The sequence below is a fragment of the Budorcas taxicolor genome, chromosome 4 (genome assembly GCF_023091745.1).
Source record: "Budorcas taxicolor isolate Tak-1 chromosome 4, Takin1.1, whole genome shotgun sequence".
Taxonomy (NCBI): domain Eukaryota; kingdom Metazoa; phylum Chordata; class Mammalia; order Artiodactyla; family Bovidae; genus Budorcas; species Budorcas taxicolor.
The window spans coordinates 40,833,284-40,905,372 of NC_068913.1; the positions used below are offsets into that span (position 1 = coordinate 40,833,284).

At 37.7% G+C, this 72,089-nt stretch overlaps 1 non-coding gene across 1 annotated transcript; it reads left to right on the top strand.

Annotated features, from left to right (window-relative positions):
* The first annotated feature begins 27,891 nt into the window (after window positions 1-27,891).
* Window positions 27,892-27,963, top strand: TRNAF-AAA (transfer RNA phenylalanine (anticodon AAA)). The gene has a single exon. It is a non-coding gene; the product is annotated as a tRNA-Phe (tRNA).
* The last annotated feature ends 44,126 nt before the right edge of the window (window positions 27,964-72,089 follow it).

The following is a 72,089-nucleotide window of genomic DNA, read 5'->3' on the forward strand; positions in this document are numbered from 1 at the left end:
CTATGAGTCTTAGTTTTCTCATCTACAAAATATTTAGTTTGCTTTTGCAAACTATGTTTAATTTTCACATCTGTATAGAATACCAGTATTTGCTACAGGGTTGAAGGAATCATGGTAGCTAAACCATGTCAAATGACTGATCCATATTTGCCTACAGTTTACAATACACATTTACAACTAACCCAGATTCATGTGCAAATACTATATTTCCCAATGGGTAATGCAAGAACCTGTGCTGAGTGCTGAGCTTAGTTGCTCAGTCATGTCCGACTCTTTGTGACCCCATGGACTGTAGCTCACCAGGCTCCTCTGTCCATGGGGATTCTCCAGGCAGGATTACTGGAGTGGGGATTACTGGAGCCTTCCTCCAGGGGATCTTCCCAACACAGAAATAGAACCTGGGTTTCTTTCCAATCCAGGAATAGAATCAGGGTCTCCTCCATTGCAGGCACATTCTGGTTCTGATATGTGCCTGATATCAGGCACATTCTGATATCCAGCTGAGTTATCAGGGAAGCCCCAGTGCAAGTACCTATAACAGAATATTCCCTTCCCTTAAGCCATGGTTATCATTCATTTCACCTATCCACAAGCTATAATCACCAAGTATGTTGTCGTCATTATTTTGAACAAACTGTTATCTATGAGATCAATTAGGAATAGAAAAATAAGGTATTTTACCTTTGGTTATCCTTCTCTCATACTCTTCCTTTCTTCCTGTAGACTTGAGTTTCTGATCTGTATAATTTGCCTTGTTTTCGAAGAACTTCTTTTAATATTTCTTGCAAGGCAAATCCAGGGGCAACAGTCTCTCAATTTTTGTTTGTTTGAGAAAGTATTTCTGCTTCACTTTTTTCTAAATATAAAAATGCAATGTTTTCAAAGACTGTATTTTTTAGCAGTTATAGGTTTAAAGCAAAACTGAGGTGAAGGTACAGACATTTCCCAAATACTTTCTGTTCACATGTGCACCATCTCCCCCACTATCAATATGTCCTGCTAGAGTGGTATGCTTGTTGTAATGGTGAACCAACACAGACTCATCATAACCACCGAAGTACTCTCCTTTCCTTTGAAGGGTAATTTTGTTGGATTCAGAATTTTAGGTTGGTATTTTTCCCCTCTCTTGACACCTTAAATATTCCATTCCATTTCTCATCTTGCTTGCATAGTTTCTGAAGAGAAGTCCAATGCAGTTCTTATCTCTCTTTCTCTGTAGATAATGCAGTTTTCTCCTCTTTGGGCTTCTATCAAGTTTTACTGTTTTTGATTTTTTTAATTTGAATATGATGAGCTCAGGTATAGAATTTCTGGTATTTTTCCTGTGTGGTGTTTCTTGAGCTTCCCCTGTATCTGTGATTTGGTGACTATCATTAATTTTGGAAAATTCTCAGCCATTTTTTTTTTTTCAAAATTTTCTTCTACTTTTTCTTTCTTCTTCTTTTGGTATTCCCATTATACATATGTTACAATTTTTATAATCATTCATCAGTTGTTGGATAGTCTGTTCCATCATTTTCTGTTTTTTTTCTTTTTGGTTTTCAAATTCTGATTCTTTTTTTTTAATAATGACCTTGTTTGCAAGTGATTTTCCAGAAGATGGATGTTAACTTAATTTGGGAATTGTATATCCAAAAGGCAAATTCAAATCATAAGTAAAATGCACAAGCACCTAAATAAATAGCTCAAACAAAACCAGTGGAAATTATCTTGGGAAAGACTTACTGGGAGTTGAAGAAGCAATGTTGATCTATGAGAGCTGTTTAGCTGAGAGGTTCTGATGAGGATCTCTCATGAAGTTGCAGGAAAGATGACTGCTGGGGCCACAATCTTTGAAGCCTTGCCTGGGGCTAGCTTTTTTTTTTTTTTAATCTTTTTTTATTAGTCAGTTTAGGAGGTTTCTGTTGACATATCTTTAAACACTGATTCTTTCCACAGCTATGTACAATCTTCTGATGAGATTGCCACCAAAGACATTCTTTTTCCTGTTCGTCTTGTGATCACAATTTCCTTTTGTTTTTTTCTTAGAAGTTTTATCTCTTGGCTTACAGTACCTATTTGGTCCTGCATGTTGTCCACTTTTTCAGCCCTTAGAATATTAATCATCGTTATTTAAAATTCCTAGTGTGACAATTTAAAAATCTCCATTATATCTGGCTTTGGTTCTGACACTTACTTTGCCTCTCAGAGTGTATTTTTATCTTTACCAGGCCTTATGATTTTCTTGTTGAAAGCTAGACATGACTGTCAGGCAAAAGAAATGCGGTAGCTTGACTTTTAGTATGAGATTTTATATCTTTCTGTCCAGGGCTTAGGTTGTGTGTATGCTTGCTGTATCCATAGTTTCAGAGACTAACATCTCATTTACTGTCTATGTTTTTGCCTCTCCTGTGATTCTGGGTTTTCCTGCTACTGCTGCTGCTGCTAAGTCGCTTCAGTCATGTCCAACTCTGTGCGATCCCATAGACGGCGGCCCACCAGGCTCCCCCGTCCCTGGGATTCTCCAGGCAAGAACACTGGAGTGGGCTGCCATTTCCTTCACCAATGCATGAAAATGAAAAGTGAAAGTGAAGTCGCTCAGTCGTGTCCGACTAGTAGCGACCCCATGGACTGCAGCCTACCAGGCTCCTAGAGACTTCTTAATAGTGTCTGAGGTTTCAACTTCTTTTAGTTGTATTCTTGCTACTATACAGGAGCCCTGTTGATATGGTGGTAAGGTGTAGGGGAAGAAAAGTTACCTATAGTACCATAATTAAGTCTCTCTCTCTTTTTTTTTAAGTGAGTCTCAGTTGGATATTTCCCTTCTCTAATGTCAAAGGCTATATGAAACTTGAGTTGGGTATTTTCCTCTAGGTGGGTAGCCTCTGATAGGACCTCAATCAATTAGGCTTTGGTAAATAGTTTCCTTGGGGCCAGGAACAGAGAACTCTGAAAATATATTAGAAAGATTACTTTTTCCTGCCACCTGCTGCAAACATGAAGTAATTTTTCTCAAATCTTCACAGAATTTGATAGGGTAACTGGGAGTAAAAATCATGAAAGCATGCCCCTCTCCCACCAAGAATGTGCCACCTCTGATTTTTTTAAAATGAAGATTAGTTTCTATTTATTTATTTTAGTTAGTATATATATATATATATATTTTGCTGTGCTGGGTCTTTGTTGCTACCTGCGGGCTTTCTCTAGTTGAGGCGAGTGGGGCTTGCTCTGCCATGGTGCACGGGCTTCTCATTTTGGTGGCTTCTTTAGTTGAAGAGCTCAAGACTCTCGGCATGCAGGCTTCAGTAACCGCGGACATGGGCTCTAGAATGCAGGTTGTCTTTGATGGTGCACAGACTTAGTTGTTCCAAGACCTGTGTGTTCTTCCCAGATCAGGAATGGAACCAGTGTCCTCTGCATTGCAAGGTGGACTCTTAACCACTGGACCACCAGGGAAGCCCCCAACTCTGAGTTTTTAAATCTCACTGTGCCTCCAGCAATTCTTTAATCATAGCTTAGAGTCTTCCTATTGATACTAGCTCCATTACAGATTCTGCTCCAGTGAGTCTGCTTCAGGTTAAGTAGTGATTCTCTGTATCTGCCTGTCTGTCTTTCTAGTGGTCAGAGTAACAGAGCTACGGCCTTAGTTCTCTGATGTATCTAAGATTTCTTGATTTTCAGTTTGTGTAGCTTTTCTCATGCCTGGATGTGAATGGTGACTGCCAAGCGGTTGCCATGTTGCATCAGAAATCAAAATTCAACTGGCCCATATTAAATACTCAACAAGTATTGTATCTCTTATCTATTTTATATTTTTCTTTTTACCTTTACCATATATATAATTATTTTGTTGTTGAGGGTTTACCATTTTGTTTCTTTAAATAAAATTATTCTATTTTGCATAACTTTCTAAAATATAAAATTAGAAAAGTCATAATTAGGTGCATTTTTGCCTCACATGTATTAAAATGTGCACTTTGTCACTGTTACATTTAAAATGGATAATCAAAAAGGACCTACTATATAGCACATAGACCTCTGATCAGTGTTATGTGGCAGTCTGGATGGGAGGGGAATTTTGGGGGGAATGGATACATGTATATATATGGCTGAACCCCTTTGCCCTTTACCTGAAACTACTGCAACATTATTAATCAGCTATATTCCAATATAAAATAAAAAGGTTTCTTTAAAAATGTGTACTTTGTTATTAAAATAATAAAGTGAAAATAGATGTGCAGGTTGTTTGTGTGGGAATTATTGGTCTTCACTGTGTAGTAAAGTGTCTCATTATTTGAATAACACTATTAGCATAATCAGTGTCTGTATAATGTAAGTCAGAAGCTAGAATGCAGTATACAAAAGCTACTATTTCATGATGGAAAATTCCTTGGTGGAAAAGGAACAGCATTGCAGCCCAAAACACAGGTATATACTCAGACTCATTCCCCCCCACCAAACACACATAACTGGAGGAGTGCAAGAGGATTATTTTTGTTTTGCTTGTACTTCCTATTTATTTTTCATGAGTCAGCTGTCTATAATTTGTGACGTAACTTTACCTTTCATCTTGGGGTTGTGTTTCCTAATTTTCTTATATTATCAAAGTCTACTTTCTCAGTTCAGTGTTAAGAGGAAAAAAAAAATCCTTAAATCTCACGGTGAGAAGCAGCAGGCGCTGCATTCTTTGCTAACCCTATTCTTCCCTTGAGGGGTAGCAGATTCTGTCTCAGATCTCATGATGTCTCATTTCTGCCTAATCAATAAACATGGCTTCTATTGATATGTGTGTTCCAATAAAACCAGATCATAGTGTGCACACTCAGGAATGCCATCATATGTCAAGTATCCTTAGCACAGAATTATGCCTGGAGTGATAGCTCTACTAAGCTGACACACTAACTTTCTTCACCATCAAACCTTTCTTCTCATTTGCAAGCATCCATTTCACTAATAGAAGCCTGCCATGTTTAAGTATCTTATCTGACCTCTTACTGTTCATTGAAATGGTGTGAACTTGTTTCCTAAAAAACCTATGCTGGTCTTATTCATACCGGTATGGTGAAAATATGCTCTCTCTTTAAATTCCATACACGTCCTAAAAATAAATTGTCCTTCTTATTTTGGGGCTGTCAGTTATGTTTAAAGAATGTAGTAGGAAAGCAGGCTGTGCTAATCCAAAGTACCCTTCCTGGGGGAAAGTCTTCTGAGGCATCTGTTCTAAAACCAAGAAAACGTTTGAAGGCTTTACATCTGAGTTTTTAGACAGCTGTGCTAATTTAACTAAAAGAGTTACAGGAGGGGATGGAGGGAAAGTCTGTAAAGTGTTTGGTTGACATTTGAAAAAGAAATTGGATATTTTAGCTTCATACACTGTTAGCTTCATAACAGTGTATGACATAAATTGTGATACTGTTCCCAGATTCAATAGGGATAGATATAAGAATTGTAAAGCATATTTCTAGATTTTTCAGGAGCAAATGCATTCAAATACACATATTAATTGGCATATTTAGGTGTACATATGTATATACTGGTGTGAACAACATAAGTTATTCAATAATAGATATTCATGCCTGTGCTACACACACATGCTAAATGTAGCCACTTGATATATTTTGATTGAGAATTCATCTTGAAAAATAAAGGTTATGGGTAAGTTAACATTTAACTAAGTAAATAAAACCAAAAGGTGAGTTTTCAAAAATAAAATATTTTAATAAAAAGTGAATAATTCAGATAGTTATTATATAGATGGCTATAAAAAATTTTTTATGATCACAAAATTGGTATATAAATAAACTGCTTGTTTTATGTCTTCAAAAAAATGGAATGTGAGGATAGACCATATGGAATGTAATTAATCTTCTTAATGTTTAGAACAGAGGAATGAATAAATTTTAGAAAGAGAGAAGAGAGGAAGCAGGAGTAGTGAGAGCAGGAAACGGAAAAGCCTACGATTCATAAAAAGAGGAAGAATTTCTGAGACTGTTTTGCGATTGAATCAATTGACCCCCACTTCTTGGTTGGACTAGATGAGCCATTGTTTTCCCACTGCTTTCTTCAGTTGAACAATTATTATTTTTACCTGGAGTTTTGCCACTTTGCTCCTGTGACAAGTAGAAAAAGGGATTCAAAGTCCTGGGGGAGGCAAGCTATGATTTTACCAAGGCCAGCCCTAGGGTTAAAGAGCAATGGAATGGAACAAAAATAATCTGTACTCAAGGGGGGTATCACTATTGCCATCTTGTCTTTATTAAAAATACATGCTAATAAACTGAATCAACTAGCCAGAGGTATATATTTTTCTTTGTTTTCTTTTAAGTCTTTTTAATATAAAGCTGGAATTTAAGCAACACATTCACAGTACAGAATGAGGATTGATTTGACAGGAAGAAAAACTTACCCTAATATGGAACCAACAAGATACCTAATCTGATAATATAGTATAAGAACTTTTATAAAAGGGCTAGATATAAAATAATAGATATTGTAAGAAGTACATAATGCTAAAATGCCAGCAAAATATCAGCAAAAGTATCCAATCTGGGTACTTTGACCTTGTGGACAATACTCTCATCTACTTTTCCTGGTAGATATTTGACTTGCAAGTATATATGTCAGAATATTGCATGACATCTATGCAAATAAGAAAGGCAGAATTGACATTCATTGACAGCTTCCTTACGTAAAATTAAAACCAAACAACAACTCTACCTGATTAGTATCGTTATTCCCAATTTTCTGCAGGGGAACCTGCTGACTTCCAGGGCAGCTAGAATCCAAGATCTGCACCATATGGTTGCACATTTTTACTTCTACTGCAGCAGGTGAGAAATACTATTCAATACATTAACAATAAAAACAAATAATATATTTGGTATTCATTCTATACAAATACAAAAAAGAAAAGTAAACATACAAAGAAGGTTTGGAAAGGATCTCTATTGTTTGTGGGAGTCCAGATTAGCCAAATACGTCCAATAAATTCTTCTAAAAAGGCTGCTCATAGCCACAGACATAGGTCACTTTATCAATTACTTGACTGTCCAACAAAACCACCTTCTTAAACATTCCAATATGTTGTTAAGAAAAAGATATGAAGTGTGATGTTAAGTATTAAAGTACTTAAAAGCATGCCTGCACTTCTTTGGTGAATGGATGTGTCATTAATGAACATATATAAACTTCAGTAAATAAGAGCAGAGTGTGCGAGGAGAGATTTACTTCAAGTGAAATCCTCTGCCCTCAAAGGGTTAAATGTTAACAACGTTAAAAAGCAGAAATCAGGCTCCTATTAGTCTTGAACACTAATCTTGTTGACGGCTGAAGTGTTTCCTTATTTTATCCATATTTATTATATTGAAGGTGGGTTATATGGTGGTGACTAATGACCAAACATCTGGACCTAGTGACCCTTAAAATCCTCCAGCCATTGCTGTTCACAATTAAATACCACATGAACTAAAATGATATTTTGGCTTGACCAGGACAAATTAGTGTGGCAAGGCTAAAGAAATAGCCTTGTCTTTAGTTGTAGAAATCACAGGGAATAGAAATATTAAAATTTTTAAAAATAAAAATTTTAAAAAATAAAAATAAAAATTTGCATAAAATTTGCATATCTCATCATCAATATGGAGCTACAAAAGATAAAAATGAATATATTCAGAAGAAAATGAGTATTCTGGTGGACTGATCATAGTTGATATGAAGAACATTTGTTTCAGAAGTTTTACCTACCTCCCAGAATTTTGATTGAGCTGTGGAAAATGGGATTACTTCAAGCTAAATAATTGACAAACCTCATTTCCAGAATAATTAATTTTATCTGCAGACAGATGGCTAAAGAGAAGAAAAGGCAAATGTCATCATCATCATAAGAATTATTCACTGAAGATGAATGAGTTTGTCTTCTTACAGGTAGAAGGGCAGGGAGGAAACAACAATAAAGATGAAATTTTCCAGACAGAAACACAAGAGAGAAAGTAACTTACACGAGAATCTCTGAGGTTGTGTAAGAACCCAATGGAAGGGCCTCACAGTAGGCTCTATTTGAGCTCTACAAAATTTGTCTAGTTTTCTCTCCTCTGGCTAAGAAAGGATGTGGAGAGCTACTGAGGCAAGTTTGGCAGAAGTGCAGAACTCAGCTCCTCTGATTGAGTCCTTGAGAGATGGAGTCTTCATAATTTGACTTCAACATTCAAATGTATCTCCTGTTGCATTAGGAGAAACTTGTAAGAGAACAAATGTACCAATCGTATCAACACATAGCCTCTCCTAATGAATCCATGCCTCCTATCTAAAATAAGAGCACAAAAATACAGACAGAACACAAAGCAAAAATAAATCAGCCCTCAAATTTCATGATAGTCTGGGGTGAACACCAAAAGAATTCAGATAAGAAAGTAAAAGAATCACGGGGAATTATATCAACTATATCTGAAGAAAAAAATTCAAATATAACCACCCACGCTGAATATGAGAAAGATGGAAAGAAAAACACTGACCACTATGGAAAAAAAATACCACCACGATTTTAAGAAGATAAAATGCAATACAAGCTTAAAAACACTTCTTATTGAATTTACACAAATACTGAAAAAGATTTTCTTAAAAAATGCTTTCAAATTTAGATGAAATGCTAAGAAAGATGAAATCAATAAAACAAAAATTAAATCAAGATTAAGATAATGAAACCTCAGGCAGACATATGTTGAAATGGTGGAATTAGGAAAACAAATTGAGAATCAAAACATATCATTACAGAATGAACAAATAAGTGACTATTAGCAAAAAATAAATATGCACACCTAAAACCTAAAATAATGACATAAAAAAAGACATAGAAAGTAGTCAGCAAAAGTATTAGTCACTCAGCTGTGTCCAGCTCTTTGCAACCCCATGGACTATAGTCTGCCAGGCTCCTCTGTCCAAGGGATTTCCCAGGCAACAATACTTGAGTGGGTAGCCATTCCCTTCTCCAGGGGATCTTCTTGACCCAGGGATTGAATCTGGGTCTTCAGCTTTGCAGGCAGATTCTTTGCTGTCTGAGCCACCAGGGAAGCCTGGAAAAAAAAAACACACACACACACACACAGATAAAGATAGTTTATATTGGGCGCAGAATTAAAACTAAACTTCTAGGAGATGTCCCTAATGTTACTGAACTAGAGAATGAATCGTTTAATATAGTTGACCCTTGATAATACAGATTTGAATTGAAAAGTCTACTTACACTTATTCACAGACTTTTTTTCAATGGTAAATACTATAGTACTGTAGTTGGTTGAATCGTCAAATGGATACAGAGGGCTGCCTAAGTTATACACAGATTTTTTAATATGCAGAAGGTCAGTGCTCTTAATCTACGTATTGTTCAAGGGTCAACTATTTATCAAACAAGAATGGCAGATTTTCAAAGACAAATCTATAGAAACAGGACAAATAAGAGCGTAACTCAAAAAGTCCTATAATCCCAGATAAAACAGGTAGATAAACAAAATATTATAAATGTACATAGTTGTAAATAAGATTGATCCAAATATATGCATGAAAAAATATTGTGGCACTAAAGTAAGACTTCTTGTTATTTTATAACATTTCCAAAAAATAATATATTTTGGGTAACATTCTCATATATATATGAATATATTTGTGTTTATGAATATACTTAATATTCAGAATAGATAGAAAATATCCAAAATGAAATCACCACATACACAAAATATATGATAAGAGCTAAACTTAGGTCTTAGATGAAAAATTTAGAGCTTTACAGATTAATGCTACTTAATTTGATATATAATAATGCAGATTAAATTAAACATTTAATACAACAAAATAGATCACAAAATAAACCTAACAGAAGATTAATGAAGGGAACAAATAGAGTTAAAAGCAGTAATACATTAGTTAACAAATAGAAAAAATATAGTGAAGAACCAAATTTTTTAGATAAAATAATTTATATAAAGAAACAAAACATAGTTACACAATCATAAAACCTGGAAAGTAAAAAGGTACAAACACAGAGGTAAACAATTTTTAGTGCCCTATTTTGCAAAAGTAAAGGTAAATGAATGTAGAAACAGAAGAAATGGAAGATTTTCTGCAAAAAAAGGCCAAAGTACATAATTAACTTGAAGAAGGAAATGGCAACCCACTCCAATACTCTTGCCTGGAGAATTCCACGGACAGAGGAGCCTTGTGGGCTACAGTCCATGGCATTGCAGAGTCAGACACGACTGAGCGACTAACGCTACTACATGGTTAACTAAAAAACAAAAGCAAAATAACAACACCAAAGTGATCCTAGAAAAGAGAACACTGAGCAAACAATTAACCATGGAAACAAACTGCCATGGGTATACTCCTTGCAGTGTCATCTTAGATAATTTCCCAGGTAACTTTTCTTTTTCAATCCTTGAAGGAATAGACAATGCTGATAGTTAGTGTGTTCCATAACATGGAGACAAGTAAGTATAGTAACATAACTGAACATAAATCCACATACAGATTTTTTAAAATTTACAGAAAATTAATGCATGAGAATGCCTTATATAATCTCTCCTGTTGTCTAGTATCAGTTTTCAAGTAACAAAATTACTCCCTTTAAGTCATCTGTCCTACCCTCATGAGTGTAAGGTACAGCAGTAGTTTAGAAGCTCTGATTATTTTTCACAGCCCATACCATTTCTCCCATCACAAGCTCACAATATGGCTCAAATTTGTATAGCATCAAAAGAAAACTGAATCCCAAGTGAATAGTCCTTCCCTCCAGTGGTTTGCCTTTGGAGATTACACACACACATCACTGCATATGAATATGTGAAACTGATGATTATTGCATCAAGTTCAAGTCAGTAAGTCAAATCAACAATACTCATTCCTAAGTAGTTTACAATCTGTAGAGAACCAATTGGAGAACATTTAAAAAGAATGCATCCTCAAAGGGTATTTTTTTTACAGTAGAGATTATAAATGACATGTAAATTGAGATAAGAGAAATATCAAATTATCTACAAAGGTCAATATCTTTATTAAATGGAAATAATGAATTCCTAAAATGTTAAATCCTTATCCCAAAATAACTCTATTTTGATCAGGTAGTAAATCACACATGGAGAATAACAATGCGGTAAAAAAACTGAAATTATTCATGGGAAATAATCTCCAGTTTTTGAAATGCAGTTATATTTTCTCAATAAATGAGTTGAGCAGACACCATTTGTTGATAAGCATCATATGGGAGAACGGAGTGGTTTGCCATGGTCAGAAAGTAAATCAATCATAGGTTTGAAAATAGAATCCACATGTGCAGACTTGCAGAGCTGGTTGAGCCACTGGCCAACACTCTCTCATCACACTATATTAGCTCCATTTCTGTCCAGGAGAAGATCGTTAATGGTGAGTCTGATTAAACCATGAAACTCAATCCCAAGGGGACTGACAGAGACGCCATCTCATGTGTCATTTAAAGTAACTTTAGGACCTGGATGATGTCATTTGGTGTTAAGAAGTAAATAAAGGGCTTGATTATCCTGAGATATTTACTAAATCCATCAAACTTGAGTAAGCCACTTTAAGGATGTTTTTCTCTGGAATCAGACATCACTGTCACCCAGCACCATGCAGTACAATAGTTTGAAAATAATTTTTACTCAGGAATGGTTTTTAGAGAAGGGCACCAAATTGTTGGTGTGCTGGAACTACAACAAAAATATGTGTTCTCCTGTATTCCTAGGATACACTTCACTTATGTCTTTCTTTCATTCATCCATTCATTTCTTCATTTCTTAAATGTAGATAAACATTTGTTCCAAGTCCTGTCATAGGATAGAAGAGGCAATTTCTACATCACAGTGTAGTGAGAGACACAGACATGATGTAATAGTGCAGACTCTTCTGGTTTCAGATGATGAAAACTCAGCCTAAACTAGCTGAGAGTAATGTCCATTAGCAAGCATACCTGGAATATCCAGGGGGTACAAATGGCTTCAGCCAAAGCTAAATCCTGGCACTAAAATAGCATTTTACTGTTCATTCTCTTCCTCTTGACTTCTTGATTGTTCTTTACTTTTTAATAACTTCACTCTCAGGCATGCTTCCAATAAATGGGGGAAAATCCGACCTTCAAATTTACATGATGCCTAGCAATTGCAATCTCAGAAAAGAGGCCTTTCTTTTCAAGTGTCAATATCAGTTTTAAACTGCCATCTGGCTCTTACCACTTAGGTCATTTGTTCTTCCTCAGTTAAGCATTGTGGCCAGAGGAATTTTGTATTGTAATTAGCTTGTGTGTCTATCCTGTGAGCAGGAAGGTGGAATCAGTTCAGCCCAAACTGTAGTGACCAAAATGAGGAGAAATAATTTTCCAAAAAGTATTTAAGAAGGTAAAATATGTTTGTGATGAATATTATAAGGATATGCTATATAACTTAGGTATTATTATAGAAATAGAGAAGAGCTTAATCAGAGCACAAAGGAATTGGTGTCAGGAATTCTAGAGGGATGGGAGGGGTCAAGAAAGGCTTAAGAGATTAGGTAAATTTAGGCCTGAGTTTTAAAATATAAAGATGTTTAATTTTTATACCATTGTAGTAAGACATGCAAGAAGAGATAGCAAGAAGACAGACCTTGAGTGGAAAGTAAAGAAGCCTTAAACAGCCTGGGAAGGTATTTGTTATGAACTGAAGACAACAAAAACTGGTAAAGTTTTAATTCACAGGCAGACTGATCAGTTCAACTCAGCTCAGTTGCTCAGTCATGTCCAATTCTTTGAGACCCCATGGACTGCAGTATGCCAGGCCTCCCTGTCCATCACCAACTCCCGGAGTCTACTCAAACTCATCTCCATTGAGTCAGTCATGCCATCCAACTATCTCATCTCATCATCTGTAATCCCCTTTTCTCCTCCTGCCTTAAATCTTTCCCAGCAACAGGGTCTTTTCCAATGAGTCAGTTCCTTACATCAGGTGGCCAAAGTACTGGAGTTTCAGCTTCAGCATCACTCCTTTCAATGAATATTCAGGACTGAATTCCTTGGTAGTAGTTATTCAATAAAAGTTTGTTGAGTGAATAAAAGTTAAACAATTTTCAAATCAAGTATGAAATTATGGAGGAGATAGAATGAACATTTGCCAATTATGATGCTATTTTTTGCAAAATTAAAGATGAGGACTTTGGAAGAATTTGAGGTTTAATGACATTTTAATTTCTGGACAAGCTGCTGGAAGAAAATGTGAATAAGCCAATCTCTTTGTTATATATTTAGCATCCGGCAGGACATGTAGACATAGTCTTCTGCTTGAAAGAAAAAAATCGTTTCAGATGACACAGAATGCTAGTGAAATCTAGAGGCCACCCAATGTCTAAACGTTTATTTCCTTTTCCTATTGAGTTAATTTTTAGCCCAATTAGGACTTTTCCAATGTTCTAAAATCTTTTGACCTTATTCTCTTACTGTCTTCTCTCTTCTCATTATCTTCCAACATTTTTCACTTCTCTGTCAAGTCACCTAGCTCATGACTTAGGAGAGATATTCTTCCAATAATGAAGACTCTATGTTATGCTCCCTGAAGGCAGCTAGGGGTGCCTTACCTGTCATTGCTGGAAGAGGTTTAAAATATTTCATATATTTACAATTGGAGCATTGCAAAAGCTAAGTAAACTTTGCCTTTGTTGGTATAGTCCTCCTATTACCAAAGATATCCTCTGCCCTAATCTTAACACCCGGAGAAGGCAATGGCAACCCACTCTAGCACTCTTGCCTGGAAAATCCCATGGGCGGAGGAGCCTGGTGGGCTGCAGTCCATGGGGTAGCGAAGGGTCAGACTCGACTGAATGACTTCACTTTCACTTTTCTCTTTCATGCATTGGAGAAGGAAATGGCAACCCACTCCAGTGTTCTTGCCTGGAGAATCCCAGGGACAGGGGAGCCTGGTGGGCTGCCATCTATGGGGTCGCACAGAGTTGGACATGACTGAAGTGACTTAGCAGCAATCTTAACACCATGAGTGAAGAAGGGAAGGGACAAAAATGAGGAGGGAAGTATCCTGACCTCCTGAATTTCAAAGTTAAGAATGTTTTAAAAGAATCATCAAAAAAGCAAGAGAGTTCCAGAAAAACATCTATTTCTGCTTTATTGACTATGCCAAAGCCTTTGACTGTGTGGATCACAATAAACTGTGGAAGATTCTGAAAGGGATGAGAATACCAGACCACCTGACCTGCCTCTTGAGAAACCTATATGCAGATTGGGAAGAAACAGTTAGAACTGGACATGGAACAACAGACTGGTTCTAAATAGGAAAAGGAGTACATCAAGGCTGCATATTGTCACCCTGCTTATTTAACTTATATGTGGAGTATGCCATGAGACATGCTGGGCTGGAAGAAGCACAAGTTGGAATCAAGATTGCTGGGAGAAATATCAATAACCTCAGATATGCAGATGACACCACCCTTATGGCATAAAGTGAAGAGGAACTAAAAAGCCTCTTGATGAAAGTGAAAGAGGAGAGTGAAAAAGTTGGCTTAAAGCTCAATACTCAGAAAACTAAGATCACGGCATCTGGTCCCATCACTTCATGGGAAATAGATGGGGAAACAGTGGAAACAGTGTCAGACTTTATTTTTTTGGGCTCCAAAATCACTGCAGATGGTAACTGCAGCCATGAAATTAAAAGATGCTTACTCCTTGGAAGGAATGTTATGACCAACCTAGATAGCATATTCAAAAGCAGAGACATTACTTTGCCAACAAAGGTCTGTCTAGTCAAGGCTATGGTTTCCCCAGTGGTCATGGATGGATGTGAGAGTTGGACTGTGAAGAAGGCTGAGCACCGAAGAATTGATGCTTTTGAACTATGGTGTTGGATAAGACTCTTGAGAGTCCCTTGGACTGCAAGGAGATCCAACCAGTCCATCCTAAATGAGATCAGTCCTGGGTGTTCATTGGAAGGACTGATGCTGAAGCTGAAACTCCAATACTTTGGCCACCTGATGTGAAGAGTTGGCTCATTAGAAAAGACCCTGATGCTGGGAGGGATTGGGGGCAGAAGGAGAAGGGGATGACAGAGGATGAGATGGCTGGATGGCATCACCTACTCGATGGACATGAGTCTGAGTGAATTCCAGGAGTTGGTGATGGACAGGGAGGCCTGGCATGCTGCAGTTCATGAGGTTGCAAAGAGTCGGACGCAACTGAGCAACTGAACTGACTGACTGATGGTGAATTAGAAGTGTATCCAACATTTATTAGCCCTTTCTTATTCCATCATATGTGTGCATATTCTCCTACTAAAAATTACTAGTTAATTAGTTCAGTCTCTCAGTCGCGTCCGACTCTTTGCGACCCCATGAATCGCAGCACACCAGGCATCCCTGTCTATCACCAACTCCCAGATTTCACCCAAACTAATGTCCATCGAATCAGTGATGCCATCCAGCCATCTCATCCTCTGTCGTCCCCTTCTTGTCCTGCCCCCAATCCCTCCCAGCATCACAGTCTTTTCCAGTGAGTCAACTCTTCACATGAAGTGGCGAAAGTATTGGAGTTTCAGCTTTAGCATCAGTCTTTCCAGTTAACACCCAGGACTGATCGCCTTTAGAATGGACTGGTTGGATCTCCTTGCTGTCAATGGGACTACATATTATTAAGTCCCATAATAAAAATTTACTTAAGAAATTTTCGTTGATATTAGACTATCTTCCAATATTCTATTAAAGTCAAGCTTTGCTCATTAGTAGAACTGAAATATTTTCTCACTGAACCTATGAGTAGAATGAAGAAAGAGACAACATAAATAAATATATAAAATTTCAGAACCTTTTGTCTGAATCTGGCAAATGCATTGTTAGACATTTCTCAAATATCAAGTCTGAGAAAAAGAAAACAGTTAGAGGACAGCAATTGTTTGGATTTGCAATAGTCTTTGTGACTTGAAGTTTAAGTACAAGGAAATATGCCTAGTGGTTATGGCACTGAGATTTAAATTAACCCAAAATATATTTGATTTCTAGTCTCACCACATTTTTCTACTAGTTTTACTTTGGGCAAATCAGTTAAATTTTCTGAAATTCATTTTCATTATTAGTAAAATAGGAGTAAGTTATGAGGACAATTGTGAACCTTAAATAAGAAAATGTGTGTGAACTAATTAGGTCTTATACATAATTAATTGGTGCTCCATAAATTTAACTATTATCTGAGAAGTCTGCCTTTGAGCAAACAGAATAGATCCCAGGTGATACCAAAATCAAAGGGAGGTAACAATGTATATAAACAAAGAGGGTGTTGGTTTTAAAAACAGTTACTCAGCCATAGACATTTTGAGAAGGAATTCCGCTGGCAGTGCTCATTTACTTACAGCCAGGGGACAGGAGAAAAGGGTATGAGCTGTTTAGCCAGAAGGCTGGTATATGCTTGATGTGGAGGTCAGCACATTTGATTGACATAGAGCGAGTCCAGGGCACGCTGGATGATCTCTACATCACACGCAAAGTGGTGCCAAAACTGAGCTACTTTCAAAGCACAATTCCCATCCCCCTCCCCATGGTCTCCAGGGAATGGTTAGATAATCTAGATTTTTTAGCAAGCTCTTTAGTTTATGATCCAGATGCTGCCAATGTAATTCTCTCTGTTCTGATTTTGTGCTTCACCCTGAATTTTGGTTTGGATCCCAATGCTAGTCTCTCAAATACAGAAAATGAGCTGGTCACATGGGCAAAGTTTTCAATTTCCCATACAACTGTATTTCTTGCTGTAGCTTGATAATTGTCATTCTGGTTTACCCAGAGTTTACTGTGAACAAGATTAATATATTTGCTTTCAACCACTTCTGATGTGGTGATTAAAATTTCTACACTTTTTAATTATGAAGATTGTATAACTCCCTTAGGGAACTGTCAAACTGTGAGGCCTTTTAGAAAGTCACATAGCTGGCTGAACCCAATCTCACCATCGTTGCCTTATCCCCAAAGATCAGAAGTGTGGGCCATAGTGACTCCATGTCCTGTGTTTACAGACACGTACTTTCCGTTGGTGTTGTTAAGAGTCACTCAATATTAGGGTCTGCTGGCCTGACCTATTCATTCAGTGTCTGGTTTTCTTCACAAAGTATTGTACAGGAATTTCAGAAATGAAGACTCTTGGATGGATACTACAGAATTTGCTGCCTTTTCTTTGTCTCTAAAGTAGGCTTTGTGTGGTGCCAAGCAGTCTGCTGAGAAGTGGAACTTCATTTCACATGGTTAACTTTGCTGTATCAGGTCTTGGTGATTTGGTCAGTCTCCATGTATGTATTGCCTTACTTATGGAAAAAAAGAGGATTTTTTCTCTCATTTGCTTTAAAAAAAAAAAAAATGAACTCAAGACCATTAAATAATACTTAAAAATAATCCTGCTGCCTCAGCAAGCAATCCCCATGTTGTCAGCACAAGACTCTGGTGGACCACATGACGATGTAGGCTGGTGGGGAGTTCAGAGTCTTTCACTGACCACTGTAAGCAAGGCTTGTAGTCTTTCTTCATTCCAGATCCCTAAGAGACTAAGGTTCCTTCTGAAGACAGTGTCACGTGCTTCTCTTTTCATCTATAAAGGGCCATTGCTCTAACATTTAGTTACAACCAAACTCTTCTAAGCATGGTGATGCCAACTCTGGAAAGTATCAAAATGTTAAGATAATACCACTGTAAATATATTTGTGTCACAAACTCTTGCTAAGTTCCCTAAATTAACTTTGGTGTTTCTGGTATGACCACATGTGTAACTTCACTTCCCCCACTTGGTGCCTATGACTGATGGGATCGTTATAGATGAAACTTAAAAAAAAAAAATTTAAGAAAGTTTTTCTCATGAGCATGTAAGGTGTCTCATAGCAGGCTGCCAATAACCCCAAAGCAGCATAGCAAAGAGGCATTCAAGCTGGGCTTCTAAGATTTCGTTTCCTTTTAAAACTTGTTTTAATGCTCAGTTTAATGTTTTGGGAAGTGTCTCAAACAGAATGACTTTCGCTTGGATCTGAGCTCCTCTAAGTGAGACCTGAGTGGAGATTGTTATAAACCACCTGATAGGAGGCTGAGACGATGCCTCTGCAGCTGTGCAGTCCAGGGTAGAGAGTAGACCGTGTCCCCACTGCATTCTCTTGAGTGGTGAGTGGGAGAGTAACATATTCGAGGTCCAAGGAGAATATGGCCTCATCTCTATTGCAATTCATGTTAGTATGCACCGAGCTTGTATTTATAAACTGTGGTTTTGTTAGAAGACAATGAACAGAGGCTTTTCAGAACAGCGCCATTGTATCTTTCAGCCCCAAGAAGGAGGGTGGTGTGTGTGTGTGTATGTATGTGTGCTGTGTGTACACAAGCTCATGCCCTTAACCTCTGTTCCCAGAACAGTGCCAATCGTGGTGGGGTGCTTAACAGTTTTATTAGGTTTTATGTTGTCTCTGTAAGGGTTGCCTCATTGATTGTTCCTAACAGCCTAGAAAGAAAAGCCTGATTAGCCCTATTTCATAGAAAAGGCAAAGGGGAATGAAATGACTTGTCCTGGAAGCTGAGCTGATATTTGACTAACTCTGTCTTATTTCAATGTTTAGATACATTTGATGTTATCTCTGGGTATGGAAAAGACCAAGCCTCTGAAACTAAAAAATATTTTATGAAAAGAATTCTACACGCCAAACTCTGGAATAAAGGAAACCGAATCTTTTCCATTGAAGGTTGCTGGTGCCAGGGAATATAGCAGAATTCTTGTGAACGATTTGTACAGTATCTTTATAATAGGAATCACAACACAAAACACGAGAGTTTCCCTCAGAATGTGAGTTAATAGAGAAAAATATCACTGATTTTCAGATGAATAAACATACTGTTTTACATGTCATTGATTAAACATGGAAATGCCTGTAGAAAGTTCATAAGTTTATCAAATTGAGAAATTTTTCTTATAATGGAAAATATACATATATTATATTGCTCTATTTAAAATATTTACTTAAATTTTAATTGAATACAGATGCAATTTATAATTTCACTTGCATAAAATAAGCTTAGTGCCCAAATGGATTAATATATAAGGAAAGAAAAGAGATGTGTTTGTAATATGCAAGTTATAAATCTTTAAAGCTATTTCTAGTATGAGCTTATTTTTTGTTAAAATTTTTATTTAATCTTCATGATTCTAATAATCAATAAAGACTAAAGCTAAATTAAAATATATGTTCACAAATTTATTTGCAATAGCATTATGAGCATCATCAGTGTTTGTTTTCTGTTTTATCTGTGAAAGTAGGCACCTGGATGATTCCCTCTGTACCTGTTTTCCTGACACTGCCTTGATGATGAGCCTTAAATGTTATTTAGATACAGTGTAGGGGGCAACTGGGAGAGGAAAATTCTGCCAGTGGCAAACTGTCAGTGGGTCAGGACTGCTTCATCTTTCAATAGCACATGTGTCTGTCTACTTGTTTGAAGTTCTAAACATCTATTAATACTATTTTTATCCAACTTTCCTTTGTCTTAAAATGCAACCTTTTTCTCTATTTGAAAAGGATATTTAAATCTTCATAAAATCAAGAGTATTGAATTAAACATAATTCAAAGATGTTTAATTCATTATACAACTTGTTTTTTAAATTTCATTATGCAATCTATTACTGATGTCATCCCATATTGCAAAACATTTGTGATTCTCTCATTAAAAAGCAATAAAAAATAGAACTTCAAAGCTATCTCCAAATACTAATGGTTAACAAATGTTCTAAGTATATTACTTACTTTAAAGGTCACAAGAGCCCAGTGAGATGAATATTATCATCTCAAATTTACATTGAGGGGACTAAATTTCAGAGATGACATACATTTAAAAAGACTGAAATCAGTGTGATTTGCCTAAGGCCCCTGAGGTAGAATTGGGATAAGATTAAAAAAAAAAAAAAAATTGGTTCAGGGAATTCCCTGGTGGTCCAATGGTTAGGACTCAGTGCTATCATTTACATAAGAGTGGGTTTGATCCTTTGTCAGGAAAATAATATTCTGCAAGCGGCTTGGCATGACCAAAAATTTAAATAAATAAAGATTTTAGTTCAGGGCTTTTTTCATACAAAAATGTAGAGACGTTTCCAAATATTTCATTAAAAAATCAAGAAATCAGAAATTATCATTGACTGAATCTCACTTAGAGATTAAAAAATTATAACAAACACATTATGAACAGAACAATGGAAAATAGAATTCCCAAGGCTTAAATGTTAAGAAATCTTTGAAAATGCATTGTGTACAGTGACAGGAAAGGAAGAGGAATATAAAATCTTTACCTTCAGTGACATAAAAAGTGACTTCTTTATATAATAGTGAATTTTGAGGTCAAGAGGGTCACCATTGTGATGGCACAACAGTGTAAAGGCAGAAAACTGTCTCATTTCTTACTGTTCTATCCCTTTTATGTCCTGCTAGATGCTGAGAGATGGTGATAAACAACACTTACCCCAACAGTTCTGGAAAGGGCTCCAGGTAGAGGCCGGAGGAGACACAGCAGAATTCAAGTATCAGAAGTTCAGTCAGTTCAATCGCTCAGTCATGTCCAACTCTTTGCAGCCCCATGGACTGCAGCACACCAGGCCTCCCTGTCAATCACCAACTCCCGGAGTTTAATCAAATTCATGTCCATTGAGTCAGTGATGCTATCCAACCATCTCATCCTCTGTGGTCCCCTTCTCCTACCACCTTCAATCTTCCCCAGCATCAGGATCTTTTCAAGTGAGTCAGTTCTTCACATCAGGTGGCCAAAGTATTGGAGATTCAGCTTCAGCATCAGTCCTTCCAATGAATATTCAGGACTGATCTCCTTTAGGATGGACTGGTTGGATCTCCTTGCTGTCCAAGACACTCTCAAGAGTCTTCTCCAACACCACAGTTCAAAAGCATCAATTCTTCAGTGCTCAGCTTTCTTTATAGTCCAGCTCTCACAGCCATACATGACTACTGGAAAAACCATAGCTTTGACTAGATGGACCTTTGTTGACAAAGTAATGTCTCTGCTTTTTAAAATGCTGTCTAGGTTGGTCAAAGCTTTTCTTCCAAGGAGCAAGTGTCTTTTAATTTCATGGCTGCAGCCACCATCTGCAGTGATTCTGGAGCCCAATAAAGTCTCTCACTGTTTCCACTGTTTCCCCATCTATTTGCCATGAAGTGATGGGACCAGATGTCACGATCTTAGTTTCGTGAATGTTGAGTTTTAAGCCAACTTTTTCACTCTTTTCTTTCACTTTCATCAAGAGGCTCTTTAGTTCTTTGCTTTCTGCCATAAGTGTGGTGTCATCTGCATATCTGAGGTTATTGATATTTCTGCTGGCAATCTTGACTCCAGCTTGTGCTTCCTCCAGCCCAGTGTTTGGCATGATGTACTCTGCATGTAAGTTAAATAAGCAGGGTGACAATATACAACCTTGACTATCAGAAGTTAGGGACCAAGAAATAGGAGTGAAGCATTCTAGAACATTTTGGAGAAGGAAATGGCAACCCACTCCAGTATTCTTGCCTGGAAAACTCCATGGAAAGAGAAACCTTGTGGGCTACAGTCCAAGGGGTCCAAAGAGTTGGGCACAACTTAGTGACTTTCACTTCACTTCACTAGAACATTTGCTGGTGATTAAAAATAACTCTGTTTTCTTCTTTTCCTATGTTATGCTCTCCTTCTCAACTTCACTCTTGGCTTCTTTTTTGTCCTCTTTCCTTTTCACGTCCTCTCTGCTGCAGCAGGAGAGCTGTAGAATACTCTGGTTACTAACGACCTAATGACATCTGGGGCACAGGACACTCTTCTCAGTCTTCCCTTCTCCTCAACTGTCAGGGCAGCCATGTCCCACTGCTCCCATCAGCTTCTAGAATGAGATAAGCAGAAAGAAATGGTGTTAGACAGTTGTGGTGGGTTGCAGTACACTTATTAGACATCAGTTGGGTCATGTTCCCCATCATATGGGTAAGGTAAGTGTTAAACTTTACAATAACACATAGGGTAAGCCCGTTGCCTGGCTAGTTGAGGTAGCTATCAGTAAGTAGCCAACACAGATGTGTGTAGTAGTCAGAAATTAATTGCCATATGTATTTTATATCTTATGCAAATATCTTTATATCACTAAGAGATAAAAACAAAATCAAATACACACACACAGGCACCAAAGAAAAAAAAATCATAATAATTTTTTTACTTATTGGCTAACTCTTAACCAGATGCAAGAGACATGGGATTGATCCATGGGTTGGAAATATCCCTTGGAGTAGGAAAGGACAATCTACTCCAATATTGTTGCTTGGAATATTCCATGGATCGAGGAGCCTGGTGGGCAACAGTCAATGGGGTTGCAAAGAGGCATGACTGAACACAACACAGCACAGCAATTGATTAACTAGGGATTTTTAAAAAAGTTAATATAAAGCATTTTTAGATAAAATATATATATATATATGTCCTTTTGATATATGTTCTTGGAAAGGCCAAGGTTATTATCTCCAACATCCAGATAAGGAGACTGATAGGCAAATTGGCTGTAGCACTTATCTGGGGTTGCAGATAGTAAGTTTGAATAAATAGGATTTCCTAATATAGCATTTTGTTTTTACTTATATCAGAATGGAAATTAATTTGTTTCCTAATTTCCTGTTTACTAATTTCTATGGTATACACCTGAGTGTCATAGAAACAGTTATATCTCAAGAGCTATATAAACACTTTTATCTCAAGAGATATATATCAGAACTTTTAGCAGCTCTCCTGAGTCATATTTCCAACCACTTTTAGGGTATTGCCACTGAACTGTTTGCCACTGCATTAAGTTTATCAAGTCCTAACTGCATCATATCTCTCACAGATACTATTATTCTTCTAGTCATCTGAACGAGGCTGGAAATTTTGGAGACATCTTTTGCTCATTCTGCTCCTTCATCATCTAATTACGATCTGTCCCCAAGAGTTATCATACCTTCATCTTTGCCTCCCCTGCTGGATTCCCTCAGCTACCTCACTACTAAGGGTTTTCATCACCTCAGGCTTAAATTACTGAAAGAGCCTTCAGGATGACTCCCTGGCCTACACTCCATCATTTGCCACCCTGGCCTCAGATCAGTGGCCCGTCAATATGCACAGCCACTAGCTAGTCCAAACACTTCTTCTGGGATTTGGGACCTTTCTAATCTAAGTTTATTTTCTAGGAAAGTCTTAACCTTTACTCTCAGCTCAAGGGAAGCCATTTTCCATACCTTCTCCTGCACAAAGTCACCTTCTTTCTCCTTCAAAATGTTAGCTTGAATACTTTATCTTTCTTCCTTCTTATCTCTCTTTTATTAAAACTGTAACCACACTTGGAGGGCCACCTCAAAATCATTTTCCCCCATCTTCTATGATCAAGGAAGTTCATAATGATGTTTCCATTTTCTGAATTCACACGATTCTCATCAGTATCATTTGCTTTGGTCCTTCATTGTGCTCTAATGGATATGGTGTGTTTATTTTACCAAAGAGACTATATATACTTCTTGTATAGAATTAATGTTAATTGTACTTTTCATAGCACCAAAACAATTCAAGTCACATAAAAGTGATATTATACTAATTGGCTAATTCACTGCGGCTGCTGCTCCTAAGTCGCTTCAGTCCTGTCCAACTGTGCGACCCCATGGACCGCAGCCTACCAGGCTCCTCCATCCATGGGATTTTCCAGGCACGAGTACTGGAGTGGGGTGCCATTGCCTTCTCCAGGCTAATTCACTAAACATATATTATTATTTTTTATAAGCAGGTAGGAAAAGCTGGCAAGGTATACCTCAGTATCAAATATCTCAAAGAGGTCAGTGACTTCTTTAGATTTTACAAGTCTAACCATTTTGACTTTATTTATATAACTATCATGAGGCAGCTACTCTGAATATTCTGCTGACAAGTGAAGTATCAGAATAAGATGCATCATTTATTTCATGGACCAGAGATTTACAGGCAGAATTACATATTGACATTCTTCACTATTACAAAATGTAACTAATGTCTGAGATGTATCCTCTTTCTAACTGTCTTTCCCTATTGAAATATCAAAATGGATGTGCATCTGAACACATATACATGGCCTGAATTTCTGCATTTTTTTCATGTCAGCAGTATATTGTCACAAATCAAAAAACTGGAAGATACACAGCTCCTGGCTAGGTATTCTTGGACTTAAATAGAAAAATATCTAAACCAAGTCTTTGCCACTCTTGCCACTTATTCAAAATCTTTGTAAGAAAAGGCAGAAAAGAAACAAATTGTTCTAGTAAAATGAAACTGTGCATAAAATCCCCAGCAGTTCAAAACTTGGCTTTCTGGACTTCTTCACGAATTACAACTGCAAGTTTAACAGCCGGCCTTTGGGACTTCAGTGCACCAGGTAGGGGATATTGTTCCATAGAATAATTGCTCTCTGAGGAAAAGGCATTTCGGTGACTTTCATGTTATAAGGCAGCACGAGCCAGTGGGTCATTAATCATTAGTGAGTGTCACTGAGGAGTTTAAATATAAAGAACAGGATCCAATGACATTAAATATCAGAGGAGAAAAGAATCTTGCGAATTTTCACGATAATCTGTCTTACTGGATACTAAAGTTTCAGAACTATACCTGTGAGCAAATTTCAGATTTAAAGGAAATCTGATAAAATAAACTTAAAGACTAATTTATTACACTGAATAAAAATTTATATCTTCCCATTTGATTCTTTCGGGCTATGTATAGGACAGCAGCAGAGTAGATGAAAATGCTTTAGGGTCTGAAATAAAAGATAAGTACCATCTCTATTTTTGATTTATTTTTTAAACATAAAGGGAGCAACTTGGAATACAAGGCAAACCTTTGTTGCAATTTAAAATAAGTTAAAAAAAACTTAAAAGTAAGGTAAAGAAGTACTAACAGCAGAAAAAAGACATTATTATTTTCCTCAAAATCCTAGCTTAAAGAAAACCACTATAGTCACGAACTATTTCTGGTCCTGAAGTTCCTAGTGGCTAGGCAAAAAAGAGGAGTAGAATAAAGCATCTCATGGGAAGCATGAGATAGAATGCCAGGAGAGCAAATTTTCTCCTACCACGAATTTTTAGGGGTTTATCTCATAAGTGACTCTCTACATCATCGATTCGGTTAGTCTTCAGCTTCAAAGAGCAGAAACCCCCTCTGGGTAACTTGAGGGATTCTCTAAAAGATACGATGCAGCTTGCAGACGCAAAGGGACAGCAGAAAAGACCAGACTTGGACCCAAGAGGAAGCAAACTTTTAAGAGTCTCAACAGCTGGAACGATATGACAGCCACTCTCAGGCAATAACAGTTCAGTAAGTACCACTTTCCTGCTCTCCCTGAGTCTGTTACTATAACAAGGTGACTCCTGTCTCAATAGTAGAAACTATTTGACAGTTTCTCCCAGGCACTATCGCTCTAATGAACGAGTCCACCTTTTCCATTACGTTTGCCTTTATATCAGGCATTTAATTGTGGCAGTCACTCGAACGCTGTAACTGCTTTCCTGCTCTCGCCATCAATGTCAACCTCCACCCCATCCCATTACGCCAGTAGCTAGTAGCCCTGTCAGGTCAAGATAAATATGGTTAAGCAAATTATTCTGAGGGGAGAGGGAATACTGCACTGAAATGAGAGTGAAATTTAATAATCTGATAAGACTACAGGTCATTGCTCCCAGAGACAGAAGTTTTCAGGAGAAAATGAAACACTTTAAAGGGGAATCTTGGTCGTGTTCCTCCTCACCCCTACCCGCTGGCCAGAGTGCAAAAGGAAAAAGTGGGAGGGAGTAAACCTATCGCCTTCTGGGAAGGAAAGATATAAGGCTGCACCCACAAAAGCAAAAAAGCATATTGGATATTTTTTCTTAATGGCTTCATATGGGTAAGGAGCTCAGGATAAAGTCCCATATGGGAATGGCTGGCTGAGTCTGGTGACATACAATCACTTGCAACTGCTATATGGAAAAAGTGAAGAAGGCTCTGAAGTAAGGAGCTTTCAGGGACCACACTGGCTTCCCTAGTGGGAAAGAAGGTGCTGAATTTACAATCTCGTCAAGCCACACAAAGCGTGGGAATGGAAATTCCCCAACAGAAGATCAGTATTGTCTTTAAAAAGGGGAAATGGATTGCTAGGCAATCAATCCAAACTTATCACTGTTCGTCATGCGTGGCAGTGGCAAGAACCACAGTGATAGTAGCTCACCCGACACTCGGTAAGGGCCTGTTGTCTGTCTGACACTGAGATGCTTTACCTTTGTTCATCCTCACAATCTCCCTGTGAGATGGGATACCAATTGATGACTGTAATTTCAATAAATAAGTTGCCAGAGACACTCAGATGATAAGGGATGGTGTTAGGATTCAAATCCTACTTCTGGATTCATGCTATTAATCCCTATGGACACCATCAATAGCTGTTTTAAAACAGATGCAGAAAGTGCTTCCATATAGCTGCTTCTCATAATAAATATAAAATCAGAGATCTTTGAAAATAATGTGTGTACTCAAATGTATTCTAAAAATATATGTTAAATATATTATTTTTAAAATTCTGTAGTATCAAGTTCATACCAAAAATAAGGCTCTGTAAATGATGCTATAGATGAAAGTCAGTATTATTCTAGAAAAATAATTTTTTATATGGTAGAGAGTTTAAAATAGCTTTCTCTGAAAACATATCTTTCTAATCTAAATAGAGTAATTTAATTGTTTTTGCTACTTGCATATTTTTAAAAGAAAAACCAGTAATATATACATCATCAATAATTTAATAAAAATTCACAAATTCCCTACTTTCAAAGAAAAAGCTCCTTGTCATTGATGCCCAAATCCTCTATCAGTCCCATTCCCTAGATGAAAACAGTAGGAGGTGTCATTTTTTAAAACACTCTTGTTCACAATAAAACAGGCAGACTCCGTGATGGCTGTTTGATTTCTATCTCAGAATTAGAGCCAGAGAAACCTATTAATTGAAATTTTATATCACCAAATCTTAAACATATCTTTCATTTTTCTCCAAAACAATGGTAATCAAATTATTAGAGTGGCAAGGATAAGAAGTTGAAGAAAAATATCCCTCTACTTTTCCCAAATTCTGTCACTGCTCTGTATTCTTAGTTTCATAAAAAATAATGATTTTTTTAACTTTGTCAACATTCATACCCATGGTTGGTGGATTTGATAATTCTGAAACTTCTTTGTCTCCTTCTTTCAGGGGAAAATACACACAAACATAGACTCATCAGATTCATATGGACATATGTACTTCCCACAAGTCATAAATAGTTTGGGCATTAATTGTATAATAAAGTCATTCTAGTGACAATAGTTTTATGGCTCAGTTCAGTTCAGTCACTCAGTCATGTCTGACTCTTTGTGACCCGATGGACTGCAGCACAGCAGGCTTCCCTGTCCATCACCAACTCCCAGAGCTTGCTCAAAGTTACGTCCATCAGGTCTGTGATGTCATCCAACCATCTCATCCTCTGTCATCCCCTTCTCCTCCAGCCTTCAATCTTTCTCAGCATCAGGGTCTTTTCAAATGAGCCAGTTCTTCACATCAGGTGGCTAAAGTATTGGAATTTCAGCTTCAACATTAGTCCTTCCAATGAATATTTAGGACTGATTTCCTTTAGGATGGACTGGTTTGATCTTGCAGTCCAAGGGACTCTCAAGAGTCTTCTCCAACAGCACAATCATTCTGTGGTGCTCAGCTTTCTTTATGGTCCAACTCTCACATCCATACATGACTATTGGAAAAACCATAGCTTTGAAGAGATGGACCTTTGTTGACATAGTAATGTCTCCACTTCCTTTTTTTTTTTTAGTTCTACCAGTTTATTGCTACCAACCCATATCCCTCCAGGGATTCCCTGGTGACTCAGATGGTAAAGCGTCTGCCTAAAATGCAGGAGACCCAGGTTCAATCCCTGGGTTGGGAAGATCCTCTGGAGAAGGAAATGGCAACCCACCCCAGTATTCTTGCCTGGAAAATCCCATGGATGGAGGAGTCTGGTAGACTACAGTCCATGGGGTCACGAAGAGCCGGACACGATTGAGGGACTTCACTTTCAGTTTCATATCCCTTCACCATCCTCATGCATACGTGCTCAGTCATGGAACTCCATGGACTTCAGTCTGCCAGGCTCCTCTGTCCGTGGACTTTTCCAGACAAGAATATTGAAGTGGGTTGCCATTTCCTTTTCCAGTGTCTCTGTATTTTAATATGTTGTCTAGGTTTGTCATAGCTTTTCTTCCAAAAAGCAAGCGTCTTTTAATTTCATGGCTGCAATCAACATCTGCAGTGCTTTCGGAGCCCAAGATAATAAAGTATGTCACTGTTTCCATTGTTTTCCGTCTATCTGCCGTGAAGTGATGGGACTGGATGCCATGGTTTTAGTTTCTGAATGTTGAGTTTTAAGCCGGCTTTTTCACGCTCCTCTTTAACTTTCACAAGTGGCTCTTTAGTTCCTCTTCACTTCTATCAAAAGAGTGATATCATCTGCATATCCAGAGAAGGCAATGGCAATCCACTCCAGTATTCTTCCCTGAAAAATCCCAGGGATGGAGGAGCCTGGTGGGCTGCGGTCTATGGGGTCGCACAGATTCAGACACGACTGAAGCGACTTAGCAGCAACAGCATCATTTGCATAACAGAGGTTATTGATATATCTCCTTGCAATCTTGATTCCAGCTTGTGCTTCATCCAACCCAGGATTTTGCATGACGTACTCTGCATATAAGTTAAATAAGCAGGGTGACCATATACAGCCTTGATGTACTCCTTTCCCAGTTTGGACCCAGTCTGTTGTTCCATGTCCAGTTCTAACTGTTGCTTCTTGACCTGCATACAGATTTCTCAGGAGGCAATTTTATGGTAATGCTTCTCATTTTAATTTAGTCTTTTTTAAAATTTGAGAGCCTATTTATTTCTGCTTTATTGACTATGCCAAAGCCTTTGACTGAATGGATCACAATAAACTGTGGAAAATTCTGAAAGAGATGGGAATACCAGACCACCTAACCTCCCTCTTGAGAAACCTGTATGCAGGTCAGGAAGCAACAGTTACAACTGGACATGGAACAACAGATTGGTTCCAAATAGGAAAAGGAGTATGTCAAAACTGTATATTGTCACCCTACTTATTTAACTTATATGCAGAGTACATCATGAGAAACGCTGGGCTGAAAGAAGCACAAGCTGGAATCAAGATTGCTGGGAGAAATATCAATAGCCTCAGATATGCAGATGATACCACCCTTATGGCAGAAAGTGAAGAAGAGCTAAAGAGCCTCTTGATGAAAGTGAAAGAGGAGAGTGAAAAAGTTGGCTTAAAGCTCAACATTCAGAAAACTAAAATCATGGCATCCGGTCCCATCAGTTCATGGGAAATAGATGGGGAAACAGTGGCTGACTTTGTTTTTCTCGGCTCCAAAATCACTGCAGGTAATGATCACAGCCATGAAATTAGAAGACGCTTACTCCTTGGAAGGAAAGTTATGACCAACCTAGACAGCATATTCAAAAGCAGAGACATTACTTTGTCAACAAAGGTGCAGCTAGTCAAGGCTATGGTTTTTCCAGTGGTTGTGTATGGATGTGAAAGTTGGACTATAAAGAAAGCTGAGCACAGAAGAATTGGAGAGTTGGAGAAGACTCTTGAGAGTCCCTTGGACTGTAAGGAGATCCAACCAGTCCATTCTAAAGGAGATCAGTCCTTGGTGTTCATTGGAAGGACTGATGTTGAAGCTGAAACTCAATACTTTGGCCACCTGATGCAAAAAGCTGACTCATTGGAAAAGACCCTGATGCTGGGAGGGACTGGGGGCAGGAGGAGAAGGGGTCAACAGAGGATGAGATGGTTGGATGGTATCACCGACCTGATGGACATGGGTTTGGGTAGACTCCGGGAGTTGGTGATGGACAGGGAGGCCTGGCATGCTGCGGTTCATGGGGTTGCAAAGAGTCGGACACGACTGAGCGACTGAACTGAACTGATTTATAAAAATGTGTGCTCAGAAATTAAACGAGGAAATATGACTTTTATATGTAATGATGTCCAATTATATTCTATATTAGATATATACTAATATATACAATATATAATAGATTATATATACTATGTATGCTCTATATTACATTATTAATGCAAAATCATATTTTATTTTGCTACAAATTCAAGTTGTGTTTTTGTCACATAGATTGAAATGATACAGTGAATTTTTATTCTTTTGAGTACTTTTTGAGAAAATTACTGGTGGAAATTACTACTGGAAAAATTGCACTTTGGGGTATTTTTCAAATTTTAAAATTACCAACACTTTGAATATGATATGGGTGACAGTGAGGCAATTAAAATGTAACTTGATTTTATTAATTTTTCTCAGTATCAATAGGATTTTCTGAACATTTCTAACTCTTATTAATGCACCAGCTCTTTCTATAATTAAAAAGATAGAGGTTGAAATACCCACATATGTGTGTATGGGACACACAGGCCTTAACATTTTCTCAAGTTCACAATAAAAACTAAAGAATTTTATCTTAAAGTCCTCTATGCCTGAACCAACTTCATATAATGAGAGAGTCCTTTAGGTACTCAAACAGCATTTCTTCCATTAAGTCAGCTGTAAAATTTTCTACTGTTTAACTCTTGAAATGAATCATTTATTAAATGTTTGATGATAAGATTATAAGAAGATCATCAAAGAAGATGGATTTTTCTGGGAAAATAATTTATATAGTTGTATTCTGCTACATGCGGGAAAGATAAAGATGGGTTTGTTTTCATTTGTACCTTGGTGTGACCCTAGCTTGAAAGGTGATTTTATCAGTATTCCACTTAATTAGAAATTTGTTCCAGGGAGAAATTGAATGTCCCAAGAACAAACTTTAAGTCCCTGCAGAAGGGGATGGCTCCTTGCCTGAGCACTTTTAAGACAGAGCAAAGCCCTTGTCTGTGTACACAGGAATACTAAGAGCATTTTTAATCTTTTCATTTTAAAAACACTGGACAAGCAACCAAAGAGGTTTGAAGAGTCATAGAAAAGAGGCAGGACAAGGCAAACAATGAGAATAAAACTGACCCAAGAAGGAAGAGCAGACTTAGGATCAGGAACGCAATCATATAATTTGCAGGGCCCAGTGAAAAAAAATTGGGAGCCCTTTGTTCAAAATTTATTAAAGATTCCAAATGGCTATAGCAGAGCATGAAGCCAAGGGACATCTTCTAAGACAGGGCTCTATGATATGCACAGTTGTATACCCATGAAGCAGGCCCTCCTTGTTTAAAACACAGAAACGACTTGAATAAATCTTTATGTCCTACCCTCAGAGAGATTTGAAATGATAATCAGTTCCACAAACCAACAGTAAGACATAATAAAGGGAAAAAAAAAGATGGGAGACAAGAAAGAACTCATGAAGTTTAAATATATTTAGAGATGAACCAAGGAGATGTTTAAATACATTTAGAGATACAGCAAGGAGAGATAAGAAAGGCTTCTTCAGTGATCAATGCAAAGAAATAGAGGAAAACAAGAAAATGGGAAAGACTAAAGATCTCTTCAAGAAGATTAGAGATACCAAGGAACTTTTCACGCAAAGTTAGGCACAAAAAGAACAGAAATCATATGGACCTAACAGAAGCAGAAGATATTAAGAAGAGGTGGCAAGAATACACAGAAGAACTATACAAAAAAGATCTTTAAGTCCCAGATAATCATGGTGGTGTGATCACTCACGTAAAGCCAGACATTCTGGAATGTAAAGTCAAGTGGGCCTTAAGAAGCATCACTATGAACAAAGCTAGTGGAGGTGATGGAAATCCAGTTAAGCTATTTCAAATCCTAAAAGATGATGCTGTGAAAGTGTTGCACTCAATATGCCAGCAAATTTGGAAAACTCAGCAGAGGGCGCAGGACTGGAAAAAGTCAGTTTTCATTCCAATCCCAAAGAAAGGCAATGCCAAAGAATGTTCAAACTACCACACAATTGATCTCATCTCACATGCTGGCAAAGTAATACTCAAAATTCTCCAAGCCAGGCTCCAAAAGTACATGAACTGTGAACTTGCAGATGTTCAACCTGGATCTAGAAAAGGCAGAGGAACCAGAGATCAAATTGCCAACATCTGTTGGATCATCAAAAATGCAAAAGAGTTCCAGAAAAATATCTACTTCTGCTTTATTGATTATGGCAAAGCCTTTGACTGTGTAGATCACAACAAACTGTGGAAAATTCCTAAAGAGATGGTATTACCAGACCCCCTGACCTGCCTCCTGATCTGTATGCAGCTCAAGAAGCAACAGTTAGAACTGGACATGGAACAACAAACTGGGTCCAAATTGGGAAGGGAGTATGTCAATATTGTATGTTTTCACCCTGCTTATTTAACTTATATGCAGAGTACATCATGTGAAATGCTGGGCTGGATGAAGCACAAACTGGAATCAAGATTGCCAGGAAAAATATCAATAACCTCAGATATGCAGATGACACCACCCTTATGGCAGAAAGTGAAGTGGAACTAAAGAGCTCCTTGATAAAAGTGAAAGAGGATAGTGAAGAAGCTGGAAAAAATGCAACATTCAAAAAACTAAAATCATGGCATGGAGTCCCAACACTTCGTGGCAAATAGTTGGGGAAACAATGGAAACAGTGAGAGACTTTATTTGGCTCCAAAATCAAGATGGTGACTGCAGCCATGAAATTAAAAGATACTTGCTTGCTCCTTGGAAGAAAAGCTATGACCAACCTAGACAGCATATTAAAAAGCAGAGACATTACATTGCCAACAAAGGTCTGTCTAGTCAAAGCTATGGTTTATCCAGTAGTCATGTATGGATGTGAGAGCTGGACTATAAAGAAAGCTGAGCACTGAAGAATTGATGCTTTTGAATTGTGTTGTTGGAGGAGAGTCTTGAGAGTCCCCTGGACTGCAGGCAGATCCAACCAGTCCATCCTAAAGGAAATTAGTCCTGAATATTCATTGGTAGGACTGATGTTGAAGCTGTAATTTCAATACTTTGGCCTCCTGATGTGAAAAACTGACTCATTAGAAAAGGCTCTGATGCTGGGAAAGATCGAAGGCAGGAGGAGGAGGGGATGGCAGAGGATGAGATGGTTGGATAGCATCACTGACTCGACAGATGTGAGTTTGAGCAGGCTCCAGGCATTGGTGATGGATAGGGAAGCCTGGCGTGCTGCAGTCCATGGGGTCACAAAGAGTTGGACACGACTGAGCAACTGAACTCAACTGAGAGATGCACCAAAGTTTTCCTTCACTTTTTATTTGGCCTACTTCTGCTAACTGGCTTTGGTTTCAACTTCACTTTTTGGAAAGTCAAAAAGGTGAATTTTTCCTTGTCATTTTGGCATTTCTCAGCTTGTATATGAAAAGCTGATTTCCCAGGTGGCTGAGGGATAAAGAATCTGCCTGCCAATGCAGGAGATGCAGGTTAATCCCTGGGTTGAGAAGATACCCTGGAGGAGAAAATGGCAACCCACTCCAGTATTCTTGCCTGGAGAATCCCATAGACATGGAGTATGGCCAGCTACAGTTCCTGGTGTCACAGAGTCAGACACAGCTGAGCAACTGAGCATGCGTGCATACGAAAAGTAACTGAATTCCCATGAACTCTAACTGGCATATCAATGCCACTAAAAGTAACAGGCCCTCCAGTTCAGATTTATTTTTCACATGTATTTACTTCCTTTGGAGTAAAAGATTCTTGTGTATTTCATATGTTGAATTCGATTAGTAATTTAAGTATAACTATGTATTTATTATTACAAGTGTAAAAATGCCATAATATTTAATGATGCCTGTATAAATGTGCATTTTTCATGAGAAATGTAGTTAACTTTCAAACAGTTAAAGTGAGAAGTAAATCAGTAACCAATTTGAATACTGAACAGAAGTTCTTAACCTGAATATGGAAATCAGTGTCATAGTATATAATGTGAATGCTATAAGTATTACAAACACTCTTATGTATTTATCTTATTGGAAGCGTACAACAATCCTTTGAGATAAGTAGAGATCATCACGCACATTAGACATCTGAGAGCACAGAGGCTCGGAGTAGATTTTGCCCATGCTGAAAACGGAGGCAAACAACCAATCCAGATTTCATACCACATGTCTTTTCAGGATAACTATGGATGACTCCTCTTTCACTTTCATCAAGAGGCTCTTCAGCTCTTCTTCACTTTCTGCCATAAGGGTGGTGTCATCTGCATATCTGAGGTTATTGATATTTCTCCCAGCAATCCTGATTTCCAGCTTGTGCTTTCTCCAGCCCAGCATCTCTCATGATATACTCTGCATATAAATTAAATAAGCAGGGTGACAATATACAACCTTGACATACTCCTTTTCCTATTTGGAACCAGTCTGTTGTTCCATGTCCAGTTCTAACTGTTGCTTCCTGACCTGCATAGGTTTTTCAAGAGGCAGGTTAGGTGGTCTGGTATTCCCATCTCTTTCAGAATTTTCCACTATTGAGGCTGAAACTCCAATACTTTGGCCACCTGATGTGAAGAGCTGACTCATTGGAAAAGACTTTCATGCTGGGAAAGATTGAGGGCAGGAGGAGAAGGGGACGACAGAGGATGAGATGGTTGGATGGCATCATTGACTCGACGGACATGGGTTTGTGTGGACTCTGTGAGTTGGTGATGGACAGGGAGGCCTCGTGTGCTGTGGTTCTTGGGGTCACAAAGAGTTGGACACGACTGAGCGACTGAACTGAACTGATGGATGACTCATATCAAATATTTTTCGAAATAAATGGAAAAAATTACTTAAAAGTGTAGTCATTGTTAAGGATTCATTGGATCAGACTCTTTTTAAAAAAAATCTCTGAAAAAACTCCTGAAAAGATTGTTTCAAACTGGGTTCCACAGTACATTAAGATGGTAAGATGGTTGGGATCAGAGTACGTAGGTTATGCTCGAAGCTGGAAGAATGCCAAAGTACCATCTCCCCTTCAATTAGAGAAGATGGAGCTTTATTTTTCTTAGATAGCAGGCATATGAGTAAGATATCTTTTGAAGTAAGGATTTGATGACTAAACAAAAAATAAAATAAAATAAGATGATAAGAAGCCAGTGAGACATTGACCTGCATTATTGTTACTAAAACAATGTGTTCAGTGTTTTATCTACGGCCCAACAAATAGCAAGTGAATAACTGAAAATTTACCTCTTGTTTAGCAATCCCCTCCATATAGATCTTTACGGATAGCACACTGCCTATGATTTAATTTTGAACTTCTTTTAGATATTCTTTTCTAAAACATGAACCATGAACATGGGCTTGGGTATAAGAGCATTAAAAAAATTATATGTGAGTATTTCAGTCTTTTCCTGACATCATTTCCACAATTCCTATTGTTATGAGTTCTCAATAATTCCACTTTCTTTCATACAGAAATACCATGATCACAATTCTCTGGAAAAAAAAGCCCAATTTTATATATATAGTCAGCCATGCATAAAGCCAGATTTACTTACAAGAGCATAAATCATGCATTTGCACCTGCATAAGAAATCCTGCACTGTACAAATTATTTGCTTTTGCCAAGATGATATTAAATAGAGCCAAACCTAGCACAACTGGCGTTTTCTATTCCTGTCCTCTGTCTGAAGTTTCTCCCATGCTTTGCCGGACTTATGTCCTCTAATCACATAAAGAGCACAGGCTATCATTTATTAAACTCTTCTTCTGCATCAGGCATTTTACACATGCTATTTGCGAATCTCAGCACAACTCTGCAAGACAGTTATTAGTTTCCATATTTTTCAGATGAGAAAAGTGTGGTTCAGGAAACCGAAGAGAGTCACAGTGATAATCGCTGTGGTTTCATAGCTACTTTTTCACGTCACCTTCTACAAGATTTTCTTTCTAGTCTTTGAAGGGAAATTGAGTATAAAATTTGATATACTCCTTTGTAGCCCAAGCTTATTTTGGAAATTAACTTATATATGAAGGAGTTGCTGAATACTGTTTTTACTCAAATTTGATATCTTTCCTGACTTTCTGATACTTTTCAAGATCAAATTTCCAGGAGTAAAATTTGTCAAGAGTATGTTACAATTTCATGATCAGAAAGTGACATTTTCTAACATTTTTACTTTGCAAAATAATGTTTTTTTTTCTTTTCATTTCCCTTTGTAAAAGTATCAGTTGTAGATATTGCTGAGTTCATTCCCATTATCCACTTTATGACCAGTGACATTGTTTCAAGTTCTTCAAATGTTTGCTTCCTTTCCCACTTTGAAGATCTGCACTTCAGTCAAACTGTTCACATTTTTAGTGTCAACTTTGTTTCTCAATTTTGTTTATTTTGAATATATTATATATATCAATAAAGAATGATTTTAATGCAACAGTATTTAAGGTTTCAGGATTTAGTGGTGTTATGAGCTATGTTTCAGTATTTAATATTCACATAGACGAAATAAATGAAAGATCCACTTTTCCATAGATAAGCCAGCCAAGGGAAAAAGAGAGCTGGAGGGCGTAAGAGAGTGGTCACTGGGGAGGTGGTGCTGCAGGGCTATAAGGAAAACTTAAATGACTGAAATAATCAATAACTTACTTATTCTCGGGATGATTATATAATAATTTGTTTATTATGGACAAATCTATTTTTGTCTTATAAATTAATACTTCATGTCCATTTCCATTTTTATTTTATTTTGCTTTTTTTAGTTGGTGTATGGTTCTGTAACATGCTTTCTTAAGCAACAGAGGTTAAAAAAAGAAAAAATATCACAAGAATTCTATTGGTCTTATTATGCACGGATGGATAGCATCACAACTCAAAGGGTACATAGTAATGTTCCTCCCTATTTCAGTTTATGGGCTTTGTTCCAATTAGTCAACACAAAACTAAAATAATTCTTTAAAGTACGTGTAAGTCTTAAATGTTTCATGATCATATTTGTTTTTTAATAAGGATCAAATAAACAGGTTACTTCTTTTTATCAGAAATTCACACTCTTTTCTCTACTCCATTAAAAAAAAAATCTCGAAAACTTCTTTCCACAAGAATTTATTTAAATTTGTCACCTAATTTTATGTGCTTCCATTTTAACCTCTAGGTAAATATGCACACGTTTGGTCAATTACAGATATACATGCAGAATATTTTATGCGAGACACTATGGAATTGTAAAAAGGTGTTCTGGTCTTGGAATCAGGAAAGCAGATCTCTAGCTCGTGTTTGCCAGTAACTGTCAGTGCACACTCAGCAAATCACTCCAGTGATCTGGGCTTTAGTTTCCTGATCTAAAAGTGCAATGGTTAATTTACAAACATAGTGTCAATATTCTAATGAGTCTATTCTTTCTCCCCACCTCACTAAAAAATCACAATGATGGAGAATGATGAGAAAGACTTCGAACTATAAAGTTTTATTTATTTCCTTTAAACATATTTAAATAGAAATAAAACCATTTTCATGGTCTTCAGAAGGCTCTCAGATCTATCTATAAATTTTAAGCATTGAATAAAATTCACTGTGTATGTGTGTGTTCTTTGGTAGACTGGTAACTATTAACTTAATGTGACATTTCCTTCTTATTTTTCCTTTCCGAGAAAAGAAATCAAATTCAGAATTAAACATTATAACCCTTATTATTTCATTCTTTGCAACTGCATAAAATGGTTTACAAATGAGATTAGTATGTATTTGAGAGAAAAATTTGCAGGTTAACCTTCTTGATATTGGTTAATTGCAACCTTCTGTGAGTCTATGGTAACCTTATTTCCAGGGTTAGAGCCAGTTTTTTGCATTAGTTCTTCCAAAGAGACCACATGTCAAATATCCTTGGAACAGGGTACAATTTAAATTACTGGTGGTCTACTAGTTATTTTCGGTCTAGGAGAACAAACACCAGATGTATTATAGACAGACTTTAAAGGGCATTATAAAGAGAAATTGGCTGGGGCGGTGTTGTGGGGGAATGATCCATTTCTCAAACTGTGGGATCCAGCCACTGTTGCTCTGCACAGTAATCTCATTCTAGAAGAATTCAATTCATATTCATCATCATGTTCTTTGAAATGAATCCATGAATGAAGATTCTGTGCATAGAGCAACCTTATACAAGCAAGACATAACTCACTTCGGTTCTCTAGCAAGTGGCTTGGAATTTGCATGCCTGAATTAAAGAGAGGAATTGATGATGTACAGTGTGTCAAATCTTATTTAAGGTTACTTGGTAGTGTCCTGTGGTTTTGTTTGAAAATCAAAATATTTACTAGTTCAAGAAACAGTTTAGGAAAAGCATGTATAAAATTAATCGGCTTATTAAAGATGAAATAATTTTAAATCCCAAGCCACTTTTCTTCTCTGTAGAGCAAGTTTTTCCTGGGGATATTGCCGATATTTTCAGTTTCTCTTACAACCCCCTCTCCATTTACCTTCCCTGCTCTCCAACTATACATGGCTTTGGGGGCGACACTGACACTCAGCATAACTATTAAACATGACTTTGTTAACTGCTCAGTGAGGCCTGGTGTGAACTGAGTGGCCCCCATCGCCAGCTGTGCAAAGCCTTTGATCTTTATTTACATTTTTATTTCACATATTGGCAATAGAGGTGGAGATTTTCTAACCAACACTGGTAAATGGATTTAAAATTCTATACAAATATTCTTTTTAGCCATTATCTAACTAGTTAGAATCTATTAGAAACCTTTTCAACATAGGGTTATAACACAATGAAGAAAATAACTACTTATTTTCCCAAATACAAAGAAATATACACACTACATTTTAAGGTAAACATATTTCTTATTGAGCCTTGACTGTTTTCTAACCTATACCTACATTTGCATCAGGAGTAAGTTAAAGTTCTTACCATTTATATCAGCTCAAGAACATCACTGGACAATGTGCATTATAGAATTCACCTGAAAACATTTGCATTCTTTGTAACAATGAAATACAATTCCTTAAGGTATTATTAGGGAGAAAAAGATCAATTGGGGAATTTTATTACAATATCTAAGTATTTGTAAATACATACATTTTAAAGTTATTTTAAATCAGAAGTAGGGATTATAAAAAGAATCTTAGAGGCATGAGTAAATATACCAGGATTTAAATCTGGAAATTTTAAACATTCTTATGCATTTTGAATTAACAAAGCATATATTTTTACTTGCAATCAAAATGTACAGGCAAATTTGTATATCTGTCTCTATCTTCAGTTCAGTTCAGTCTCTCAGTCATGTCTGACTCTTTGTGACTCCATGAACCACAGCACACCAGGCCTCCCTGTCCATCACCAACTCCTGGAGTCCACTCAAACTCATGTCTATCGAGTCGGTGATGCCATCCAACCATCTCACCCTCAGTTGTCCCCTTCTCCTCCTGCCCTCAATCTTTCCCAGCATCAGGGTCTTTTCCAATGAGTCAGCTCTTCGCATCAGGTGGCCAAAGTATTGGAGTTTCAGCTTTAGCATCATTCCTACCAATGTATATTCAGGACTGATTTCCTTTATGATGGACTGGTTGGATCTCCTTGCAATCCAAGGGACTCTCAAGAGTTTACTCCAACACTACAGTTCAAAAGCATCAATTCTTTGGCACTCAGCTTTCTTTATAGTCCAACTCTCACATCCATATAAGACTACCTGAAGAATCATAGCTTTGACTAGACGGACCTTTGACTAGATGGACCTTTTTTGGGACTTCCCTTGTGGCTCAGCTGGTAAAGAATCCACCCACAATGCGGGAGACCTGGGTTTGATCCCTGGGTTGGGAAGATCCCCCGGAGAAAGGAAAGGCTACTCATTCCAGTATTCTGGCCTGGAGAATTCCATATGCTTTTCAATATTCAATCTCTTTCTTTTATGGGATCAAATAATTACATGAAGCCAAAGAATATTTAGAAGTAATGATATCATTCTGTTAGACATAAATCACATTTCAGAAGAAATAATCTACAATGTTTAACCTATTTCTTAATGAAAATATATTTTAGAAATGAGATATTTAATGTAGAATTACTTATAATAAATCTAGAAACAACCAAATCTACAATAACCCTGTTGGTCATCTAATGGCATATCCTGAATGATTTAATCTAAAGTAATTGATACCCTGAAGATTCTTGTATGCACCAGGACCTAAGGACCCCACAGAGACTGAGACAGAACTGTGTTTGAGCATGTCCTGTGGAGGTATGGGCCAGCAGTGGACTGCCACAGGGGCAGAGGCTCTGGGTGCAGCAAACTTGGGTTGGCATAAGCCCTCCTGGAGGAGTCACCAATAACCCCACCATAGAGTTGCCAGAACTTACACAGGACTGGGAGATAGACTCTTGGAAGGCACAACAGAACCTTGTGTGCACCAGCACCCAGGAATAAGGAACAGTGACCCCACAGGAGACTGACCCAGACTTGCCTGTGAGTGTTGAGGATTCTCCAGGGTAGGCGTGGGTCAGTGGTGGCCTGCTGCAGGGTTGGGGGCACTGAGTGCAGGAGGTCGCCATTATCTTCATTACCTCCACCAAGTTTGGCTCAGGTAAAGAGCAGGGAGGGGACAAAGTTCCACCCATCAATAGAAAATTGGATTAAAGCTTTACTGAGCATGGCCACCAGAACAAGATCCAGTTTCACCCTCAGTCAGTCTCTCTCAGCAGGAAGGTTCCATTAGCCTCTTATCCTTCTGCATCAGAGGGCAGGCAGACTGAAAACCACAATCATAGAAAACTAACCAATCTAATCACATGGATAACAGCTTTGTCTAACTCAATGAAACTATAAGCCATACTGTGTAGGGCTACCCAAGATGGACAGGTCATGGGGGAGAGTTTGACAAAATGTGGTCCACTGGAGAAGGGAATGGCAAACCACTTCAGTATTCTTGCCTTGAGAATCCCATGAACAGTATGAAAAGGCAAAAAGATAGGACAGTGAAAGATGAGCTCTCCAGGTCAGTAGGTGCCCAATATGCTACTGGAGAAGAGTGAAAAATAACTCCAGAAAGAATGAAGAGATGGAGCCAAAGCAAAAACAATGCCCAGTTGTGCATGTGACTGGTGATGGAAGTAAGGTCTGATGCTGTAAAGAGCAATATTGCATAGGAACCTGGAATGTTAGGTCCATCAATCAAGGCAAATTGGAAGTGGTCAAACAGGAGATGGCAAGTGTGAATGTTGACATTTTAGGAATCAGGGAAATAAAATGGACTGGAATGGGAGAATTTAACTCAGATGACCATTATATCTACTACTGTGGGCAAGAATCCCTTAGAAGAAATGGAGCCATCATTGTCAAGAAAAGAGTACTGCAAGAAATACAGTACTTGGATGCAATTTCAAAGACGACAGAATGATCTCTGTTCATTTCCAAGGTAAACCATTCAATATCATGGTAAACCAAGTCTATGCCTTGACCAGTAATGCTGAAGAAGCTGAAGTTGAATGGTTCTATGAAGACTTACAAGACATTTTAAAACTAACAACCCCAAATGATGTCCTTTTCTTTATAGGGGACTGGAATGCAAAAGTAGGAAGTAAAGAAACACCTAGAGTAACAGGCAAATTTGGCCTTGGAGTACAAAATTAAGCAGGGCAAAGGCTAATAGAGTCTTGCCAAGAGAATGCACTGGTCATAGCAAACATCCTCTTCCAACAATACAAAAGAAGACTCTACACATGGACATCACCAGATGGTCAATGCTGAAATCAGATTGATCATATTCTTTGCAGCTGAAGATGGAGAAGCTCTATACAGTCAGCAAAAACAAGATTGGGAACTGACTATGGCTCAGATCATGAACTCCTTATTGCCAAAATCAGATTTTAATTGAAGAAAACAGGTAAAACCACCAGACCAGGTATGACCTAAAGCAAATCCCTTACAATTATACAGTGGAAGTGAGAAACAGATTTAAGGGACTAGATCTGATAGATAGAGTGCCTGAAGAACTATGGGTGGAGGTTCATGACGTTGTACAGGAAACAGGGATCAAGAGCATCCCCAAGAAAAAGAAATGCAAAAAAGCAAAATGGCTGCCTGAGAAGCCCTTACAAATACCTGTGAAAAGAAGAGAGGTGAAAAGGAAAGACATTTCCATTTGAATGCAGAGTTCCAAAGAATAGCAAGGAGAGATAAGAAAGCCTTCTTTCTGTGATCAATGCAAAGAAATAGAGGAAAACAATAGAATGGGAAAGACTAGAGATCTCTTCAAGAAAATTAGAGATACCAAGGGAAAATTTCATGTAAAGGTGGGCACAATGAAGAACAGAAATTGTATGGACCCAGCAGAAGCAGGTGGCAAGAATACACAGAAGACTTATATAAAAAAGATCTTCATGACCCAGATAATCCAATGTTGTGATAACTCACTTAGAGCCAGACATCATGGAATGTGAAGTCAAGTGGACCTTAGGAAGCAACACTATGAACAAAGCTAGTGGAGGTGACGGAATTCCAGTTGAGCCATTTGAAATCCTGAAAGATGATGCTGTGAAAGTGCTGCACTCAATATGCCAGCAAATTGGGAAAACTCAGCAGTGACCACAGGACTGCAAAAAGTCAGCTTTCATACCAATCCCAAAGAAAGGCAATGTCAAAGAATGCTCAATTGCACTCATCTCACGTGCTAGTAATGTTCAAAATTCTCCAAGACAGGTTTCAACAATACATGAACCATGAACTTCCAGATGTTCAAGCTGGATTTTAAAAAGGCAGAGGAACCAGGGATCAAATTGCCAACATCCACTGGATCATCAAAAAAGCAAGAGAATCCAAAAAAAAAAAAAAAAAAATCTGTTTTATAACTATGCCAAAGCCTTTGACTATGTGGATCACAATAAACTGTGGAAAATTCTGAAAGAGATGGGAATACTAGACCACCTGACCTGCCTCCTGAGAAACCTGTATACTGGTCAAATATCAACAGTTAGAACTGGACATGGAACAACAGATTGGTTCCAAATAGGAAAAGGAGTATGTCAAGAATGTATATTGTCACCCTGCTTATTTAACTTATATGCAGAGTACATCATGAGAAATGCTGGGCTAGATGAAGCACAAGCTGGACTCAAGATTGCCGAGAGAAATATCAGTAACCTCAGATATGCAGATGACACCACCCTTATGGCAGAAAGTGAAGAGGAACTAAAGAGCCTCTTGATGAAAGTGAAAGAGGAGAGTGAAAAAGTTGGCTTGAAGCTCAACATTCAGAAAACTAAGATCACAGCATCTGGTCCCATCACTTCATGGCAAATATATTGGGAAACAGTGGAAACAGTGGCATAGTTTATTTTTCTGGGCTCTAAAATCACTGCAGATGGTGATTGCAGCCATGAAATTAAAAGACGCTTACTCTTTGGAAGGATAGCTATAACCAACCTAGACAGCATATTCAAAAGCAGAGACATTACTTTGCCGATAAAGGTCTATTTAGTCAAGGCTATGGTTTTTCCAGTAGTCATGTATGTATGGAGAAGGCAATGGCAACCCACTCCAGCACTCTTGCCTGGAAAATCCCATGGACGGAGGAGCCTGGTAGGCTGCAGTCCATGGGGTCGCTAAGAGTTGGACACCACTGAGCGACTTCACTTTCACTTTTCACTTTCATGCATTGGAGAAGGAAATGGCAACCCACTCCAGTGTTCTTGCCTGGGGAATCCCAGGGATGGGGGAGCCTGGTGGGTTGCCGTCTATGTGGTCGCACAGAGTCAGACACGACTGAAGCCACTTAGCAGCAGCATGTATGTATATGAGAGTTGGACTATAAAGAAAGCTGAGTACAGAAGAAATGATGCTTTTGAACTGGGGTTTTGGAGAAGACTCTTGAGAGTCCCTTGGACTGCAAGAAGATACAACCAGTCCATCCTAAAGGAATCAGTCCTGAATATTCATTGGAAGGATTGATGTTGAAGCTGAAACTCCAATAGTTTGACCACTTGATGAGAAGAGCTTCATTTGTGAAGACCCTGATGCTGGAAAAGATTGAGGGCAGGAGGAGAAGGGGACGACAGAGGATGAGATGGCTGGATGGCATATCTGATTCAATGCTTGAGTTTGAGTGGACTCCAGGAGTTAGTGATGGACAAGGAGGCCTGGTGTGTTGCAGTGTATGGGGTCGCAAAGTGTCAGACACGACTGAGCGACTGAACTGAACTGATGTGAAAGATTCTGGAGGCTTAAGAGGTGTTAACTTTTTGTCTTTTGAAAGAGTACCATATGACATTTCCATTAGCAGTTTAAGAGGATGAGCACTGTTTACTGTAATGTGGACTTAAAGCTTTCTCAAAAAAGAAGGGGTTTGTTCAAATATAAGTGACAAATCTTGGGGATGGTTTTCCAATAGGAACTTTTTCAATGGTCATTTCTTCTCTTGCTGTTACTCTTTAGTGCCAACACTAAACATCTGAATTTGTAAAATCTGATTAATGTCTGAATTTTTATTTTTGTTGTTTCACATATTATTTGTAAGATATACATATATATAATTACCCCCATACGAAAACAATGAAATTAAACCCAAAATATTGTCTCCAAGCAGACTGTGGACAAACCATGAATAAATGGGACACTGGTTTATGGGCTTGCTGGAACTGGCACAGGTGTTCAACAAACTTCTGAATTCAAGAAAGTAATTTAGCAGCTCTACTGACCTATGCCTCAGAATAAGTAAGAAACTTTAAAACACATACTCTTCTGTATTCACAAAATATTTAGCATTTGTTCTTTCAACACTCATATTTTGCTCCTCTAGTATGTGCTTCAAACTAAAAATGCACGATGTTAACATGTATTTTTAGCTTTCAAGGAGCTCTTAGCTTGCTTTCAAGGAGCTAAGAGCCAAAAGTGAGGGAGAAGTCATGTGATAAATATTTTATTTAGTTAATGTACAAATCAAGAGGAAGGAACTACTTTTTGTCTGGTGAAGACAGAGAAGATAATTCGGTAAGGGTGTTGGATTATAAGATGGAATGATGAATGGTCATGAGGTAGATAAACTGGGACAAGTGTGTTCCAAGTAGAGGGGGTCCTCTGTGGGTATTTTGGGGTTAAGTGCACAGGACATTTATAAAGCTTGCCAATAGTTCTGTTGAGCTTTGACATTTCCTTGAGTGGAGAAATTTGCCAATAGATGAAACTGGAGATTTTGATTGGAACTGGGTTGGGTTCACCACCAAGTGTACATGTGAATCTAACAGCCAGCTACACTTTGAGAGCTGAATTAAGAGACAGACCACCACCAAGATTGCAGGCTGGCCACTGGTGATACATACATGGAGTTGATAAGAATGGCACTGAAAAGGCTTTGAAACAGAAGATGACATTGAAGCCATACTCATTTAAAGCTGATCATAACTTGTGGTTTGTTAAAGCTAAAATAACAACATTCACATCAGTTTCTCTGGCAAATAAATGTCATGACCATATTTTGAGATCATTCTGGTGTAGAATAAATTTGAGATAGATAATGGAGACACTGGAGAAATTTAGAATATTATTAGAGTAGTACAAGGAAAAAAGTGATAAGAATGTAAATAAGTAGAAAAAAAAGTAATAAAGGTTACTTGAAAAATATGGGCGAACAGGTAGATAGCAGGGACTTATTTAATACAAAAAGGTTAAACAAAGCAGAAAAAATTAAAATAATTGCTGTTTCTTCCTTAAAAATATTCCCACTACTGAAGATAAAATGGAAAGGTATTAAGGGTGTTTAGAGAAGACAAACGGAGAAGGCAATGGAGCCCCACTCCAGTGCTCTTGCCTGGGAAATCCCATGGATGGAGGAGCCTGGTGGGCTGCAGTCCATGGGGTCGCTAAGAGTCGGATACGACTGAGCCACTTTACTTTCACCTTTCACTTTCATGCATTGGAGGAGGAAATGGCAACCCACTCCAGTGTTCTTGCCTGGAGAATCCCAGGGACGGAGGAGCCTGGTGGGCTGCCGTCTGTGGGGTCGCACAGAGTCGGACACGACTGAAGCGACTTAGCAGCAGCAGCAGGAGAGAAGACAATGAAGTCACTTTCGTATATTAGAAGGACTTTCAAAATGTTCACATAGATGGTGCTCAGTAATTACCAGCTCAAATCTAGATCTCAGGGAGAGGCAGAAATATGACATAACAGTATTGTAGTCATTGGGCTGTACAGGAAGCAAGAACAAACAAAAAGAGATGAGAATTAGAATAATATTAATAATAAATGAATAAATACCATCTCTCTTAGATTAAGTTCCACAGAGACTGACTCTGAAACAAGGATACACGTATGAGTGATTTATGAAGGAGTCACCCCAGGTAATGTGGGAAAGGAGGGGAGAGGCAAACAGGGAAGGGGAATAAGCCAAACCAAGGAGCATCTCAGGCAAATATTCCAGAGGGTAGCTTCATCATGACGCTGTAGAGGAACTCAGAAGTTTAAGACTTGTCTCAGTGTTATGCCTCCAGGCAAGGGCACTTTGGAAACTTTCCGGATTGCTTACCATTTAGAGATAACAATTTCTAAGTCCTTGCAGTCACCCTCAGATGAAGAGTTACAGATGCTGGACATTGATAGTGAAATTACACAGTGGATGGGTGGATGAGAAGGGACATGCTGGGTGGGAGGACAACATCATCCTAACTATCTAAACCCAGTAGTTAACTATCATTTGTTTCTAGAATATTAGGCACAATTGATGTGAGAAGGAAACATTAAGTGGCTGGACAACAGGAGTGGAAATGAAGAGATTTAGGACTCATCTCAGTTTTGTGCAATGGGATTTTTCAAGTTCCTTGACCTCTTTATACTACAGTTTTCAAATCTGTTAAATGGACACAATGACATTTGCCTTGCTGCTTGGGAAGTAATTTGATGTAATTAAAAAAAAAAAAGCAAGTAAAATTTCAAACTGGAGCTGAAGAATCTTTTTCAAAAATTTCTGTTTTGGAATGTTACAACTATTAAAAAATAATCTTTAATAAACTACATATAAAAATGGCAAGTGTTATGATCCAGACCTCTCTCTATTATACTACCAATTAAAGAATGATTTAAGGACAGAAGAGAAATCAGTTTTATCAGAAATGATTAAAATGTTTTTCTTGAAAATCAACTCCTATTGCTCAAATTCAGAAGAAAGGAAACTTCTGCCATCAACAGCTAAGAACTTGGCAAAAACAAATGTACTGTTCTGTTCTGTTCTCCTTGTTAAAACTTTTTTTCACAGTTAGGTTTTTCTATTCACCCATCTTCTGTGAATAGATATTATCCAAATTTACAGGGACTAATAGTTATATGAGTTTAGGACATTTGTTTAACATCTGTGTCTCAGTTTACTCATCTACAAAATGGGAGATAATACATATTCCATTAGTATCAGTGGGTAAAGTGCTTTGAGCAATTTCCAGCACAGAAAGACATAAAAAGAGCTCTGTAGTTGCTGGATGATATATATATACATATATATATAATATTAATTTATATATATTTATTATATGTAAATATATAAAGGCTACCCACTTCAGTATTTTGGCCTAGAGAATTCCATGGACTGTATAGTCCATGGGGTTGCAGAGTCAGACATGACTGAGTGACTTTCACTTGTCATATATTTTTATGTTATATACACATATATTTATTATATATACATGTCACAGGGTCATATATGCATATATACATACAAGTTAATGTATATAGTGCTTCCCTGGTGAATCGTCGGTAAAGAATTCACCTGCAATGCAGGAGACCTTCTGCAATGCAAGAAACACAAGAGATGTTGGTTCGATCACTGGGTTGGCAAGGTCCCCTCGAGTGGGAAATGGCAACCCACTCATTCTTGCCTGGAAAATTCCATGGACAGAGGAGCCTGGCAGTCTACAGTTCACGGGGTCACAGAGTCAGACACAACTGATGTGACTGAGCACTCACACACCATAGGCATATATCATAAAACATAAATAATTTTTTGCATACCAGAGGTTTATAACTGCTAGAGCCATAGAGAGTATTCAACAACATGTTAAATGAGTGGTTGAATTCTGTCCTGATTCTTTGGCTTATAAATATTGGGAGAATAACTGAAATTATTAAAAATAAAAATTAAAAATACTATCTCTTTTATTCTGCCCCCATTAATGTCCATTATATACTGAGTCTGGGGAAATTACTTAAGAGCACAAATGTATTCAGTGAATTAAATTCAACATTCAAAGAACTAAGATCATGGCATCTGGTCCCATCACTTCATGGCAAATAGATGGGGAAACAATGGAAACAGTGACAGACTTTATTTTATTGGGCTCACAAATCACTGCAGATTGTGATTGCAACTATGAAATTAAAAGATGCTTGCTCCTTGGAAGAAAAGCTATCACCAACCTAGACTGCATATTAAAAAGTAGAGACATTACTTTGCTAACAAAAAGATATGGTTTTTCCAGCAGTCATGTATGGATGTGAGAGTTGGACTACAAAGAAAGCTGAGTGCTGAAGAATTGATGCTTTTGAACTGTGATGTTGGAGAAGACTCTTGACAGTCCCTTGGACTGCAAGGAGATCAAAGCAGCCAGTCCTAAAGGAAATCAGTCGTGCATATTCTTTGCAAGGACTGATGCTGAAGCTGAAACTTCAGTACTTTGGCTACCTGATGTGAAGAGCTGACTCATTTGAAAAGACCCTGATGCTGGGAAAGATTGAAGGCAGGAGAAGAAGGAGACACAGAGGATGAGATGGTTGGATGGCATCACCAACTCGATAGACATGAGTTTGAGCAGGCTCCAGAAGTTGGTGATGGACAGGGAGGCCTGGCATGCTGCAGTCCATGGGTTTGCAAAGAGCAGGACAGGACTGAGTGACTGAACTGACTGACTGATTGATGCAATTTATAGCTTATTTACTTTAAAATTTGCTTTTTAATCCTATATGTATGCCACATATAGGATAACATAATTAAAATTTCAGTTATTTATAAAGTAGCTTTTTTCACACATAAGATGGTGTTGGATCAATAAATAAGGTATTTAGCTAACAAGATTTCTGAGAGAATGTCAACTGAATTAGAAAAATGTACAAGATTAAATAATTTACTTAAACATGATTTAAAAGATATATCCTTTTAAGGTGCTTCATTGTATTTGCTTTTTGTGGAATACTTCATTTTGTAAATGCCATATTGCTTTCTGTTTGGTATAAGTAAAATTTAGCTCAGCACGAATGGTTCATTACTTTCTTACAATTAAAAAGCACTCAGCAGAACTGGTGGTCCAGTTCCTTCACTGAGTGTAGTTGGTTATCTGATTCTCTAAAAACATCCAAGTTCCACATTTGGTTCTAGGCCAATTAAACTCTGCCACCTATAATTACTTTAAAAAGTCCACCAAGGACCTTAGAGAATGATTAATTGTAAAACGGACTGGAATACCAGAGAGTTGGAATAAATACTGTTGATATTCAGTCTATGATAAGAAAACGATTGCATCATGGACAAAGCTGTGGTGAGGCAGGCAGCTGAGCCACATCGCTTCCTGCTCTACCAGCGTGACCATGGGTGATCAGGGGTTTCAAAGCCAGTGCTCTTTGTATTAATGGCTTATTCCTCTACATCACCAGTCTCACTGTTTAGCCTAACATACTTTCTGCTTAGCCAGTTCCATTCAGGATTTTCTAGTTCCTTCCCATTTGGCTGCAGCAATGCGTTTTTGTGAATGGGTGACATTCTGAAAAGTTTCCATTTTTCTCTTTGGGAAAGAATGTGGAAATTAGACCCATTCTAATTTTTATTCAACAGAATTCCATTTAGTTGGATTGATTTTCCTGAGAAAATAATCTTAATGCTGATAATAACAATAGTAATTGAAATGTACTGAGTATGTAGTACCTGCAAGGCACTATGCTAAACACTGCACACTTATTATTGTAACACTTAAAACAACCATAAAAATTAAATGCTGGTATTATCACCATTTTATAGATGAAGAAAATGAAGCATAGAGATGGTAAATAGCTTACTTACAGGGCCGTGGCAATTAAGTGGTAGAGCCAGGATTCTAGCATTTGCAAGCTGACTCCAAGACTGGGCACTCGTGATAAGTTTTTTAAAAGATATACGTAATTATCTCATGACCTTCTTGGGACTTACCAGAATTCATGCATTGAGTAAGTAATAAAAAAAATGTATACAATTAAGTCCTATGCGTTTAATAGTTACCATGGGCAAATGAGGGAAATCAAAAGGTAAATGTGAATCTGGGAATCTTCAGGAAAGATGGTCAGGTTTTTGAGTTTTTAGAAAATAAAAAAAAAAAAAAGGACGGAAAGAAAAAAAAAAAAGAATTGAAGGTGGGAGCACTTAATGGAAAACAAGTTAGAGGGCAAAGGGGAAAAGGAGGAAGCATTTCAAAGACATCAAGAAAAGAGCCTTGTTCCTTCCGAAGGGTCAAAGTATCAAGAGCAGAAAGATGCATCAACGCTCTTCTAGCCTAGTGGCTTCCAAGTGCTCTCCTGAACTCTAAAATTCCTGGAGTCAAGTAATGCCATGCCTGCTTCAGCTGAAGTTGCTCTGCACCTATTTTCACTATTTGTATATACATGTACTTTCCAGCAGACAGTTAGCAAGTAATCCTTACAGCTTGCCTCTTTGCCCTAATCACTTTATTTGAAAAGTTAATAGCCACACTGACTGCTTATGTCTGTTTTTAGGTTTACAGTTCACATGAATAGCTTTCATGGCATCATATACTTTCATCTTGCTTACAATCTGGAACACAGTAGATGTTCAGTAAATGAATTTTAAAAGAACCATAAAGAAAGAAAAAGGAAAAGGAAATCTGTCAAAGGTATATCAGGAACTTCTGCTTGCTTATTCCCCAAGAACAAGATTTTGAACTTTTGAAAGTTTATTTTCCACTATTGGCTCTCTTCTGCCAGATTAGATCTGAAAATAAAGAATGTAGAGACTGGGTCCCTTTTTCCCTGTTTGTAATTATTTCCTCCAATCAGGATGTAGTTTCAAGGGTGGCCAACACTGTCAATCACTCTCTACCCTCCTTTGAAACTCCTTGATTATGGGAAAGGGCTTTGCATGTAATCACTTCAATTACTTGGTAAAACTTCCTGTGTTCCATCTGCTGTGTTTTGAATTTATTTAAAGAGGCTTTGCACTTTTTCCTTACATTCTTTAAAAAAAATATATATATATATATACATATATATATATTTGGAAGGAATAGAACAAAATGGCCTTTAAGGATGACCACACTTCTAGTCGTCCAAATTAGCTTATCCAGCCTGGAGAGTCCCCAGAGTTGGAGCAGACAATTGGATGCCAGAGGCATCAGAATGAGGGGCTTTTAGCAGAGGGTTAATCTGAAACTGCAGATTCCAGGGAGATTGCAAGCTGGGAACTTGGTAGCAAGCTGTTGCATTTGAAACCATTCATTTTGTCAGAAATTCCTCTGGCATGAACTTCTGGGGTTACTTTATGGGCGATACACTTCTTTGGCCTTGAACTTGGTTTAAAAAAAAATCAAAAACAAAACAAAACCAAAACCAAATAAAGCAACCACAGCAAAAGACCCTCTTTGCTGGACCTCCCAGTGCAGGGAATGATAGCTTCAAAAAGAGATTCTCTCTTGATCTTTGAGGGCTATGACCTGCTTTATGATATTATAGTCACTCTGTTGGCAAAATCTGCAGAGTAAGCTGCCAGGCTCCTGATCACAGGGGGTGGTGTGGGGTTTACAGGACTAGGCAAGGACTCTCTTCTCAATTGGCTCAATGACTGCAATCCTTTCAGAATAACCAGTCACTCAAACCACACAGTGCCAGGGGTCACAGATTTCCCCATGTGAATCTCTGCACTCTTAGAAACTCACTCAATCATGGGAAGTATGATGAAGTTTCATATGTAGTAATATATCCCCATCTTATTGGAAACTTACTCAAGACTATATTAGCATCACTTGAAAATAAATACATTTTAAGCACCTACCATGTTCTAGGAACTATGTTAGAAACTAGGCATGGGTGATACTGAGGTGAATAGACCTGGCTTCGAGCCACTCAGGAGTCACAATTAAATGGAGAAGTTTCTCCTTCTGATGGAGATTGGAACCCTCCTTCTATCTTGCACAGACTTAGGCCTTCATTCCCAAGGGACTATTTCTGGTAGAGGGAAATCAAAGGATACTTGAACTGTCACAGCTCTTCTCAATGACTGTTTTCAACTCCTGTAATCAATTCTACTCAAATCTCCAGGCTGTATGCTCCAATGTAATAATTTCCACTTGCTAGATAAGAGAGGTAAAGACAGGATTCTGAAATTTTCACTTAGCCAAAGATTAGAGAAAAATTCAACTGGGAGAGATGAGGATTTGAATCAGACAGTGGCATTAGGAAAGTAAGAGCAAGAAAAAAATAAAAAAGAAAACAACAAAGTATTTGACAAAATATTTTATACCATCAATAAAGTAGATTCTTAAATCATTCAGTTCCACAATCAAAAGGGACAGGGAAGTTTGCTTCAGTTCAGTTCAGTCCCTCAGCCGTGTCCAACTCTTTGCGACCCCATGAATCGCAGCACGCCAGGCCTCCGTGTCCATCACCAACACCCAGAGTTCACTCAGACTCACGTCCATCGAGTCGGTGATGCCATCCAGCCATCTCATCCTCTGTCGTCCCCTTCTCCTCCTGCCCCCAATCCCTCCCAGCATCAGAGTCTTTTCCAATGAGTCAGCTCTTCGCATAAGGTGGCCAAAGTGCTGGAGTTTCAGCTTTAGCATCATTCCTTCCAAAGAAATCCGGGGCTGATCTCCTTTAGAATGGGCTGGTTGGAACTCCTTGCAGTCCAAGGGGCTCTCAAGAGTCTTCTCCAACACCACAGTTTAAAAGCATCAATTCTTCGGCACTCAGCTTTCTTCACAGTCCAAATCTCGCATCCCACACATTACCACTGGAAAAACCATAGCCTTGACTAGATGGACCTTTGTTGGCAAAGTAATGTCTCTGCTTTGGAATATGCTATCTAGGTTGGTCATAACTTTCCTTCCAAGGAGTAAGCGTCTTTTAATTTCATGGCTGCAGTCACCATCTGCAGTGATTTTGGAGCCCAAAAAAATAGTCTGACGCTGTTTCCACTGTTTCCCCATCTATTTGCCATGAAGTGATGGGACCGGATGCCATGATCTTCGTTTTCTGAATGTTGAGCTTTAAGCCAACTTTTTCACTCTCCTTTTTCACTTTCATCAAGAGGCTTTTTAGTTTCTCTTCATTTTCTGCCATAAGGGTGGTGTCATCTGCATACCTGAGGTTATTGATATTTCTCCCGGCAATCTTGATTCCAGCTTGTGCTTCTTCTAGCCCAGTGTTTCTTATGATGTACTCTGCATATAAGTTAAATAAGCAGGTGACAATATACAGCCTTGATGTACTCCTTTACCTATTTGGAACCAGTCTGTTGTTCCACGTCCAGTTCTAACTGTTGCTTTCTGACCTGCATATAGGTTTCTCAAGAGGCAGATTAGGTGGTGTTGTATTCCCATCTCTTGAAGATTTTTCCACAGTTTATTGTGATCCACATAGTCAAAGGCTTTGGCATAGTCAATAAAGCAGAAATAGATGTTTTTCTGGAACTCTCTTGCTTTTTCCATGATCCAGAGGATGTTGGCAATTTGATCCCTGGTTCCTCTGCCGTTTCTAAAACCAGCTTGAACATCTGGAAGTTCATGGTTCACCTATTGCTGAAGCCTGGCTTGGAGAATTTTGAGCATTACTTTACTAGCGTGTGAGATGAGTGCAATTGTGCAGTAGTTTGAGAATTCTTTGGCATTGCCTTTCTTTGGGATTGGAATGAAAACTGACCTTTTCCAGTCCTGTGGCCACTGCTGAGTTTTCCAAATTTGCTGGCATATTGAGTGCAGCCCTTCCACAGCATCATCTTTCAGGATTTGAAACAGCCCAACTGGAATTCCATCACCTCTCCTATCTTTGTTCGTAGTGATGCTTTGTAAGGCCCACTTAACTTCACATTCCAGGATGTCTGGCTCTAGGTGAGTGATCACACCATCGTGATTATCTTGGTCATGAAGATCTTTTTTGTACAGTTCTGTGTATTCTTGCCACCTCTTCTTAATATCTTCTGCTTCTGTTAGGTCCAGACCATTTCTGTCCTTTATCGAGCTTATCTTTGCATGAAATGTTCCCTTGGTATCTGTAATTTTCTTGAAGTGATCTCTAGTCCTTCCCATCCTGTTGTTTTCCTCTGTTTCTTTGCATTGATCGCTGAGGAAGGCTTTCATATCTCTCCTTGCTATTCTTTGGAACTCTGCGTTCAGATGCTTATATCTTTCCTTTTCTCCTTTGCTTTTCACTTCTCTTCTTTTCACAGCTATTCATAAGGCCCCCCCAGACAGCCATTTTGCTTTTTTGCATTTGTTTTCATGGGGATGGTCTTGATCCTTGTCTCCTGTACAATGTTACAAACCTCCATCCATAGTTCATCAGGCACTCTATCTATCAGATCTAGTCCCTTAAATCTATTTCTCACTTCCACTGTATAATCATAAGGGATTTGATTTAGGTCATACTTGAATGGTCTAGTGGTTTTCCCTACTTTCTTCAATTTAAATTTGAATTTGGCAATAAGGAGCTCATGATCTGAGCCACAGTCAGCTCCTGGTCTTGTTTTTGTTGACTGTATAGAGCTTCTCCATCTTTGGCTGCAAAGAATATAATCAATCTGATTTTGGTGTTGACCATCTGGTGATGTCCATGTGTAGAGTCTTCTCTTGTGTTGGAAGAGGGTGTTTGCTATGACCAGTGTGTTCTCCTGGCAAAATTCTATTAGCCTTTGCCATGCTTCATTCCGTATTCCATGGCCAAATTTGCCTGTTACTCCAGGTGTTTCCTGACTTCCTACTTTTGCATTCCAGTCCCCTATAATGAAAAGGACATCTTTTTTGGGTGTTAGTTCTAAAAGGTCTTGTAGGTCTTCATAGAACCGTTCAACTTCAGCTTCTTCAGCATTACTGGTTGGGGCATAGACTTGAATTACTGTTGGAGTGGTTTGCCTTGGAAACAAACAGAGATCATTCTGTCATTTTTGAGACTGCATCCAAGTACTGCATTTTGGACTCTTTTGTTGACCATGATGGCTACTCCATTTCTTCTAAGAGATTCCTGCCCACAGTAGTAGATATAATGGTCATCTGAGTTAAATTCACCCATTCCAGTCCATTTTAGTTTGCTGATTCCTAGAATGTCGATGTTCAGTTTTGCCATCTCCCATTTGACCACTTTCAATTTGCCTTGATTCATGGACCTAACATTCCAGGTTCCTATGCAATATTGCTCTTTACAGCATCAGACTTTGCTTTCATCACCAGGCACATCCACAACTGGGTGTTGTTTTTGCTTTGGCTCCATCTGTTCATTCTTTCTGGAGTTATTTCTCCACTGATCTCCAGTAGCATATTGGGCATCTACCAACCTGGGGAGTTTCTCTTTCAGTATCCTATCCCTTTGCCTTTTCATACTGTTCATGGGGTTCTCAAGGCAAGAATACTGAAGTAGTTTGCCATTCCCTTCTCCAGTGGACTACATTCTGTCAGACCTCTCCACCATGACCCGCCCGTCTTGGGTGGCCCCACAGGGCATGGCTTAGTTTCATTGAGTTAGACAAGGCTGTGGTCCTAGTGTGATTAGATTGACCAGTTTTCTGTGATTATGGTTTCAGTGTGTCTGCCCTATGATACCTCTTGCAACACCTACCATCTTACTTGGGTTTCTCTTACCTTGGGTGTGGGGTATCTCTTCACAGCTGCTCCAGCAAAGTGCAGCCGCTGCTCCTTACCTTAGGTGAGGGGTATTTCCTCACTGCCACCCCTCCTTACCTTGAATGTGGACTAGCTCCTCTAGGCCTTCCTGCACCTGCGCAGCCACCACTCCTTGGACGTGGGGTTGCTCCTCTCAGTCATGTCTGACTCTTTGCGACCCCATGGACAGTAGCCTACCACACTTCTCTGTCCATGGGATTTTCCAGGCAAGAGTACTGGAGTGGGTTGCCATTTCCTTCTCCAGGATATCTTCCCAACCCAGCGATCAAACCTGGGTGTCCTGCATCACAGGCAGACGTTTTACCGTCTGACCCCCAGGGAAGCTGGTGGAAGTTTGCTTAACACTAACTAAACACTTCTTAAGTTTTTAGTGTGGTACATTCCCCTATCCTTTACAAAATTCTTGTGAAGCAAGTACACCATATCTACTTTATGAATTCTCTAAGATAAGGAAACTGAGATTAAAGTAAGTTGTCACATAAAGAGGGTGTGGAGAAAAGGGAACTCTCCTACACCGTTTGTGGGAATATTAACCTATACAACCACTATGGAGAATAGTATGGAGATTCCTCAAAAAGACTAAAAATAGAGCTACCATAGGATTCAGCAATCCCTCTCCTGGGCATATATCCAGAGAAAACTATAATTTGGAAATATACAAGCACCCCAATGTTCATTGCACACTATTTCCAATAGCCAGGACATGGATGCAATCTAAATGTTCAACAAAACAGGAATGGAATAAAATGATGCAGTGCACACATACAATGGGATATTACTCAGCCATAAAAGAATAAACAATGCCATTTATACCAACATAGATGGACACAGAGACTGTCATACTGAGTGAAGTAAGGCAGACAGAGAAAGGGAAACACCATATGATATCATTTAAATCTGTAATCTTAAAGAGAGCTAAAATCTGAACTTATCTACAAAACAGAAATGGAGTTACAGATATAGACAATAAACATATAGTTACTGGCGGGGGGTGGTGGTAAGCGAAGGGATAAACTGGACGATTGGGATTGACACATACACACTGCTGCTGCTGCTAAGTCGCTTCAGTTGTGTCCGACTCTGTGTGACCCCATAGATGGCAGCCCACCAGGCTCCCTCATCCCTGGGATTCTCCAGGCAAGAACACTGGAGTGGGTTGCCATTTCCTTCTCCAATGCATGAAAGTGAAAAGTGAAAGGGAAGTTGCCCAGTCGTGTCTGACTCTTAGCGACCCCATGGACTACAGCCTACCAGGCTCCTCCATCCATGGGATTTGCCAGGCAAGAGTACTGGAGCAGGGTGCCATTGCTTTCTCCACACATACACACTACTGTATATAAAATAGAGAACTAATAAGGACCTCCTGTATGGCACAGAAAACTCTACTCAATACTTTGTTATGGCCTATTCTTGAAAAGAATCTAAAAAATAATGGATATACTTATATGTATAACTGACATAACATTATAAATCAACTATACTTCAATAAGAAAAAAAATTAAAAAGTAAGTTACTACAAAAAAAGCAAAAAAAAATACTAAGTACATCTCTGAGGTCATAGCTAATAAGTGATGAGCTACATTTAAAATTCGTTTGCCTCTTTCCATGTTATTTCCTCTAGAAGTATATACAGTTATTACCTTTGCTTTACAGAAGAAACTTTGTTTTAAGAAAGTCATGGAGTTAGTCTAGGCTGATGCCTGCAGGAAAGTAAGAAGAAAGAGATGGGAGAACATGACCAAACAATATTGACTGATGATTTCTGAAAAGAAAGGAAGTGGGTGTCAGCTAACTCAAGATTCTGAAAGTGTGTTAGTTGCTCAGTCATGTCAGACTGTTTGCAACCCCATGGACTGTAGCCTGCCAGGCTCCTCTGTCCACAGGATTCTTCAGGCAAGAATACTAGAGTGGGTTGCCATTCCCTTCTCCAGGGAATCTTCCCAACCCAGGGACTGAACCCAGGTCTCCCACATTGTGGACAGATTCTTTACCATCTGAGCCACCAGGGAAGCCCCAAGATTCTGAACTTGATACCAAAAATGGTAACATCACCAAAAAATATTTTAAAGGTAAAGGGTTAGCAAGTTTAAAGAGGAAGTTAATAACGTGGTCTGCTAAACTGACTCTGAGTTGACATCCAAATATTTATTGAGATGACCAGTAGGTAACTAAAGATAATTAAGAGGGTAGGTCACATGACAAGCTTACTCTGGAAATACAACTTTAAATTATACCTCCTATTTCCTTTAGATATTCTAGTCTTAACTCTCTTGTTACCTCTCCCACTTAGTCTTACTGAATTCAATCTACATTTCTACCTATTTGTCACTGTTCTATGTTCTCATAACACTTATTATTTCTGAAATAGCCTTAATCATTTTTTTATTTACTTGTTTGCTGTCTTTTCCCATTAAAATATATCCAGGTGACCAGGGGCCTTTGCTTATCTTGTTTACCAGTGTATCTTCAGAGCCTAGAACTTTTATGGAAGAAAGTAGACAATGAATACATTTTTATACAAAAAAAATGTGAAAGAAGGAATAACTGCAAATAATTAAGCTGAAATGTATGTGTGTCTCTGAGTTAAATACTGAGGATTCATAATTTAGTGAAGCTTATTACTTGGTGTTAAGGAGATAAGCCATGACTGTAAAACACTTCTCTATGAGAACGTATTAAGCTATAAAGACAAAATGAAAGACTTAACTCTGGAGAGCAGCCCAAGATGTGATGTATGAGACAAAACTGATGCAAGGGAAAAGAAAATGAAAAACACATAATATGAATCTGATAAAATAATATAAAAACCAAAAGAGAAAATTCACTGTGGTGAATATTTGTGATAATAGGATAACAAATTAAATTGTATTCACTGATTAACTTCAGAGATAGGAAAATATGTAGGGCCTAGTTAGATGCTAAGTTATTAACTCTACCTTTCCGTCTTTCAGTCTTATTCAAAGATAAGTAATACTGGATTAGTCAAAACGTTCATTCAGGTTTTTCCATAACATCCTACAGAAAAACTCTTGGCCAACCCAATACATTAAAAATGTATAGTAATTTGGTTTTTTGCTCCGAACATTCCTGAAATGTTTCAATGGTGATATCTGCAATACAAATTTGTATGTGGTTTTGGATCACATTTACATAGTATAGTAAGTATTTAATAACAATAGAAAACAGTTGCTACATCTGAACAGTTAAATGGAATTATCCTTCTCTACATCAGAACACATTATTTGGCCTGTTACATATCATCATTTTCCTCTGAAATCAGTGGCCCTATTTTGAGATAAGTGTAACATTAGTGCTGGTTCAATAGCTGGACAAGATTAGCAACAATGAAAACAGTATTTCTCTTGGCAGAAAATTAAAATTACATTTTAATTACTACCACTAAAATTTTTATTTTAGTTAGGGTTATACTCAATTTGTAGCTCTTGGGGTATCGTGTACTTAATAGTTTAGTCTCCAGATTTGTTTGAGTTTTGACTATTTTATCTTGAATGTTTTTGTTATTATGATACATTCAATGGGAAGTGAAAAAAAATTGAGGCTCTTTGTTTTTATTTCAAGAATTAAAACAAAACAAAGAATCTATAAAACAATTCTATTTTTTCAAAAGTCATTTTCCTTTCTGTCATTAACAATCACTTATAGGTCCATCTAGAAGGTTCACATTCTCTATTATATAACTATATCTTATATACACTTTTAACCATAGCAGCAGAAAATTAGGTTAATCATGAACACAGTTAATGTACCACATCAGTAAGGCCTTGGGTAACTTTTATCCTATTGACAACAATTCATTCTTAAATATTTTGACTCACTTTTAAATTTTAAAATGGATTTGTCTTTTAAAAATACTATACTTCCAGATCTTTAATGAATAGCTATCAAAATCTTTGTAAATAAAAGCAATACAGTAATTTCTCTGCACACATTTAAAATATTTATATATGTGCATTCATGTTTCATTAATATTTTCTTGTTTTCTTAATAAAGAACGGTAATTTAGATGCATTTTTTTCTATAAATATTAAAAAATACTTCTTATCCATTATTTCATTGTTTCTTTTGAAAAAGCCACAGCCTAATATTCCATGCCTAAAGTCCAGTAATACAAGGGTGATCAAAGTTCTATATACCCAGGTTCGATATAAATTCAAGTTTTAGGTGAAAACAAATTTAAGAGATCACTGTATGTGACAGAATCATCTAGTTAAAATGCTTATATTCATCTTTCTCACTCATTTTCATGACACATTTACTTCAGTAAATTTTGATTACATTTGCCAGAATGAGTAGAATTCAGGTTGCAGCAAATCTATTTTAGAACTTTATTTCAAAAAAAAAAAAAAAAAGCAAAAGGAATGATAAGCATATAATAGATAAATACTAAAGGAGCTCATTATTTCATCATTTAGTTTCAACCTGCTTTGCTCTGCTGCTTTGCTTTCAAGAGGTTATTTTTCTTACTCATTTTAAACTTTAATCTGCAATATAATTTTTTTCTCCTGCAGGCATTCTGCCAAACCTCACTAATAAATTTAGTGAGGTCTGACAAGTCTGTTTATATTTTTGTGAACTATGAAGATCAGGAGTTCCTAGAGTAGATGTGAAAGAGTGTAAGGTGTCATTTAGTTAATTTAAAACACATTATTGGACAGTTATTCCTGATCCTAATGGTATCATAATTAAATTTTATTTCAGTTAAAAAGCAGGATATTTAGTTTTAAATGTGGGTAAATATTTCAAAGGCTTTTCTTTGTGATTTATGAATAGTTTTTGCAGGGCTGTTTCAATTTTTATGTTTCAAACAGCTTTCACTTAATAACATGCATTTTTCTCCTATTATAGTGAATTTTAATTTTGGAAAAAAAGATAAACATTCTATTACCAAATATTTATCTGTATATATTAAATAATCAAATCATATGTAAATACACAGGCTGACATAACCTTATAAGCATGAGTTAAATAATGGATTACATGGGAAAATAACAGTTTAAAATTTATGAGGATTTATTATGTGGGAATAGCTTTACTACATCATTTTAATGCTCCTAGAAACATATTTATGTACATTTTATACTTAAGTTGTATTTGTAATTGTTCTTAAGTATCCATGAAGTATGTGAATATTCACAAAACTGCTTGAAAAGTGGCGCTTGAGTGGACACTGAGAGATCACAGTGAACATAATGTGGGGAAGCAACATTTGCACCTGGATTGAAATGGTTTGCTTTGATCCCCACAGTAGTATCTATCTCTCGCAATTGTTATAAGGATTAAGTTGTATGGTGTTACACAAAATTATTTGCCAGTTCCGCTGCTGCTGCTGCTAAGTTACTTCAGCCATGTCCGACTTTATGCGACCCCATAGATGGCAGCCCACCAGGCTCCCCCGACCCTGGGATTCTCCAGGCAAGAACACTGGAGTGGGTTGCCATTTCCTTCTCCAATGCGTGAAAGTGAGAAGTGAAAGTGAAGTTGCTCAGTCATGTCCAACTCTTAGCGACCCCATGGACTGCAGCCTACCAGGCTCCTCCATCCATGGGATTTTCCAGGCAAGAGTACTGGAGTGGGGTGCCATTGCCTTCTCCATTTCCCAGTTCTAGACATATAATAATCTGTCAATAGATGAATTATAAGAATTAAATCCAATTACATCCCTTTAGCTTTTAATTCATGGTAGAGTTAATCTGTGTTTCAATCTGTGTGGATTGGATCATATTTATGGCATTTCTTTCTCCTCTGGACTTAGTGACTTAACAGGGCAGTTGAATTTAAGAAAAAGCTGAAGTGAATGTTTGAAAGGACTGGAATGAGGTGTACCACTTAAGCAGTACACATCTTTGTGTGTTTGAAAGGGAGTGGTCTTACTTAATTTTTTGACTCTGGGAGGCAGTTCACTTCAGTTCAGTTCAGTCGCTCAGTCATCTCTGACTCTTTGTGACCCCGTGAATCGCAGCGTGCCAAGCCTCCCTGTCCATCACCAACTCCCGGAGTCCACCCAAACCCATGTCCATCGAGCCAGTGATGCCATCCAGCCATCTCATCCTCTGTCGTCCTCTGCTCCTCCTGCCCCCAATACTTCCCAGCATTAGGGTCTTTTCAAATGAGTCAACTCTTAGCATGAGGTGGCCAAAGTATTGGAGTTTCAGCTTCAACATCAGTCCTTCCAATGAACACCCAGGACTTATCTCCTTTAGGATGGACAGGTTGGATCTCCTTGAAGTCCAAGAGACTCTCAAGAGTCTTCTCCAACACCACAGTTCAAAAGCATCAATTCTTCGGGGCTCAGCTTTCTTCACAGTCCAACTCTCACATCCATACATGACCACAGGAAAAACCATAGCCTTGACTAGATGGACCTTTGTTGGCAAAGTAATGTCTCTACTTTTGAATATGCTATCTAGGTTGGTCATAACTTTTCTTCCAAGGAGTAAGCGTCTTTTAATTTCATGACTGCAATTACCATCTGCAGTGATTTTGGAGCCCAGAAAAATAAAGTCTGACACTATTTCTACTGTTTCCCCTTCTATTTCCCATGAAGTGATGGAACCGGATGCCATGATCTTCGTTTTCTGAATGTTGAGCTTTAAGCCAACTTTTTCACTCTCCTTTTTCACTTTCATCAAGAGGCTTTTAGTTTCTCTTCACTTTCTGCCATAAGGGTGGTGTCATCTGCATATCTGAGGTTATTGATGTTTCTCCCGGCAATCTTGATTCCAGCTTGTGCTTCCTCCAGCCCAGCGTTTCTCATGATGTACTCTGCATATAAGTTAAATAAGCAGAGTGACAATATACAGCCTTGATGTACTCCTTTTCCTACTTGGAACCAGTCTGTTATTCCATGTCCAATTCTAACTGTTGCTTTCTGACCTGCATGCAGGTTTCTCAAGAGACAGGTCAGATGGTCTGGTATTCCCATGTCTTTAAGACTTTTCCACAGGTTGTTGTGATCTACACAGTCAAAGGCTTTGGCATAGTCAATAAAACAGAAATAGATGTTTTTCTGGAACTCTCTTGCTTTTTCCATGATCCAGCGGATGTTGGCAATTTGATCTCTGGTTCCTCTGCCTTTTCTAAAACCAGCTTGAACATCTGGAAGTTCACAGTTCACATATTGCTGAGCCTGGCTTGGAGAATGAGCATTACTTAACTAGCGTTGTGAGATGAGTACAATTGTGCGGTAGTTGGAGCATTCTTTGGCATTGCCTTTCTTTGGGATTGGAATGAAAACTGACCTTTTCCAGTCCTGTGACCACTGCTGAGTTTTCCAAATTTGCTGGCATATTGAGTGCAGCACTTTCACAGCATCATCTTTCAGGATTTGAAATAGCTCCACTGAAATTCCATCACCTCCACTAGCTTTGTTCATAGTGATGCTTTCTAAGGCCCACTTGACTTCACATTCAGGATGTCTGGCTCTAGGTCAGTGATCACACCACCATGATTATCTGGTCATGAAGATCTTTTTTGTACAGTTCTTCTGTGTATTCTTGTCACCTCTTCTTAATATCTTCTGCCTTGTTAGACTTCAGATCAAGATGAAAGAGAATTATGTAACAGCACAAATGCTAAACAACAGAAAGAGCTACTTAAAATGATGGCAGATTTCTAGTCTTCAAAGAAATAAGAGAGAGTGTATGACTAATGCCTACTAGTTTGCATGTCATTTGCAAGAATGGGCACCTAGGATTCTGGAATCCATATTTTATTTCAAAAGCTGTGAAAACTAACCACTAAAAGAGTTCAGGAAAAAAAAAAAAAAGGAAAGTTATATAGATGTATGCAGGAGTGAGGCAGTCCTGACTAATGATTAAGAGAAGTGACTAATCCATACTGTCACCTACCAGACGGGGATATCAGTTATATTAATAGACAGGTTTCTCCTTAGTTTCCAGCCTTAGTTCAAATTCAAATGAGAGGAAACTCTTAATCCTCTGGTCTTAGGCTACTGTGCAGTATTTTACTCTATTTTGGGGGGGGGGGGCAGGGGGACAGGCTAGCAATATAGACTTCAGAAGCAGAATGCTTTGGTACCATTGTATATTTGCCATACACTACTAGTATATAGTAAAACTCAGAACCTCATCTGTAAAGTGGAGATAACAATAGTACCTATCCCTATCTCTGCTGTGATGATTTTTTAAAAAGATATTTTAAAAGTATAATATATAGATTGTGTATTAAATAGTGCTCCCATAAATGTTTACTATTATTTATGATCTGGAGTTAATGCATTTAAATTATTTGCTGCAAAATCAATAAGGGAGATAACCTAATGATTTCCCAGGCACATTTCTTAAATTAGTGAAAACAGTATTTCTAGTTATTTTTAAATTAGAAAATACGGTAACAATAATAAGGCTGGTAATGAATGATCATCATCGCCAAAATCTATGATAAGTGAGAAAGAAACAAAGAAAATAAACCTAGTTCTACTTGTTTACTCAACAGTTTAAAAATTACAAGAAATGTAATTAAAAGAATGGAAACACAATATTAAATATAAAAATACATGAAATAATTCAGTATGTCTCTAGCGGTTCTCTCAGGTTATCCTTGTTAGGCTTATTGGTAGATAATTCATCCTTTGGAAGGGATCATGTCTCCTATTTCTTTGTATGATCTCACATTTGTTAGTACATTGGGCACTCAATGACTATTAATGTCATTTCCCAGCAGGTGCAAGAATTGGAGTAGGTTTTAATAAATGATTTATGTTAGTAATAAGATGTGTAAATACAACAGTCATCCAAGAAAAGTAAATGGGCCAATGAGGTTGGGGGATAAAAGTACTTTCAATTACCCACTTTACACCCACAGGTCTTAGATTATGTGGCCAGAATTTTTAGCAAAACCCACCTGTGTTTGACAGACTTCGTGTAATTCCTATAACTGTTTTTCTGCTCCTTTGAAATAAATTATTTGACTTTTTCTTTGCACTGCTACATCAATTTTTCGTTACTTTTTGCACAAAAACTTTGGATTTACATCCCAGAGGAGGCTCTGGGAAGTCTTAGGGTATCAGATAAACTTGGACTGGAGGAGTGCCAGACATATTAAAGAATCTACAACAAGGATAAGACTAGTCATAAAATCCTCCTTCCTTAGGAATCTGAAGAGATAAAGGAAAAGACAGTTTTGCAACTTCCCCTTTCAAAGATACAGATCTCTGTCTTTCAAAACAGCACTATTGTTTGCTAATCTTCCTGCAATGTCAAGTGTGACTTTTTCTGTCTTTTTTTTCCTTTCTCCTGATTACTTGAGTAAACAGCACATTGCAAAATATTTCTTTCAGAGAGCAAGTGGTGCATCATTGCAAAGGGCAAGGCAGAAACCACAATGAGGTTAAGATTGCCATCACAAACTGGTTAGTACAAACTTTTTTTTTTTTTAACTTCCTTATTATACCATTTAATCAAAACATTTTAAATACTTACCAAGTGAAAATACTAAGTCAAAGCATCTCTTCAAATTACCTTTCCAAAGGTAATTTGGAAAAATAATAAGGAAATGTAAAGCTCAACTCCTACCTTTAAAGACTTTACAAACTACTCAGGGAGGTTCAGTTCAGTCACTCAGTCATGTCCGATTCTTTGCGACCCCATGAACTGCAGCACGCCAGGCCTCCCTGTCCATCACCAACTCCCGGAGGTCACTCAGATTCATGTCCATCGAGGCAGTGATGCCATCCAGCCATCTCATCCTCTGTCGTCCCCTTCTCCTCCTGCCCCAATTCCTCCCAGCACCAAAGTCTTTTCCAATGAGTCAACTTTTCGCATGAGGTAGCCAAAGTACTGGAGCTTCAGCTTTAGCATCATTCCTTCCAAAGAAATCCCAGGGCTGATCTCCTTCAGAATGGACTGGTTGGATCTCCTTGCAGTCCAAGGGACTCTCAAGAGTCTTCTCTAGCACCACAGTTCAAAAGCATCAATTCTTCAGCACTCAGCTTTCTTTACAGTCCAACTCTCACATCCATACATGACCACTGGAAAAACCATAGTTTGACTAGATAGACCTTTGTTGGTAAGGTAATGTCTGCTTTTTAATAAGCTGTCTAGGTTTGTCAGAAGTTTTCTTCCAAAGAGCAAGCGTCTTTTAATTTCATGGCTGCAGTCACCATCTGCAATGATTTTGGAGCCCCCCAAAATAAAGTCTGTCACTGTTTCCACTGTTTACCCATCTATTTGCCATAAGTAATGGGACCAGATGCCATGATCTTAGTTTTCTGAATGCTGAGCTTTAAACCAACTTTTTAACTCTCTCCTTCACTTTCATCAAGAGGCTCTTTAGTTCTTCTTCGCTTTCTGCCATAAGGGTGGTGTCATCTGCATATCTGAGGTTACTGACATTTCTCCCGGCAATCTCGATTCAGGCTTGTGCTTCATCCAGCCCAGCATTTCTCATGATGTACTCTGTACATATCAAAATTCTCCAAGCCAGGCTTCAGCTGTACATGAACTGAACTTCCAGATGTTCAAGCTGGTTTTAGAAAAGGCAGAGGAACCAGAGATCAAATTGCCAACATCCGCTGGGTCATAGAAAAGCAAGAGAGTTCCAGAAAAACATCTATTTCTGCTTTATTGACTATGGCAAAGCCTTTGATTGTGTGGATCACAATAAACTGTGGAAGATTCTGAAAAATATGGGAATACCCAACCACCTGACCCACCTCTTGAGAAACCTATATGCAGGTCAGGAAGCAATAGTTAGAACTGGACATGGAACAACAGACTGGTTTCAAATAGGAAAAGCAGTACGTCAAGGCTGCATATTGTCACCCTGCTTATTTAACTTATATGCAGAGTACATCATGAGAAACGCTGGGCTGGAAGAAGCACAAGCTGGAATCAAGATTGCCGGGAGAAATATCAATAACCTCAGATATGCAGCTGACACCACCCTTATGGCAGAAAGTGAAGGGGAACTAAAAAACCTCGTGATGAAAGTGAAAGAGGAGAGTGAAAAAGTGAGAGTAACTGTAGACCTATAAATATACCATTGGATTTAATTTTAATTTTGTTCAATTATCAAAAATAATGTTGATGCATGTAACAGTTTCTAAGTTTTGCTATTACAGATCATGTACTATTAAGATAGCATTTATTCGAGCTGAAATCAATCTCAATAGAGTATCAGTGGATATAAATCTTGTGTTTTTGTCATCAATCAATGTCTAAACATGTATGTCAGATAATAGGGGATCTTTCAGTATTCTACAAAAGCAGAACTTTGCTTTCAGGTTAAATTTCTTTTCTGTAAAATGACAGACTTTGGTTTACTTAAAAATCTAGCGGTTTACCAAATGGTAACCTGACTTTCCTTAAAGGAGCTTATGGTAGTTTTGGCCAATATAATTTTTTTTTTAATGTAGTCATGTGTATTTGTGTGCCTAAGTGCATAAAATTAAATGGTGAATTTACTACTATTTGTCATGCTGTTTGAAGAAAAATTTCAAAATTTTTTTGATATGTTAGGTAAAAATTCATAAAGCTTATTCAGAATCTAAATAGCTTTTGTTAGTCACTCACTAGGATATTTCAGACATTGTTGTGGGCTCTCAAAAACCATTGTCCTTCTGCTTCCCGTAAAATTATGGGAGTAAAATCTTCGAGCGAGGAATGAGACAGGAGGGAAGTCAGCATGGCACAACTATTAGCCATTGAGGATATGACAAAAACTGATTAGAATCAACCAGGCCCAAGATGGTGGTAGATCTGACTTCCAGTAGAACTTCAGCCTCATTCTAATATATAAGTATGCTAAATGACACACCCACAGGCAGCAGGACAGTTTTAAGGCTGACCATAAAAGGCCAAAAAGTGAGCAGTGATTCAATTCCTGGAAATCTCCTCCAGTGATGGCCCATACACTGTCTATGAAGTGTGCATCTTCCTGAATAAATGTGTTTTCACTTAAAAAAAAATTATTACAACCCTTACTATAATCACTTTGCCAATGAATAAAATGAATTAATTTTTTCCAGGTTTGCTCAGTAAGGTAGATAATTAGGACTTGAATTAGCTGGTCTTGACTTTGTACTGTTGACATACATTAAGAAAGAATTAAATAAATCTGTAACAAGAAATGGTAAATTGTAGGGCATTAAAGTTATATATTGTATAGAAATCCTGAATTAAAAATTAAGCAAGACACAGTTTTTTTTTTGTTTTTTTTTTTTTTTGTTTTTTAAGTTATCAGATGATGCAGAATAACCATAATATGAAAGAGTACTTTAAAGAGTCAGGAAGTTGTTTCTGGGGAAAAACACAGGAAAAAAAAAAAAGAAAAAAAAAAACCCAACGAAATTAACAAAAATCCAAAACCTAAAACTTGAAAAATAAAATATTTAAACATAAGAAATGTTAAAATAAATATATTGTTTGGGGAGGGTAGACGGAATAAAGAAAATATTTTATTTATTTTTAAAAGGTTACTCATAAAAAATAAAAGTTTAAAATAACTACAATCTAGTGTTCTCCATTATGCGTGTTCTGCTAAATGTCATCACCTATTCAATATTTGAGGTAGAATTCTGTTTTAGAGTTTCAGGGTGACATTAAGTTCACTCTAGAATTATTTTTTCTCCCTTCATTCAGTATTAGATTAAAACATCCAGTAACATTCTTCATCTGTTCTTTAAGCCTGGCATTTTACATAAGTTTGCTATTTCCCCCAAACATTGCTGTGAATTGAAAAAAGCACGTAAGTTTTAGCAAGATTAAACAAGTAAAGAATATAGATAGTTTTAGGAACCATAAATTGAATTGCCTCCACATATTCATTCAACATTCTGATGGATTTGGTAGTCCCTTGGCTCTATAAAGTCTGTAGGGGTCCAAATACTGCCAAACTTGAGAGAGGCAAATCAGCCAAGGACCCTACCATGTCGAGAAAGAAGTCCCAGGTTCATAGATTAGGAATTTAAGGGTAAGCTTATTTAACAATCTAAACTGTATTGCCTTAGAACTAAATTAGATAGAACTTCAGTCATTAAAAAAAATTACCGGTAGTATGTTATATGGGACTATGCTACTATAGCATTAGTTAGATATCTCTTTAAGTAATTCATAAGTAGAGTCAATAGATCAGATGAGCTATGTACAGTATAAAAAAACAAGCACCCCCACCCATCTGCCCACATACACATTCACACAAAAGCAGTACTCAGCTGGGTGAAGACTTTTTCTCTCTAGTTTGAAATGTAATTCCTTGTATGGAGTGCCATCTGGTAAATGGAGTTGCCCTCAGTTATCCCCAAGACCACAATAAACATGCAACGTGTACATATAATAAAAAAGGAAACCTCAGTTTTATTACGTGGCTTTTAAGATGTAAAATAAATGGATTAAACAGTTGCTTTGGAAAATACCTCATTGTGAATATTTCAGTTTTCTTACACTATGATTTAATCATTGTTGGGTTCTAAATTCAGAGAAAAGACACGGATTCCCTAAATTCATACATTTTACTAATATACTAGTGTCCAACATCCCAGGTGTGGAATGCTTAGGGTTTATAAGTTTGGGGGCACTCCCAGATTTAACAAAGCAGCCAACAGCTGGGAATACATAAAAGCTGGCCTCTAAGCACAAGGTGATGAGTGTTAGTTAACTAGGCCCCCTAGATTCAAAGAATGGCCCCTTGTGGCTCAGAAAACAAAACTGAAAATGCAACATCATAGAGTTTAGTTTTAGCTCAGATTTCCTGGTGTTCTCAATGCCTATCTTCTCTTTACTCCCCAAAGACAAGGAACAGCTCTAATCATATGACTATCCTTTGATTTTAGAATTTTTTTAATCCACTGTGCTATTGCTTTATAGACATTAATGAACTTCACAAAGAAAAGTAATGTATGACACATTTTTAGAGGAAAAAAAAAGAATACTGCTTTTTTACACACTTGACAATTCCTACCTGTGACGATGTTATTGTCATTTTTCTGGATGTTGCCTTGTGGTTGGTCTTACCACAAATTTGGCAACAGATTTCCTGGGAGGGAGGCAAAAATCGGGGTGAGGGTTGAGTGTATGATTTGATTGAATAATCATTAATCATTTTAGTGGTTAAGCAATATTGAATCAATTTAAAGCACTTTACATTACATCTATAATGTATCATTAAGTCCTGCCAGTCATTTTCAATTAGGTCAATAAAAAAAATGTAATAGACAAAAACTTGCCACTTTCTCAGTATGTGTGGATTGTATCACATTCCAGAGTAGACAGGTGTCTTGTTAAAAATATACCTAATTTTAAAAGTTTTTCTCATGACAAATTGTTCTGTGTGTGTGTCTGTCCTGTGTGCCTGACATATTCTCCAAACAATGAGCTAGAGAGCTGTCTTCTGTCATAGCTATTTTATGTTCAAAGGATAAAGTAACTGGAGTCCTGTTATACTTGTTCCAACAATGTAAAATACTAATAGAAAGTGGGAGGCTTTCAAAGTATCAATAAATGTCACCAACATACAGATTATTTTTTAGTACTCTGTTTTTCTTCCATCTTTAACAGTCGTTGTTTACTCTACCCTTCTATTTGAGCCTATAATCACATTTAAATGACATCTTAGACTAGATCAACATTATCTAATAGAACTTTCTGCACTGATGGAAATATTCTAGATCTGCATTGTTCGTGATGGGAGCCACAAAAATTTGACTGCTAAGCATTTGAAACATAGCTAATGCAACTTTGAAAGTTTAGTATTAATTTTACTTAATATAAGTTTTTACATAGCAACATACGGCTTTGCCCCCAATGCTGAGAGCACAGGGTAAGGTAAGGTTTTTATGTGGTCATTGTATCCTGTCTTGGAGGAATTTTCAAATAAATATGCCATCATGCCTACTTTTATCATGTTGTTTTCTGATTCTGCTTCCCTTATTTATAAATGTTTTAAATCTGGTCCAAAGTTTTAGTTGCACTAGTACTCAGTGTTAGACTGAGTACTTTAGACATTAGTACTGAGTTGGAGTACTGAGACTTTAGTACATTAGACATGAGACTCAGTACTCAGACTAAGTACTGAGACTTTAGTACATTAGACATACTTTTAAATTTGTTTTCTGAAAAGCGATTACCCAATAATCATTTTCTATCCCTTAGAACATATACTCCTTTTTCATTAGGAACTACTGGTAAAGATATCTGTGTCTTAGCCTGTTTGAGTTGCTATATAAAGACTGGGTGGTTGATAGAGCAGAAATTTATTTCCCACAGTGCTGGAGGCTGGAATTTCAAGTTCAGGGCACCAGCAGATTGGTGTCTAGTGAAGGCCTGCTTTCTGGTCCATAGATGGTGCCTCTTATTGTGTGTCCTCACATGGTGGAAGGGGAAAGGGAGCTCTTTTGTACTTTGATAAAGACACTAATCCCATTCCCAAAGCACCTCCCAAAGACTTTGCCTCCTAATACTATCATTTTGGGGGTTATAATTTCCATATTCAAATTTGAGGGGGGGGGGCAAAAAAATTCAGATAGTAGCACTTTGAATATAAGTGAAGGCAAATTGATATATTAATCAGTATTTTATGTACATGTTCTGTGTTATCGAAAGGAAATCAATACAACTCATAATGAAGTTTATAATATTTCCTATATTATAGGTAGTCAACACGATTATCAGTGGTGAGGCCTACATTTGAAAAATTACCACTTAGAAGGTGGAACATATAAGAAGAAGAAAGAATGAGAAGATATGGTTGTATGGGAAAGATAAGCCATCTCAGAGATTACATAGCAACTTTTTTCTTATGTGGAAAGATCAGAATTGTATAAAAGTATAATGAGCATTAAGTAGAATAGTCAAATTTTAAAACTAGGAAGAAGATTGCTAATCTTTCAATCTGGATCTCTGTCCCTGTGGTATACTATTTGATAGCAGTGACTTGATATCTAGGCAGCTATGGCTTACAATCACATGTTATTAGCAGTTTAACAAATGCAAGTTACTCATCATCTCTAAATCTCAGTTTTTTAATATGTAAATCAGAGAGACAGTAATAACAAATACATCTTACATAGCTTCTGTTCAGGGGTGGGTGGGTGAGATAATACATTTGAAATGTTGAGCAAAGTCCTGCTACATAGTGTCCCATTTTAGTGGTAAGGAAGCTGAGTTTTAGGGAGATTAATTAACTTTCTTAATTAGTAACTCTAGGGAAATTAAAATGGATGAAATCTTGTTCAGGCTTCAGAAGCAGGAGAGCAGGCCTCTGACCTTGCTTCTGACCTGCTTG